This window comes from Nicotiana tabacum, chromosome 12 (assembly GCF_000715075.1).
Source record: "Nicotiana tabacum cultivar K326 chromosome 12, ASM71507v2, whole genome shotgun sequence".
NCBI lineage: Eukaryota > Viridiplantae > Streptophyta > Magnoliopsida > Solanales > Solanaceae > Nicotiana > Nicotiana tabacum.
The window spans coordinates 63,895,358-63,967,446 of NC_134091.1; the positions used below are offsets into that span (position 1 = coordinate 63,895,358).

Genomic DNA, 72,089 nt, shown 5'->3' on the forward strand with positions numbered 1-72,089 from the left:
TACTGAGGATAACCAAGAAATTTAGTCCTTAGTTTTTACGTTGTAATCAACCATGTAGATAATTTTGTATATTGATAATTCTACCGACTTGCTTCTGTTTCGTGAAGATTTTATTCACGCCTTTATGAATGTTTTTACAAGGATCTAAACAACTTAATCGAATTTGGACTTCGTAGTCTCTATGATTGATCGAGTGTTTTTCAAACTTGAAGTGATGTAGCCCTTAGGCTTATTAGTTGAGTCAATGATTCGAACTCGAAGAAATATAGCCCATAGGCGTAATGGTCGAGTGAGTGATTGCTCGAACTTGAAATAAAAGTAGCCCGTAGGCTTATTAGTCGAGTGAACGTTTCGAACTCAAATTAATGTAGCTCGTAAGCGTAATGGTCGAGTGAGTGCTTGCTCGAACTTGAAATAAAAGTAGCCCATAGGCTTAGTCGTCGAGTGAATGATTTGAACTTGAAGTAATGTAGCCCGTAGGCGTAATGGTCGAGTGAATACTTGTTCGAACTCGAAATAAAAGTATCGCGTGGGCGTGATGGTCGAGTGAGTGCTTGCTCGAACTCGAAATGAAAGTAGCCCGTAGGCTTAGTCATCGAGTGAATGATTCGAACTCGAAGTAATGTAACCCGTAGGCATAATGGTCGAGTGAGTGCTTGCTCGAACTCGAAATAAAAGTAGCCCGTAAGCTTAGTCGTCGAGTGAATGATTCGAACTCGAAGTAATGTAGCCCGTAGGCATAATGGTCGAGTGAGTGCTTGTTCGAACTCGAAATAAAAGTAACCCGTAGGCGTAATGGTCGAGTAAGTGCTTTCTCAAACTCGAAATAAAAGTAGCCCGTAGGTGTAATCGTCAAGTGAATGATTCGAACTCGAAGTAATGTAGCCTGTAGGCATAATGGTCGAGTGAGTGCTTGCTCGAACTCGAAATAAAAGTAGCCCATAGGCGTAATCATCAAGTGAATGATTCGAACTCGAAGTAATATAGCCCGTAGGCGTAATGGTCGAGTGAGTGCTTACTCGAACTCGAAATAAAAGTAGCCCGTAGGCGTAATCGTCGAGTGAATGATTCAAACTCGAAGTAATGTAGCCCGTAGGCATAATGGTCGAATTTATCTTAATTCTGTTTGCGTAATAAATCTCCAAATAGAGGAATTTTTCTTGGGTATAAGATGTCAGTAAATAGGAGAACTTTCTTTGCAAGTCACTACACATGTGTTCATATTTCGCGCCTGGGTTCAGGCCAACTACATGAGCATGGTTCATTTTGACCATTTGGCTCTTACAACCTTTCCTAATGGAACCCTGTTGTTGCGAAATAACTTTCTTGCATCTGATCTTGATACATTTGAGGGCTAATGCCCCCCCCCCCCCAGTATTCGAGGTCGATTGTAAAGAGGCCTCGGATACTGTTGTAAGTGCAGCACGATCATTGGTTGCCTCGTTAAAAATTTTGCCAAAAAAACCATTTGGGATAAAACCGGTCTAAGGGAAAAAGAGTGTAAGGCGTGCTTTCAGATCTATGGCTTCGTATAGAAGGATCCACCTTAGCTCCTGATCGGACTTCTGCAGGGGTCAGTTTTGAACTGTAGATGAATATGGAGGGGTCGTACCTTAGTAGTAGTATCGCTTTATATGTGACACATTCCAATTGCTTGATACCGAGCATATATGATCCCTTTCCGACGTTCTCGAGAACCTGATATGGTCCTTCCCAGTTCGGTCCTAGTTTTCCTTTGTTTGGATTTTGGGTATTGAGGGTGACTTTCCTTAGCACTAAGTCCCCGGGCTTGAAATGGCGGAACTTGGTTCTTCGATTATAATATCTTTCGATTCGTTGCCTTTGGGCGGCCAATTGGATGAGAGCAGCTTCTTGTTTTTCGTCCGATAATTCGAGGCTAGTGTTCATAGCCTCGTTATTTGATTCTTCTATTGTGTATCAAAATCTGCTACTGGGTTCGCCGATTTCGACTGGTATCAATGCTTCGGACCCATATACTAAGGAGAACGGGATTGCCCTACACTGGATTTTGACATTGTTCGATATGCCCAAAGGACTTCGGGTAGGATTTCTCTCCACATTCCTTTAGCGTCGTTCAGCCTCTTCTTTAGGTTCTGAATGATGGTTTTGTTCATTGACTCGTCATGTCCGTTCCCACTGGGGTGATACGGTATAGATAATATCCTTCTTATTTTGTGATCCTCGAAGAATTTCGTCACTTTGCTGCCCACAAATTGTTTCCCATTGTCATATACTATTTCGGCGGGTATCCCGAATCGACATACGATATGATCCCAAATGAACTCTATAACTTCTCTCTCTCTTACTTTCTTGAATGCCTGTGCTTCGACCCATTTAGAGAAATAGTTATTCATAAATAAAATGAATTTAGCTTTACCTGGTGTCGATGGCAGAGTGCAGACAATATCCATTCCCTATTTCATGAATGGCCATGGGGATAGGACTGAGTGAAGTTGCTCTCCGGGTTGATGGATCATTAGTGCAAACCTTTGACATTTTTTACATTTCTGAACAAATTCCTTCGCATATTTGCCCATATCGATCCAATAATACCCTACTCTGATTATTTTTTGGACTAATGGATTGGCACCGGACTGATTCCCACAAGTTCCCTCGTGCACCTCACGTAGGAAGTAATCGGTATCTCCTGGACCCAAGCATACTGCTAATGGTCCATCGAATGTCCTTCGGTATAGAATTCCATCTGAAGCCAGCGCGAATCGAGCAGCTTTGGTCCGTAGGGCCCTTGATTCCTTAGGGTCCGATGGGAGCTTTTCGCTTTTTAAGTATTCAATATACTTATTTCTCCAATCCCAGGTTAAGCTCGTAGAATTTATCTCAGCGTGACCTTCTTGGATCACGGATCTTGAGAGTTGAATGACAGTCTCCGAGCTCAAGTCACCTTCCTCGACCGATGATCCCAAATTCGCAAGTGCATTAGCCTCACTGTTTTGCTCTCGTGGAACGTGCTGTAAAGTCCATTATTTGAAATGGTGCAAAGTGACATGTAGTTTGTCCAAATACCTTTGTATTCTATCTTCTCTAACTTCGAAGGTTTTGTTTACTTGACTTACCACCAACATAGAGTCACATTTGGCTTTGATGACTTCTGCTCCCAAGTTTTTGGCTAGCTCGAGACCTGCAATCATGGCCTCATACTTGGCCTCGTTGTTAGTCAACCTGGTAGTTTTAATAGATTGCCTAATAGTGTTACCTGTGGGTGGCTTTAAAACTATGCCCAAACTGGACCCTTTTACATTCGATGCCTCGTCCGTAAAAAGGTTCCATACCCTCGAGGGCATACCCGACTTCAGCAGGAATTCTTTTTCGACTTCGGGTACGAGGGTTAGCGTGAAATCGGCCACAAAGTCTGCTAAATTTTGAGACTTGATGGCCGTACGGGGTTGATATTCCATATCATACCCACTGAGTTCGACGGCCTATTTGGCCAATCGGCCCGATAGTTTGGGCTTGTGCAAAATATTACGAAGTGGATAAGTTGTTAGTACGCATATGGGGTGACAATGAAAGTATGGTCATAACTTTCTAGAGGCGCTTATCAGTGCAAGTGACAATTTTTCTAATTGTGGATATCTAGCTTTTGCTTCTCCTAAGGTTCAACTTATATAATAAATGGGAAATTGTGTACCATGCTCTTCCGGAACTAGGACACTGCTTATTGTGATTTCTGATACTACCAGGTATAAGAAAAGTTTTTCGTCTGCTTTCGGAGTATGAAGTAGTGGTAGGCTCGACAGATATTGTTTTAGTTCCTTCAGTGCATGTTGGCATTCCGGGGTCCAAGCTAAATCGTTCTTCTTTTTGAGTAGGAAGAAAAAATTGTGACTTTGATCTGATGATCTCGAAATGAATCGGCCTAGGGCCGTAATTCGTCATGTTAGCCTTTGTACAGTTTTTACACTGTCCACGATGGTGATATTTATGATAGCCTTGATTTTATCGGGGTTAATCTCGATTCCCCGATTTGACACCATGAAGCCGAGGAACTTGCCCGAACCGATCCCGAAAGCACATTTTTCGGGGTTGAGCTTTATGTTGTATTTTCTCAAAATCTTGAATGTTTCCTGCAAATGGGTCAGATGGTCCTCTGCGTGCAGGGACTTAACTAGCATGTCATCAATATAAACTTCCATTAATTTACCTAATTGTTCTTCGAACATTTTATTTACTAGGCGTTGGTAGGTAGCCCCCACATTTTTTTAGCCCAAAGGGCATCACATTATAACAATATGTTCCATATTTGGTGACAAATGAAGTCTTTTCCTGGTCCTTCGGGTTCATCCGGATTTGATTATACCCGTAATAGGCATCGAAAAAAGTAAGGATCTCGTGACCGGCCCTGGCATCGATCATGCGATCGATGTTGGGTAGTGGAAAAGAATCTTTGAGGGATGTTTTGTTTAAATCCTTATAGTCCACGCACATTCTAAATCTGTTTCCTTTTTTAGGCACTATAACTATATTGGCTAGCCATTCGGGATATTTTACCTCCCGAATGGACCCTATCTTGAGAAGTTTGGTTACCGCGTCTTTTACGAATGCGTGTTTTACCTCGGACTGGGGTCTTCTTTTTGCTTTACCTATCTGAACTTAGGGTCCAATCTTAGCTGATACGTCGTTATGTCCGGTGGAATCCCTGTTATATCTAAATGGGACCAGGCAAAACAATCAATGTTATCGATAAGAAATTGAACAAGTTTCTTCCCAAGTTCGGGGCTCAGCCCCGATCCCAGGTATACTTTTCGTTCGGGCCAGTGCTCGATTAGTGTGACTTGCTCCAATTCCTCAATTGTGGATTTGGTGGCGTCGGAGTCATCGGGAATTATGAAGGATCGAGGGACCCTCTGATCATCATGTTCTTCAATCATCTGGTTATCTGGTTGGGTCGAAGCCGATGTCTGTGATTGCTATTTGGTGTCTCGTTCTCCTTCCGAGGCCGATCATTTTATTGATGAAGGCGAGGATATTGGTTTGGCTCCCTCGATGGCGAATATTTCTTTTGCGGCTGGTTGTTCTCCGTACATTGTTTTGACTCCTCTCGATGTTGGGAATTTGAGGACATTGTGTAGGGTCGAAGGTACAGCTCTCATGTTGTGGATCCATGGCCTTCCGAAAAGGGTGTTGTACCTCATGTCGCCTTTTATCACGTGAAACTTCATTTCCTGGATGGTTCCGGCCACGTTTATTGGTAGAATTACCTTGCCTTTGGTGGTTTCACATGCCATATTGAATCTGTTTAGAACCAGAGTTGCGGGTACGATCTGGTCCCGCAGGCCGAGCTGCTCTACGACCTTCAATCTGATGATGTTGGCCGAGCTACCTGGATCAATCAACATACGTTTAATTTTAGTTTTATTCATGAGTACGGATATTACCAGTGCATCGTTATGAGGTTGTACGACCCCTTCTACATCTTCATCATTGAAGGACAAGGTTCCTATGGGTGTGTAATCCTAAGTTCGAGGTCGCTTTTCTTTCACAATCGATGTTTTGTTGCGTTTAAGAACTGGTCCCTAAGGGGTATCGACACCGTCGATGATCATGTGAATGACGTGATGTGGCTCTTCCTGCTCATTTTGCTTGCCGAAATCCCTATTTTTAAAATGGTTCCTCGCCCTATCGCTCAAAAATTCCCGAAGGTGGCCTTTGTTAAATAACCGGGCTACTTCCTCTCTTAGTTGCCTGCAATCTTCCGTTCTGTGGTCATGGGTGCCATGATATTCGCACATTTGATTGGGATTCCTTTGGGCAGGATCGGTCTGCATGGGTCGAGGCCATCTAGCATCTTTGATGCGTCCGATAGCAGACACAATGGCAGATGTATCAACGCTGAAGTTATATTCTGATAACCGAGGTGCTTCTACAGGATCGGCATATTTATCAAAGTCGCTCTTGCTCATAAGTCCCCGAGAATTTTGCCCTCGATCAATCCTTCGATTGTTCCGAGCGGTGTTGCGTGTTGAACCGTTATTCATCCGATCTGCGACGTACGGTTGATATCGGTCCCTGTTCGACCTTCGTTCACTGTCGATCTCCCTTTGGTTTTTAGTAGTTTTCTTGTTCTGATGCATGGATCCAGACGGAGCTCCCAACTAGTCATCTTCGACCCTAATTTTTGAATGATATTGGTTGTGTATATCTGCCCAAGTTATTGCTGGATACTCGATCAAATTTTTCTTCAGTCGACGCGATGCTATCGAACTTTGCTCGTTCAACCCTTGGGTGAAAGCTTGGACGGCCCAATCGTCTGTGACCGGTGGCAATTCCATGCGTTCCATTTGAAATCGGGATACAAATTCCCTCAGCATTTCATTACCCCTTTGCTTTACTTTGAAGAGGTCTGATTTCCTTGTTGCAACCTTTATGGCACCAGCATGTGCCTTTACAAACGAATCTGCTAACATGGCAAAAGAATCGATGGAATTTGGCGGCAGATTGTGATACCAAATCATCGCTCCCTTCGAGAGGGTCTCCCTGAACTTTTTCCACAATACGGATTCGATCTCATCATCTTCTAAATCGTTAGCCTTGATGGCACATGTTTAAGAGGTGACGTGTTCGTTAGGATCGGTCGTACCGTTATATTTGGGAATTTCGGGCATACGGAATTGTTTGGGGATTGGTTTTGGGGCCGCACTCGAGGGAAAAGGCTTTTGTATGAATTTTTTCGAATCCAGCCCTTTTATCATTGGTGGAGCTCCCGGGATCTGATCGACCCTGGCATTGTATGGTTCCACCCTCTTGTCATTGGCTTCGACTCGTTTTGTGAGTTCCTCGAGCAATATAGTAATTTTGGGAGTGGTCCCAGATTCTTGCTCAATTGATTTCACTATGGCGGGCTCCATTCTGGGGGTGATTTCTCGAAGCGGACCGGGATCTGGTCTGCTGTGTATATGAGTTTGGCTCTGCAACTGAGCTATCACTACTTGTTGGGCTTGTAACATCTCGAAGATCATGTGCAAGCTGACTCTGATTTCTCCCACGTTATGAGTGTCTCGAGCTACCGATCGAGTACCGCCCTGAATGCTTTTTTTCGGTTCGGAACGTTGGTTCGCTTCAAGAGCCACATGCGAATTGACATCTAACGGTACTTCGGCTCGAATTTCAGGTACTTCGATTCGAGCCTCAGTGCCATCGTCAAGTGGCCTTCCGGCCCCGGGTACCAAGTTGTTGGTCTCATCTTGAAGGCCGGCTTCGTGGTCGATAGGTAAAGCCATTGCTGATTCGAAGTTGTAGACTGGTGTGTACTGCAGATTTATATCAAACAATCACTGTTATCCTTAACCCCACGGTGGGTGCCAAACTGTTTACCCGAAAAATCAGATAATATTAAATTTGTGTATGGTTCTAAGGATATGCGATACAATTTGATACAAATCGTATAGAGAAATAGAAATATGAGTGTTCTTGGCTATGAGAATGGGAATAATGAGCAAAAAAAATGAATAAGGTAAAATAAAACAAGCATGAGGAGATATCTTTCAATATGAGAAGTGATCTTTTGTTACAATGTATTCTCTGTGTCCTCTGCTTACAAGGACCCTCCCCCCTTTTATAATAGAGGGATCCTACTTCATTTATAATAAAATAAAGCATATAGTGGAGGACCCGTGATGATTTGTCTCTTCCTCGATTCCCGCCAAGATTCTCTCTTAGTGCGATTGTAACGGCTCTTGTCTTTGATTCCGGCACTGGCTCAGGCTCGTTATCGGGTCGAACCCTCGGTTTTGGCCTGAGTTCGACCTTCGGGATGGGCGTAGCGCATTTCTAAACTCGATAGGACTATGAGTTTCAAATAGTTGGAAGACCTCACCTCAGTCGAATCACTTCCGATTTCCAGCGGGGTCAAGTTTGGTTCCCTGCTAGGCACTTCTCTAATGTTTTGCTCGACTCCGTCACTATACCAAAATATTGTTACTTGAAGAAAATTAATGAGAGCAAAAAAGGAAATGCAAGCGTGGGAGCAGAGTAAAAGTTGGAGGACAAATATCCATACGTGTAAGCCCCATGAATATTTTTGGGGCATACTGACATGGCATAAAGTTAGAGGATAAATATCCATACGTGTAAGCCCCATGGATTCTCACCCTCCATAATACTTATGCCCCGTTAGTATGCCTCGATATCTTTTTGGTATGGCTTGCCCTAGATTCGCGAAGAAAACGCCTTTTTAAAGGCACTACCCCTAACGCTATTCTCTAGGCTTGATTTGCCAATTAACTCATTTGACAGCTCTAATTTTTTCCCTTTTTTTTATTTATTTACTTATTTGAGAAACACCTAATTGGGTTGCGATGTTCTTCAAAACAGTGACAATATGCTTTTCTGGGACTGCTGACTTGAGAATTAAAATTGGAAGAATGGGTTGAACGTTATACATATGGTAATCGAATTAAATTCACGATTCATATAAGGTAGCGTCTTGTTTCCTTGTAGTTTTAAGTCCCAAAAAAAGCTTTTTGCATCTTCTGAAATTACAAACTTTGTAAAACTTTTAAGAACATACTGTTAGATAAAGCAAAATTTTCTTTCTAAATACGAATTTTCATACATATCTTTGAGAAATTTTATTTTTAGCTATTCTAATTTTAACTTGAAATTCACCTAATATAATTGTGTTTCATGCTCAAGTAACTATAACCATGTTTTCGAATAACTAATTATTTTAGTAATTTTATATGAGCAATCAAAATAAAAAGTAAACTTCTCACAGTGATCCCTAAATGGATTCTTCCAACAATAAATCCAAACACTGACAAAATCCAATTCAAACGTAATTGGCTAGCAAAGAGGAGACCAATTTTGTTGTGCGACTCCACTCAATTTTCTCTGTGTTTTTCAATACATAGAAGCCAAGTGCAGTGACGTGTAGACAATGAAACCAATAACATTCATCTGACTTCCGATCTCTCCAACTAAATCATTCATTTGCATTCAAAATTCTTAAGATTTTCTAAGTGGGCCACTAAAGAGTGACATTCTCCAACGTAAAACTATAAATAATTGAAACCAGGCTTTGAGATTTATTAATAATGATAATTATCTTGCCAATGTTACTGTTACTGAATTTGATTATTATGTTTTAATGAGTCTGCATCTCAGTTCTCACCAGGTGAAGATTGATGGTACAAAAATTGAGCCGGACGAGCCGGCAAGGCTAAGTGACATCCACGACATAGTCGCCTCTCATGACTTTTTTTTTTCTTTTTAAAATCTTTTTTATTATTTTATAGAGTGGAAGGAGGAAAGGGAAAAGGAATACTACGTGTTTACCCATAAAACGGTAAAGTTAAATTTATAACATGTTTTATAGACATGTGAATTAACTTGATCAAAAAATATGAAGTAGATAAGAATGGAATCAAGATTATGAAATTAACTTAAAAGAAATACAAGTCTGGTTGTATGATGAGCTTCTCCGGAAGCAATAATATGAATAATATTAAGAACAAAAACAAACGAGAGATTTTATAGTATGAGAGCAAATTATAGCCTTTGAGTATAAATGATTTTTCGTCTCTTACAATGGATACTAATTCTCCTATTTAAAACTCTATTTAGGGAGACAAGATCCCCAAATCAAATTCCTATCGAATGAGAATAAAACTATCATTGATGACTGCATAACGGTTAGGTATTAATACAGAGATTCTTTGTAACAGCTACCCATTGAATGTTATCTTTCTCAACCAGTGGTTCTTTTCAAATCTTTGTTCTCGGTTTTAATGCCTTCGGAACTCATTAAGCACCGGTCACATGCTTGTATCCGGTGCTAACTATTTACTGACTCACATCTTACTTGTCTTTAGTTCCACGTGTCATCTCGTCACTCGTCCAACTGTCGCTAACCAATTTTACCCTATTCAGATAGTCTCTCTACTTTTCGGTGATAATACTTTAGTGTTACTGGGAAGTAGATAAAACTTTTTTCCTTAGCGGGTATATTTCTGAATAGTTTCTGATATTTGAAAGGACGCGCTTCTCTTTGCATTTAATGACCCGAACACGTGTTGCCCCGTAATTTGATAAATATTTTTGCTAGTTTCCAAGGTAATCATGACCATGAATTATGTCACTTATAAACTTTTCCCCTACTCTTCAATTTTACTTTTCACTTTACAAACTCTTCTTCTTCTTCGAATTATTTTAGAACCTACTGCAAAATTCATCTTTCTTAGTGAAATGTCCCTTCTCAAATTTCTTACCATCATGTCTTCTAACCATATTGACTCGGAAACACCTGCCTTCTCTTCGGAGGTGGCCCTAAAAAGAACAAAGCAAAAGAATTTGATGTCGAATCTAAACCTCCTACCGTGAACTCCATCATACCCCTTCAGCTTAACACCAGTCTAACCTTCAAGTCCAAAAAGAACCTGTTAATCCCAAAAATGACAGACATTGGCATGTTCGCAAGTACCCTTCTTCCATTTGTCTTGCTACTTTCCGTCGTGAAAGAAGATTGCGGATGGAATAACATTGAAATCTTCGCCCCCAGTGAGGTGGAAAGGGTCACCTTCTCCAAACCAGGGTTCATGTATGTTTATACATACCCTTTCACTTTGGGATTGGGTCAAGGAATCGACTTAATAATTTTAGAATTCTACCATCGTTACCAAATATGTTTGGCTCAAATAGGCCCATCATTATGGCATACGGTGGCTTGTCTATGAAAATTATGCTCTGAGACCATGGAAACCCTAACTCTCACATACATTATCAACCTCTATTCTCCAAAGATCTTTTGTGGGGGTGTGCTAAAGCTTAGCAAACACGGTCACCACGCCCTCCATACCATTGTTGATGATGTCAACGATCGTGGCTGGATGGAATGGTTCATTGTCATTGCTACCAGGGATATTCTCCTGACAACAACACTTGTTATTCCTGAATCGTGGAATATTTTTTGTAAGTCTTCGGACATTTTTTCATTTTCGTGTTTAAAAAGACTTTCCGCCTTCACTAACTTTGTATTTTCCTTAACTCTCTTTTTGTAACACACAGGACTTCTGAGGGGATCCGTTGTCTGGCTTGCCATTCAGGTTCTCGATGACCCAGAGGAAGCCAAACAGGCATTACAAAATATCCTTAATCGTAGGAGAGCTCGTGAATCCACTCTCGCTTCCGATGAAGGCGCCTCCTCCTGGAGTCCCTAGCCCAAAGACAAGAAACCAAAGAGAAAACATACCTCCTCGGCTAGAACTCGAGAGAAGAATTTGAAAGAAATGCAAATCGGACCAGCCACAGTGGTCCTTGTTGATGAAGGAACTGATGATGAAGCAACTCGCCTTTATAGAAGAAAAAGATCTTCATCGGCTCAATTGGATGCTCAACCGGGTGAGCTTCACACTCCACAACTGAAAGAAGTTAAAGGACTCTTCACGAAAATAGGATTTGCTGAAAATGTTGCATCTCATTTTTGAATCCTTGTTGTTGCTTCCGGTCAAAGGAGTTTTACCCCTGACGTTTCTCCACCATCAACTTCTGAGCCAACTACTACCGCATCTCCTTCTACACCAGCTGCCCCTCTCCACCGGCCCCATCCGAATAGATAAAAGATGTTCCTTCCCCACGGTCACCCGACCATGAAATTTTAAGAAATACTTACCTGGCACCCACTCAAAACCCTAATGGAAAATGGAGTCATTCTCATAGTTTTGAATGAGCGCCACATACTTTTCAAGCTGGTGGAGGTTGCCAACTATCTGAAGTTGTTGGCCATAGAAAAGGACTGGATAAAAATGGACTCTCTATCTACCGAGTGTTTGATAAACAACAGCATGCAATGTTCGACTCAGGTATCGATCCAACCTTCTTTTCTATCCTTCTTGTTTGTTAGACTTTGCCTTAATAACCTTAGATTTGACCTTTTGAGGCTAACCTCCTTGCTTCCGAGGGCCTGCAAAGGTTGATTTTGGATAAATAAGAACTTTCTATGGAAGAAAATCAACGTTTGGCCAAACGGAACCAACTTGTCGAGTACCTCCTTGATTCAGAAACAAAATTTGCCGAAATAGGCGAGCTCGAGGCTCGATTGAAGAAATTCGAGCAAGATAGAATGGCCCACAGCCAATAAGCTGCCCAATTACATGAAGATCTGCATGATTCTATAACTGCGGTGGCCAAGCGTGAGTCTCCTTTTATGGAGCAAATCAACAACTTAAAAGGAAACTTACGCTTGAAAACCGAAGAAGCTAATGTCGTTGAGGAGAAGAGAGCCAAAATGGAAGAAAGACTCAAAAGGGTGATGGAGCATAACCATCTTCGTGCGACAACTAATATTGAGCTTGATTCCAGGATCAATATTGTGAAAGCTGGAAATGATAAGCTCCAATCAAAAATTGAGAAACTCCGAGCTAAACTCGAAGGCCAGGAAGATTCTATCCTTCTCGAGAAAACCTATGCCATTTATCACATGAAAAGGAAGACTTTAGAGGAGGCCAAAGAGGGCATTGCAAACATGGATAATTGTATTGCCAAAACTCGTGAATTGAAGATAACTTCTATCAAGAATCTCCCTGCTCGGCCTGTTGCCTATGAATCTTTGAACACTTTCTCCGAGTATTCAGGAACCGAAGAGGAAGTTGAAGGAGAAAAAGATAAGGATGAAGGCCTCGAACTGGAAGCGTAACAACCTTCTCCTAAAAAGCAAAACAAAGACTCTTCTCGCCCTTCAGGTTCTGGCAGCAAAACAATATATATATATATATATATATATATATATATATATATATATATATATATATATATATATATATATATATATATATATATATATATATATATATATATTTCCTTTTTTTAATTATGCTAAAACTTCTTTATTGAGTTCTACATTTTAATTAATGAAATAAATGTTTTGCTTAAGTATTGTGCAATAAATATTCTCTTTTATTTACTTGACAAAGCTCAGAAATTCTTTTTACATCTGATAACTTTTGATCCCGGGCATTCACACTTCTGGAATCTACGCTTTGACTATGAGGATTACATCCCGTGTTCATTCCGGCACAAGTATTTAAAGTTTAACTAACTTTCAAACGAAAAATAAATTAACTTATCATTTGGACAAGAAATAAGATAAAACCAAAAAGACTTTGATTTATTCCTTCCATCTTTAAAAGTACATTTACATAAACATTCATTTACTTAAGTAAATAAAGCTGCCAATGCATGTGGCTAACTTGTACAACTTATTTCTACGGGGTTGATCATGTAGTCCCCGATCCTGATAAGACATAGGTCCTTGTTCTAATAGTACCCGGTCTTCATAACATTTTTAGTGCCTTAGTATGTAATAGTTCCCCCAGTATTCGGATGCTAAGTATGAGAATTCGAGTACTGGAGATCTTGCTATCTTGATGACCCTTTCTTTGTAGTATGTTTTACATTGATGCCTCATTAAAAACCTTGTCAGAAAAACCCAATTGGGACAAAAACTTGACGAAGGGAAAAAGAGTACAGCACATACTTTCAGAATCAGCAAGGATCTTCAGAAGTATTACCTTTTGAGTCACATTCCAATTGCTTGGCAATTTAACTACATTTTGATTCCCTAATTGATACGAACCTTTTCCGGTTATAGCTGATATCCAATAAGGTCCTTCCCACATTGGTCCCAGCTTCCCGGTGTTAACCTCTCGACTAATTTGAGTTACCTTTCTCAAAACTAAATCTCTGATTTTGAAATATTGAAGATTTTCTCTGCGCTCATAATATCTTTCCATTCTTTGCTTTTGTGCCACCACCCTCATATACGCCAGGTTTTGATGTTCTTCAAGCAAATCCAGTTTAATAAGCAGTGTTTCATTATTTACTTCTTCGTTTGCTTGGGAATACCTTATGGTCAATTCCCTGATATCCATCAGGATCAAAGCTTCCGCACCGTACATAAGTGAAAAGGATGTTTCACCCGTGGCCGATTTCATCATTTTTTCGATATGCCCACAGCATACCCGGTAGCTCATCTGCCAATTGCCTTTAGCATCTTCTAACTTCTTTTTGAGATTTTGAATTATTATCTTATTGGTAGACTCTTCTTTTTCGTTAGCACTTGGATGGTACGGTGAAGATGTAATCTGTTTGATCTTCAAACCCTCCAAAAACTTTGTAACTTTGGAATCTATAAATTGTGGCCCATTGTCACAAGTGATTTCTTTTGGTATTCCAAACTGGCATATGATGTAATCCTATATGAGATCCATCACTTATTATTCTCCGATATTTTTGTAAGAACCTGCTTCAATCCACTTAGTTAAAACCAAAAGAAATCTTACTTGCCCGGGTCCTTGTGGTAAGGGACCAACTATGTCCATTCCCCATTTTATAAATGGCCATGGAAGTATTACCAAATGCAAACGTTCCGCCGGTGGATGTACTAACTGTGCATGACGTTGGCATTTATCACACTTTTGTACAAATGTCTTTGCTTCTTGCTCCATCTGGGGCCAATAGTATCCAGCCCTTATAAATGTGAGAACCCATGAGTCTGCACCGGTGTGGTTCCCGCATACTTCTTCGTGAACTTCCCTCATCACACCGTCAGTCTCTGATGTCCCTAAACACCGAGCCAATGGCCCTTGAAATACTCTCCTGTACAGTTGACCATCAACAAAACAATAACAAGTTGCTTTAGTTCGTAGTGCCCGGGATGCTTTTCGATCTTCAAGCAATTTTCCATGCCTTAAATAGTCTATAAACTCATTTATCCAATCCCAAATTAGGTTGGTTGAGTTAACTTCACAATATCTGTTCACATTCAATAGCGAATGCAGCAATTGAATGACCGTACCGGAATCAGTTCCTTTTATTTTCGTGGACGGCCCTAAATTGACCAATGCATCTGCCTACACGTTTTCTTCTCTCGGAATGTGTATAATTGACCATTCCCTAAACCAGGAAAGTAATACTTGAAACTCATTCAAGTATTGTTGCATGCACCCCTCCTTGGTGTCAAAAATTCCGTACACCAGGTTCACTACCAGTTGGGAGTCGCACTTTATTTTGATTACCTCGGAACCTAGTAGCCGAGCTAATTCAAGTCCTGCAACCAAAGCCCCGTGCTTGACTTCATTGTTAGTTAATGGCATAGTTCTAATGTCCTGTCTTAGGGTTTCTCCCGAATGAATGATTAATAATATCCCTAGACCGGACCCTTTTACGTTGGAATCTCCATCCGTAAACAAGGTCCAAACACCTGATACAGTCCCTGATACCAACACAGCTTCTTTAGCAGCTAAAGGCATTAATCCCGGACTAAAGTCAGCCACGAAGTCGGCCAAAATTTGTGACTTGATCGCAGTCCTGGACTTGTAATTAATGTCAAATTCACTAACTTTGACTGCCCATTTAACCAAACGACCCGATACATCAGGCCTATGAAGGACATTCCTCAAGGAAAAAGTTCTCACAACGGCTATAGGATGACATTGAAAATAAGGCATAAGCTTTCGAGAGGCGACCACGAGAGCTAGGGCTAATTTTTTAAGTTGCGGATAACATGTCTCCGCTCCCGATAAAACTTTACTAACATAATAAATAGAAAATTGCGTACCTTCCTCCTCTCAGAACAGAACAGAACTTACCGTTACTTCCAAAACCACCAGATATATTAACAGTTGCTCCATTTTGCTCGGTTTTGACAACAAAGGTGGGCTAGACAAATACCTTTTTAGGTCTTCTAATTCTTGCTGGCATTCCGGAGCCCACACAAAATCATTCTTCCTTTTCAAAAGTGAAAAGAAATGACGGCATTTCTCCGAAGACCTCGAGATAAACCTACTTAGGGCCGCCAGCCTATCGGTCAACTTCTGTACTTCCTTCACACTTGTCAATTGATTTGTGATATCCTCGATAGCTTTTATTTTATCGGGGTTTACTTTAGTTCCTGTTTGAATGACCAAGAACCGCATGAACTTACCGGAACCAACTCTAAAGACGCATTGAGCTTCATGTTGTATTTTTTCAAAATGTCGAATGTTTCTTGGAGATGATTTAAATGATCCCCTTCATTGGAAGACTTAACCAACATGTCATCAATATAAACCTCCATTGTCTTACTAATATTTTGTTCAAACATCTTATTAGCAAGCCTCTGGTAAGTGGCTTCGGCATTCATAAGCCTGAAAGGCATCACATTATAGCAATATGTGCCAAAATTTAAGATAAATGAGGTCTTTTATTGATCTTCTGGGTGTATCCTAATTTGATTATACTCGGAATATGCATCTAGAAAACGCATTAATTCATGCATGGCCGTAGCATCAATCATTTGATCAATGTTTGGCAACGAGAAAGAGTCCTTAGGATATGCCCTATTTAAATCTTTATAATATACACATATTCTAAATTTATTATTCTTTTAGGTACTACTACTACGTTAGCCAGCCAATCAAGGTAATTTACCTCTCGAATTGAACCTATATTTAGTAACCAGGTTACCTCTTCTTTAACAAACCTGTTTTCGACCTCTGCTATTGATCGTTTCTTCTGCCTTACTGGAGGGAAGTTAGGATCCAAACTCAACTTGTGGATAGCTGCTTCTAATGGAATACCTGTCATATCTGAATGCGACCATGCAAAACAATCGAAGTTAGCTTTTAGAAAATCAATAATTTTTAACCTGAGTTTGGGACTCAACCCTGTTCCTAAGTGAAATTTTCTTTATAAGAACTCCATGAACAAGGCCACTTGATTAAGCTCTTCAGCGGTCGATTTGGTCGCATCTGTTTATTTCGGTACCTGATAAGAATCCGATGACTCCTCTTCTCCATTATCTTCAACTGGGGTGGGAGTGGGAACCGACTCCTGTAGTTGTTATTTGCCTATCTCTTTTCCTTTGCTACTAGACAAGGTAACTACATTCATCTCTCTTGCAGCTGGTTGATCTACTTGACTCCCTACGGTGTGGGAAATTTCAGCAATTGATGATGAGTTGAAGGCACAACCTTCATTTCATGTATCCATGTCCTTCCAAGATCACATTGTATCTTATGTCTCCATCTACAACTTCGAAGCTAGTGGTCTTCCTTATGCCTTCGACATGTGTTGGCAGTAATATCTCTCCCCGAGTCATTACAATCGTTAGGTTGTTGTCACGACCCAAAACAAACCCCTGTCGTAATGGCGCCTATCGTGAAACTAGGCAAGCCAACTCATTTCCAAAACAAACCGATATTTTCATTTTAAAGATAATTTCAAGGTTATTTAACATAAAACCTCCATTTAAAGAAAAACAGAAGTGCGGAAAAGAAAAGCCCGACATCGGGTTGTTACTAGTCATGAGCATATACTACAATCTGTCTAACAATATCAAGACTAACTCAGCCCGGAAAATAGCTAAATACAACTAGAGGAAGATAAGAGGGTGAAGAGCAAGGGTTGCGATCGCCAAACAGCTACCTTGCTATCTCCAAGGAAATTCTGCAACCAGAATACTCAATAACCGCTACCGTGTCCAGCTACACCTGAATCTGCACACAAGGTGCAGGGAGTAACGTGAGTACGCCAACTCAGTAAGTAACAACAATAAATAAAGACTGAGCATTAGTAACAAGCAATAAAACATATAACGTTCATATCAGAAAATCTCAATAAAATACCACATGCTTTTTAAAAATCAAGATTTGAATCAAATTATCTAGTTTAAAACCAGTTCCAGTAAAAATCATTTAAAGACATTTTTCCAACAGTTTTTCAAACAAAGGCTCAATGCAAAAGTGAGCAAAAATGATGAAATCATAAACAGCCCCTCGGGCAAAACATCACTCATAAACAGCCCCTCGGGCAAACCTCACAGTCACTCGTGCCACTCGGGCATACCTCACAATCACTCTTGCCACTCGGGCATACCTCACAATCACTCTTGCCACTCGGGCATACCTCACAATCACTCATGCCTCCCAGTCACTCAGCACTCGGCACTCGACACTCGGCACTCGCACTCAGTAGGTACCTGCGCCCACTGGGGGTGTGTACAGACTCCGGAGGGGCTCCTTCAGCCCAAACACTATAATCTGCACGGACAACTCACGTGCGATAATAATAAAGTATGCAGCAGGCGGACAGCCCCGATCCACACTCATCCTCACAAATCATGCCCTCGGCCTTACTCAGTCATAAATATCTCAAGCCACTCGGGCATTTCAGTAAAACGGGGCATTCGGCCCAAAACATTTATATGCATCAAAATAGAGTCATAAAACTGAGTTATGCGGTAAACAAGTATAAACATAACTGAGTATAGATTTTCAATCGAAAACAATGAGAGGATGGTAAGAAACAGCCCCTAAGGGTCCAAACAGCATTGGCGCAAGGCCCAAACATGGCATTCAGCCCAATTTACATAAATTCTTTCTAAAACATATAAGTATCAAATGGTTTCAACAAAGTATGAAACTTTACAGTTGCTACGGGACGGACCAAGTCACAAATCCCCAACAGTGCATGCTCACACACCCGTCACCTAGCATGTGCGTCACTTCAAAATAGTAGAATGATACGAAATTCGGGGTTTCATACCCTCAGGACCAGATTTACAATCGTCACTTACCTCAAACCGGTCAAATCTCTAAACGGCAATGATCTTGCCTCTGTACTCGGCCTCCAATTGCTCCGAATCTATTCACAATCAGTACAATACCATCAATACGCACTAATGGAATGAATTCCACAAGAAAAACTATAAAATTAGACCAAAACCCGAAATTGGCTCAAACCCGGCCCCCGAGCCCACGTCTCGAAATCTGACCAAATTTATAAAACTAGAAAGCTCATTCACTCACGAGTCTAACCATACCAAATTCATCAAAATCCGACATCGTTTGGTCCTTCAAATCCTTAAATTACTTTCCAAAATTTTCAAGCCCTAACCCCTCATTTTCACTAATTACCATGATTAGAACAACGAGAAACCACAAGTATAAAAGTATAGGGCTCAAGTAACGTACCTCAACGAATTCCCCTTGATCCCCTCTTCAAATCTCTCCCAAAAGCTCCAAAACCCGAGTTGAAATTGTGAAGAATGACCAAAATTCGCGAAGGGTTCTATTTATGGTTTCTGCCCAGGTTTTTCGCACCTGCGGCCATTTTCTCGCACCCGCGCGACCGCACCTGCGGTCCAAGAAGCCAAACCTGCGCAGCTCACTTAATCACCCAGCTTTCGCACCTGCGGACACCTTCCTCGCACCTGCGGACTCGCATCTGCGGTTCCAGGTGTGCATCTGCGAAACCAGCCCAAACTCCTCATCTCCGCATCTGCGCTCAAGGCCTCGCACTTGCGGGCTCGCAAATGCGGCCAATTCTTCGCACCTGCGTTCCCAGCCTTGGCCTAGCGTCTCCCGATCCTGCGCACTCCCCACGCGCACCAGCGGCCTCGCACTTGCGACCCTTTCTTCCGCAGGTGCGGAAATAGCAGAAGCAACAGCTCCAGCTGCAATTTCCAACTTAAACAAATCCGTTAACCACCCGGAATCACCCCGAGGCCCTCGGGACCTCAACCAAAAATACCAACAAGTCATATAACAACATACCAACTTAGTCGAACCTTCGAATCACTCAAAACAACATCCAAATACCAAATTCCCTTCGGATTCAAGCCTAAGAACTTCTAAATGTTCAAATTCGGCAACTGGTGCCGAAACCAACCAAACCATGTCCGAATAACCTTAAATTTTGCACACACGTCACAAATGACACTACGAACCTACTCCAACTTCCGGAATTCCATTCTGACCCCGATATCAAATTTTCCACTGCCGACTGAAATTGTCAAATTTCAATTTCGCCAATTCAAGCCTAATTCTATCACGGACCTCCAAATCACATTGCGGACGCACTCCTAAGTCCAAAATCACCTAACGGAGCTAACGGAACCATCAGAATTCAAATCCGAGATAGTTTACACATAGGTCAACATCCAGTTGACTTTTTCAACTTAAGTTTCTACTTAAGAGACTAAGTGTCTCAATTCACTCTGAAACCACTCCGATCCCGAACCAACTAACCCGATATAACATAATACAGCTGAATAACACAAAAGAAGTATAAATGGGGAAAACGGGGCTATAACTCTCAAAACGACCGGCCGGGTCGTTACATCTTCCCCCTCTTAAACATCCGTTCATCCTCGAATGAGTCTAGAAACATACCTGGAGTCTCGAATAGGCGTGGATATCTGCTCCGCATCTCCTGCTTGGTCTCCCAGGTGGCCTTCTCCACAGGCTAACCTCTCCATTGCACCTTCACTGAAGCTATATCCTTTGACCTCAACCTTCGAACCTGCCGATCTAAAATAGCCATCGGCTCCACATCATAAGTCATATCACCCTCCAACTGAACCGTGCTGAAATCCAAAATATGGGACGGATCTCCAATATACTTCCGGAGCATGGAAACATGAAACACTGGATGCACACTCGACAAGATGGGTGGCAAGGCAAGCTTATAAGCCACCTCTCATATCCGCTGAAGCACCTCAAAAGGCCCAATGAACTAGGGGCTCAACTTGCCCCTCTTCCCAAACCTCATAACACCCTTCATGGGTGATACCTTCAGCAAAACCTTCTCCCCAACCATAAAGGACACATCACGGACCATCCTATCTGTGTTGCTCTTCTTCCTAGACTGCGCTGTGTGAAGCCGCTCCTGAATTAATTTCACCTAATCTAATGCGTCCTGGACCAAGTCTGTACCTAAGAGCCTAGCCTCACCCGGCTCAAACTATCCAAACAGAGATCTATATCTCCTCCCATACAAAGCCTCGTACGGAGCCATCTAAATACTCGACTGATAGCTGTTGTTATATGCAAACTCTGCGAGTGGCAGAAACTGGTCCCATGAACCCCCAAAGTCAATGACATAAGCACACAACATATCCTCCAATATCTGAATAGTGCGCTCGGACTGCCCGTCCGTCTGAGGGTGAAAAGTTGTGCTTAACTTAACCTGAGTACCCAACTCTCGCTGCACGGCCCTCCAAAACTACGATGTGAACTGAGTAGCCCTATCTGAAATGATGGAAACTGGGACACCATGCAGGTGAACGATCTCTCGGATGTAAATTTCAGCCAACCGCTTTGAAGAGTAAGTAGTACCAACTGGAATGAAGTGCGCGGACTTGGTCAGCCGATCCACAATAACCCTAATAGCGTCAAACTTCCTCGAAGTCTGTGGGAGCCCAACTACAAAGTCCATAGTGATCCGCTCCCACTTCCACTCTGAGATCTCTAATCTCTGAAGCAAGCCACCCGGTCTCTGATGCTCATACTTAACCTGCTGACAGTTTAGACATCGAGCCACAAACCCAACTATATCCTTCTTCATCCGCCTCCACCAATAGTGCTGCCTCAAATCCTGGTACATCTTCGCGGCACCCGGATGGATGGATTACCGCGAGCTGTGGGCCTCCTCAAGAATCAACTCTCGAAGCCCATCTACATTAGGCACACATATCCGGCCCTGCATTCTCAGCACGCCGTCATCACCAATGGTCACATCCCTAGCATCACCTCTCCAAACCCTGTCCTAAAGAACGAGCAAGTGGGAATCATCATATTGACGCTCCCTGATACAGTCATAATAAGAAGACTTGGAGACCACACAAGCCAATACCCAACTAGGCTGCGAAATATCCAATCTCACAAGATGGCCTACTAAGGTCTGAACATCTAATGCCAAAGGTCTCTCTACTGCTGGAAGATATGCTAAACTCCCCAAACTCTCTGCCCAGCTACTCAAAGCATCGGCCACCGCATTGGCCTTCCCCGGATGGTACAAAATAGTGATATCATAGTCCTTAAGAAGCTCCAACCATCTTCGCTGATGCAAATTAAGATCCTTCTGCTTTAACAGATACTGCAGACTCTGGTGATCAGTATAGATCTCACAATGAACCCCATACAAATAATGACGCCAAATCTTCAAGGCGTGAACAATGGTTGCTAACTCAAGATCATGGACAGGATAGTTTTTCTCATGGGTCTTCAACTGGCGCGAAGCATAGGCAATCACCCTACCCTGCTGCATCAAAACACAACCAATGCCTATCCTCGAGGCATCACAATACACGGTGTAAGAACCTGAAGCTGATAGAAGAACTAACACTCGAGTTGTGGTCAAAGCGGTCTTGAGCTTCTGAAAGCTCTCCTCACATTCATCTGACCACCTGAATGGAGCCCCCTTTTGGGTCAATTTGGTCAAGGGCAATGCAATAGATGAAAATCCTTCCACAAAGTGACGGTAATAACCCGCCAAACCAAGAAAACTCATAATCTCTGTGGCTAAGGACGGTCTGGGTTAACTCTACACTACCTCTATCTTCTTTGGGTCCACCTGAATACCCTCACTGGACACCACGTGTCCTAAGAATGCTACTGAACTGAGCCAAAACTCACATTTGGAGAACTTTGCATAAAGCTTCTCCTCCCTCAATCTCTGTAATACAATCCTCAGATGCTGAGCGTGCTCCTCTTGGCTATGAGAGTACACCAGGATGTCATCAATAAATACCACAATGAATGAGTCCAAATAGGGCTGAAATACACTGTTCATCAAATGCATGAATGCTGTTGGGGCATTGGTCAGCCCAAAAGACATCACCAAGAACTCATAATGGTCATATCGGGTTTTGAAAGCTGTTTTGAGAATATCTGAATCCCGAATCTTCAGCTGGTGATAACCGGACCTCAAATCAATCTTGGAGAACACCCTCGCTCCCTGAAGCTAGTCGAATAAATCATCAATGCGAGGCAAAGGATACTTATTATTGACTTTGACCTTGTTCAACTATGTTACAACCCAAATTCGCATACCATAGATCACGCCGTAAGTAAGTCGACATAAATCCAAGAAGAGATTATCTTTGAGATGATAAGAAGTTAATCCTATTGGTCTTAAACGATACAAGGGTGTATAAGAGTGGTTAACAAGTATTTGAAGTTAAACGAATCAAGGATGTTGTAAACCGTATTTTCGGGTAACACTAGAGATGATTAATTATCCCAAGAGGTCATGTTTTAATGTATTTGAATCATATAATATCCATATCATAAGTCTAGAATTCAAGCGAGTTATGAAACAAAGTCGATAAAAGTTGTCGCAACTTACATTTATAATTTTACTTAAACTTTAGGTCAAATGTTACTATAATTTCCTCCCAATATACTTGGAATTATAGGGTGATCGACCTATCAAATTGAAGATCTATGAGTCTAGTTTTCAACACATTAAACCGTTCGTCGATACGATCTCGGAATAGAGAGATATTCGTGTTTTCGTGAGAGTGAGCCAAGCAGCTCTCTATGGGGCCCACATAGGCGGTTTAAGACATATGGACATATATAAGATATCTCAACCCCGTTTTAAGTCATTATTTTTCAGTATATTCAGACCTTATAACCCTAAAAACAGTCTCTCAAGGTTCTCTCATGATCCAAGACCCAAACAAAGGGCAAACAACACAAATCAAATGTCGGGAATCCCGTGGCGCTAGTAAGTTTCTTGTTCTTCTTGTTGTTGCTGATTTTTGTGTTATTCCAGCTCGTGTGGGAGGTTGTTTTAAGTGTTTTATGTCCTGTAAATACACCTTCAAGTTTTTAATATCAACCCTAGGTGATTTCAAGTCTTCTAAAGTAATTCTAGTGCCGAAAAACCTGAATTAATTGCTAGTTTTGCTTCTTTGTTCTTGTGGCAGAATTGGAGAGATATTTCGTGGAAAATTAAGGTCAAATTGGAGTTGTTATTTCTGTTTAAAGGTAAGGAACCTCTTACTCTATATATATATATTTAAGATTATCCAAGTTGCGGCTAAGTCGTTGAAGCTAGAACTTGTGAAATATATATCGAAAGGCTTGGTAGTAATGTTGTTGGTTGGTGGACTGTTTTGGGAGGCTCAATATGATTATTAATGATGTTGTTTGGGCTGTTTGGTGATTGTATTGACTTGTGTGAAGTCATATAAATAGGGGAGGTGCTGTCCGTTTCATCGTAAAATAGGTTGCGGTCGATACATAATAGTTACGACGCTTAAACGATAATGATAGTGTCATTTCTCTTATTGTAGACTAAGGAGTCGTGACATTTGCATAGCTTGAGGTTGGGCAGTATATACAAGGTATGTGAGGCTATCCCCTTCATTCTTTTGCACGACTCCGATTGTACATAATATAATGAACGAGCTCCCAAAGATACTCTACTCTTAGAAGCTAGCAGTACTTACATTGCTGCCCTTCTTATGAAACGATTGATATTGATGTTACTTCTCTTATTCTTATATTATCAATGTTGTTGATAGTTCCTGATTCTTATAAGATTCTTGATGAAGAGTAAATCCTAATAACGTGTACGAAGGATACCGACCTTACGTCACTCCGAAAGTTTCAAAATGTGATTCCAATGAGTCCAGCATGCATCATATATATGTATCTATTTTACTCTACCGAGCCGCGCTATAGTTGGCCGGGTACGGCACCTATTGTGCAACCACTGATCAGTTGGGTTTTACCGAGCTCCACGTGGCCGGGTATGATTCTACCGAGCCCTATGATGGCCGGGTACGTTTTACCGTTCCTATTATGGCTGGGTACGATATGATGATGGTGATGCCCACAAAGGTGTATGTTTTAAAAGTTTATGCATATATATATGTATGTATCATGTGTTTCATGTCAGTAGCCCTCAGAGGTACCCAGATGTCACAGGTTGTATATTCCCTATCCCTGTTTACATTACTGTTCTTACTTATGCTTTCCTGCCTTACATACTCAGTACTTTATTCGTACTGACGTCCTTTTTATTTGTGGACGCTGCATGTCGTGCTGCAGGTCCTGATAGACAGGTAGACGTAGCTCCCCCACCACAGTAGGTTGTCCAGTTCAGCGGTTATTGGCGAGATCCCTTCTCCGGACTTGCCGTGGTCTTGGTATGCATTTTTGTTATAGACATTATGGGTATGTCGGGGCCCTGTTCCGGCAATGTTGTAGCACTTATGTTCCTTTAGAGGCTCATAGACAGGTGTCGACTTATGTATGGTTTAGAATGCCTTTTCGGCTGATTTTTGTTGTATAGTCTTTCATGGCATCATGATAGCTCGTACCTTATATATAGTTTCTTGACAGTCTTGTCGTCCCATGTCATGTATGTTCATGACATTATCTTTCATTGTTGGATGTTCATGATCCATGTCTACTATTTATATTGATCTTGTCGGCCCTTAAAGATAATAAGGAAGGTTAGATAAAATGTACGTTGGTGCTCGGCAAGTATGGCCCGGGTGCTAGTCATAACCCTCCAGTTGGGTTCGTGACAAACTTGGTATCAGAGCAAGTCTGTCCTAGGGGATGTCTATGAGCCGTGTCTAGTAGAGTTTTGATTATGGATGTGTAGCACGCCACATTTATAATCAGGAGGCTACGTGACATCTAGGGTTGTTACCTTCTTCCTGAATCTAGATCGTGCGTAGAGTTGAGTCGTAAGTGTTCATATCTAATATTCACCTTGTTTTCTTTTAGCGATACCTTCGACTAGGATGCAAGCGATTAGTAAACGGCTTAATACAGCTGTGGGAGAGGGTAACATTCAGGTGCCTCCAGCCATAGCAGGCCAAAGTGAGCCTTAGAGTGAGATGCCGTCTCATACCTCTCTGTCTCCTCCAGAGGATATTAGGAGGCACCCAGTACATCCAGTTCCTCTGCCTGGCACTACAGACCACGATATGCGCAGTGCGGTGCAGTTGTTGACTAGCTTGGTAGCTGCTCAGGCTCAGAGGCAGAATACCGGTGCTACTGATAAACCGGTTAGTGCAAGAGTTCGTGATTTTATTAATCTAGACCCTCCAGTGTTTACCGGATTAGACCCTAAGGAGGACCCACAAACATTTATTGATCAAGTTCATCGTACATTGCGGGTTATGCATGCTAGTGATACGGAGGCAGTAGAGTTGGCTTCTTATCGGTTACGGGATTTAGCGATTTTATGGTATGATAGTTGAGAGAGATCTAGGGGTCCGAACGATCCTCCAGCCGTGTGGAAGGAATTTTCTGAGGCCTTTCTTCGTCACTACTTGCCAGCTGAGATACGACGATCTAGAGCTGATAAGTTCTTGAACCTTCGACAGGGTAATATGAGTGTACGAGAGTATAGTATACAGTTTGATTCTTTAGCAAGGTATACTCCCCATATGGTGGCCGAGATGAGTGATAGGGTGCACCTGTTCGTGAACGGGTTGGGACCACATCTGATAAATGAGTGAACAACAGCCTCCTTGGTAGAGGGCATGGATATTTCCCGTATTCAGGCTTATGCCCAGACCCTTCAGGATCATAAGTTATATGCTAAGCTCTCTAAATGTGAATTCTTGCTGAACTCAGTAGCATTCCTTGGCCATGTGATATCTGATGAGGGTATTAGTGTCGACACTCAGAAGATCGATGCAGTGAAGAATTGGCCGAGACCTACAACACCGTCAGAAGTCCGCAGCTTCCTGGGGCTAGCAGGATATTATAGGCGGTTTGTAGAAGGGTTTTCCACTATATCAGCACCATTGACTAAGTTAACACAGAAAGCTACCAAGTTCCAGTGGTCTGATGCTTGTGAACATAGTTTTCAGGAGCTAAAGAATCGATTGACATCCGCGCCAGTGCTCACTCTCCCAGAAGGAACAGAAGGTTATGTGGTATATTGTGATGCCTCAGGTATAGGTTTAGGGTGCGTATTGATGCAACGTGGGAAGGTGATTGCTTATGCATCAAGACAATTGAAGAAGCATGAAAAGAATTACCCGACTCATGATTTGGAATTGGCTGCAGTAATATATGCTTTGAAGATATGGCGACACTACTTATACGGCGTCCATGTTGACATCTACACATATCACAAGAGTTTACAATACATCTTCAAGCAGAAGGAGTTGAATTTGAGGCAGCGTAGGTGGCTTGAATTACTGAAAGACTACGATGTCGAGATATTGTACCATCCCGGTAAAGCTAATGTTGTGGCAGACGCTCTCAGCCGTAAGTCAATGGGAAGCTTAATACATATTGAGGCAGGTAGACAAGGGTTGACCAAAGAGCTTCACCAGCTGGCCAATATGAGAATCAAATTGTTGGACTCTGATGACGGAGGTGTTACTGTACAGAATACAGCAGAATCATCTTTGGTAGCCAAGGTAAAAGCACGGCAATATGAAGATCCTACCTTAGTAAGATTGAGAGAGGGAATTCAGCAGTGTAAGATTACAGCTTTCAAGATCGGAGGAGATGGGACACTGAGATACCAGTGCCGATTATGTGTGCCTAGTGTGGCAGGGTTGTGAGAGAAGATTATGATTGAGATTCACCAGTCCCGATATTCTATCCATCCTGGCTCGACAAAGATGTATCATGACGTTAAGGAGCAGTATTTGTGGGATAACATGAAGGAGTCTATTGCAGAATTTGTAGCTCAGTGTCCTAATTGTCAACAAGTAAAGATCGAGCATCAGAAACCCAGTGGATTGATTCAGAATATAGAGATTCCGCCCTGGAAATGGGAGGTGATTAATATGGACTTCATTATTGGATTACCTCGCTCTTATCATAAGTTTGACTCCATCTGGGTGATAGTTCATCGACTTACAAAATCTGCCCATTTTCTGCCAGTTAAGACAACTTACACGGCTGAAGATTATGCGAAGTTGTATATCAAGGAGATTGTTAGGCTTCATGGTGTGCCGGTATCTATTATATCAGACCGAGGAGCTCAATTTACGGCTAACTTTTGGAGGTCTTTTCAGAAGGGTTTAGGCACACAAGTAAATCTCAGCACTGCATTCCATCCGCAGACTGACGGACAGGCTGAACGTACCATCCAGACGCTTGAAGATATGCTACGAGCATGTGTTCTAGATTTCAAGGGGAATTGGGATGACCATCTGGCACTTATAGAATTTGCCTACAATAATAGCTACCATTCCAGTATTAAAATGGCCCCATATGAGGCACTGTACGGGAGGAGATGTAGATCACCAGTTGGATGGTTCGAAGTCGGTGAGACAGAATTATATGGGCAAGATTTGATTCACCAAGCCATTGAGAAGGTGAAAGTGATACAAGAGCGACTGAGGACGGCACAAAGCAGGCAAAAGTCTTATTCCGATGTCCGACGTCGTGATCTGGAATTTGAGGTTGGTGATTCAATTTTCCTGAAGATCTCGCCGATGAAGGGTGTTATGCGTTTTGGGAAGAAGGGTAAGTGGAGTCCGCGGTATATTGGGCCATACAAAATTCTTCGACGAATTGGACAGGTTGCTTACGAGTTAGAATTACCATCTGAATTGGAATTTGTCCACCCGGTATTCCATGTATCTATGTTGAGGAAATGTATTGGAGACCCTTCTCGGGTCGTCCCTATCAAAGATGTACAAGTTACAGAGGATCTATCATATGATGAAGTGCCAGTGGCTATATTAGATCGACAAGTCCGCAAGTTGAGAACAAAGGATGTAGCTTCCGTGAAAGTATTTTGGAGGAACAAGAATATAGAAGAAATGACATGGGAAGCAGAAGAGGAGATGAAGTCTAAATACCCTTACCTATTCCAGAGTGAAGATAACGAGGATGCCGAGGGAAAGAAGGACACATTATAAGGTGGAACGGCTCTATAAGGTAAGCAATAGCTTGTGAATACTTTTTTTTAATACAAAATGGTGATATGCAGATAATGTACATATCCATAATGCTTTGTATAGTCTTGTAAGGCCATAGGTTGGGTTTAACTGCTTGCAAGTTTGGCTAGTGTCCATTTTATAGGGGAAGCTCAGCCGGAAATTTCCGTCGGAATCCACGATGAGTTAGACACCCCATAAACCCTTACATTCGAGGACGAATGTTCCTAAGGGGGAGAGGGTGTTACAACCCAAATTCGCATACCATAGATCACGCCGTAAGTTAGTCGACGTAAATCCAAGAAGAGATTATCTTTGAGATGATAAGAAGTTAATCTTATTGATCTTAAACGATACAAGGGTGTATAAGAGTGGTTAACAAGTATTTGAAGTTAAACGAATCAAGGATGTTGTAACCCGTATTTTCGGGTAACACTAGAGGTGATTAATTATCCCAAGAGGTCATGTTTTAATGTATTTGAATCATATAATATCCGTATCATAAGTCTAGAAATCAAGTGAGTTATGAAACAAAGTCGATAAAAGTTGTCGCAACTTACATTTATAATTTTACTTAAACTTTAGGTCAAATATTACTACAATTTCCTCCCAATATACTTGGAATTATGGGGTGATCAACCTATCAAATTGAAGATCTATGAGTCTAGTTTCCAACGCATTAAACCGTTCGTCGATACAATCTCGGAATAGAGAGATATTCACGATTTCGTGAGAGTGCGCCAAGCAGCTCTCTATGGGGCCCACATAGGCGGTTTAAGACATATGGACATATATAAGATATCTCAATCCCGTTTTAAGTCATTATTTTTCAGTATATTCAGACCTTATAACCCTAAAAACAGTCTCTCAAGGTTCTCTCATGATCCAAGACCCAAACAAAGGGCAAACAACACAAATCAAATGTCGGGAATCCCGTGGCGCTAGTAAGTTTCTTGTTCTTCTTGTTGTTGCTGATTTTTGTGTTGTTCCAGCTCGTGTGGGAGGTTTTTTTAAGTGTTTTATGTCCTGTAAATAAACCTTCAAGTTTTTAATATCAACCCTAGCTGATTTCAAGTCTTCTAAAGTAATTCTAGTGCCGAAAAACCCAAATTAATTGCTAGTTTCGCTTCCTTGTTCTTGTGGCAGAATTGGAGAGATATTTCGTGAAAAATTAAGGTCAAATTGGAGTTGTTATTTCTGTTTAAAGGTAAGGAACCTCTTACTCTATATATATATTTAAGATTATCCAAGTTGCGGCTAAGTCGTTGAAGCTAGAACTTGTGAAATATATATCGAAAGGCTTGGTAGTAATGTTGTTGGTTGGTGGACTGTTTTGGGAGGCTCAATATGATTATTAATGATGTTGTTTGGGCTGTTTGGTGATTGTATTGACTTGTGTGAAGTCATATAAATAGGGGAGGTGCTGTCCGTTTCATCGTAAAATAGGTTGCGGTCGATACATAATAGTTACGACGCTTAAACGATAATGATAGTGTCATTTCTCTTATTGTAGACTAAGGAGTCATGACATTTGTATAGCTTGAGGTTGGGCAGTATATACAAGGTATGTGAGGCTATCCCCTTCATTCTTTTGCACGACTCCGATTGTACATAATGTAATGAACGAGCTCCCAAAGATACTCTACTCTTAGAAGCTAGCACTACTTACATTGCTGCCCTTCTTATGAAACGATTGATATTGATGTTACTTCTCTTATTCTTATATTATCAATGTTGTTGGTAGTTCCTGATTCTTATAAGATTCTTGATGAAGAGTTAATCCTAATAACGTGTACGAAGAATACCGACCTTACGTCACTTCGAAAGGTTCAAAATGTGATTCCAATGAGTCCAGCATGCATCATATATATGTATCTATTTTACTCTACCGAGCCGCGCTATAGTTGGCCGGGTACGGCACCTATTGTGCAACCACTGATCAGTTGGGTTTTACCGAGCTCCACGTGGCCGGGTATGATTCTACCGAGCCCTATGATGGCCGGGTACGTTTTACCGAGCCTATTACGGCCGGGTACGATATGATGATGGTGATGCCCACAAAGGCGTATGTTTTAAAAGTTTATGTATATATATATGTATGTATCATGTGTTTCATGTCAGTAGCCCTCAGAGGTGCCCAGATGTCACAGGTTGTATATTCTCTATCCCTGTTTACATTACTGTTCTTACTTATGCTTTCCTGCCTTACATACTCAGTACTTTATTCGTACTGACGTCCTTTTTATTTGTGGACGCTGCATGTCGTGCTGCAGGTCCTGATAGACAGGTAGACGTAGCTCCCCCACCACAGTAGGTTGTCAAGTTCAGCGGTTATTGGCGAGATCCCTTCTCCGGACTTGCCGTGGTCTTGGTATGCATTTTTGTTATAGACATTATGGGTATGTCGGGGCCCTGTTCCGGCAATGTTGTAGCACTTATGTTCCTTTAGAGGCTCATAGACAGGTGTCGACTTATGTATGGTTTAGAATGCCTTTTCGGCTGATTTTTGTTGTATAGTCTTTCATGGCATCATGATAGCTCGTACCTTATATATAGTTTCTTGACAGTCTTGTCGTCCCATGTCATGTATGTTCATGACATTATCTTTCATTGTTGGATGTTCATGATCCATGTCTACTATTTATATTGATCTTGTCAGCCCTTAAAGATAATAAGGAAGGTTAGATAAAATGTACGTTGGTGCTCGGCAAGTATGGCCCGGGTGCTAGTCATGACCCTCCAGTTGGGTCGTGACAAACTTGGTTTAACCAATACACATTCTCATGGAACCATCCTTCTTCTTCACAAATAGAACCGGTGCACCCCAAGGTGACACACTAGGCCGAATAAACCCCTTATCAAGGAGTTCCTGAAGTTGTTCTTTTAATTCCTTCAACTCCGTCGATGCCGTACGATACAGTGGAATAGAAATGGGCTGAGTGCCCGGCATCAAATCAATACCAAAGTCAATATCCCTGTCAGGCGACATGCCCGGTAGGTCTGCAGGAAACACATCCGAAAAATCACGTACCACCGGAACAGAATCAATGACAGGAGTATATGTACTAACATCCCTCACAAAAGCCAAATAAGATAGGCAACCCTTCTCAACCATGCGCTGAGCCATCAAATATGAAATCACCCTACTTGGTACATAATCTATAGAATCGCTCCACTCAACCCTCGGAATTCCCGGCATAGCCAACATCACCATCTTAGCGTGACAATCTAGAATAGCATGACATGGAGATAACCAATCCATACCCAATATCACATCAAAGTCAACCATACTAAGCAACAATAGATCTACTCGGGTCTCCAGACCCCTAGTAGTTACCACATGACCGATATACGCGGTCCACAATAATAGTATCGCCCATAGGAGTAGATACATGTACAGATGAAACTAAGGACTCACGGGGCATATCCAGAAAATGGGTGAAATATGAGGAAACATATGAATACGTGGAACCAGGGTCAAATAATACTGAGGCACCTCTGTGGCAAACTGAGACAATACCTGTAATCACAGCATCTAAAGCAATAGCATCTGGTCTGGCAGGGAGAGCATAGAAACGGGCCTGACTACCCTCTGATCTGCCTCCTCCTCTAGGGCGACCCCTAGCTGACTGACCTCCACCCCGAGCTGACTGGGCGGATGGTGAGGTAACTGGTGCTATAGTCGGAGGCTGACTCCTCTGCTGAGATAGACCTCCGTGATGACGAGGAAACTGCCTTCACATGTTCCCCAACTCCCCACACTCAAAACAACTCCCTGGTGCTGGCGGCGAAAACTGAAGGGAACCCCTAGCACCGGGATGACTGGTAGAAAAACCTGGCATGAAAGAGCCCTTAATAGGTGGAGCACGGGACGAACTCTGAACTGGAAGGGCACCAAGTGATGAGTGGCCCTGATGAGAACTGTGAGAACCATGGCCAGATGATGCACCCCGATGAAATGGTCGAGCTGACTGAGCCTGTCTGAAATGACGACCTCTACTGTGCTGGAATTGACCCCCAAAAGGAGCACCGCTGAATCCAACCTGACCACGAGGCCTCTTGGCCTCCCTCTCAACCCTCCCCTGACCGCGAACCATCTCAATCTGCCAAGCAATGTCGACAACCTCATCAAAGGTAGCACCTGAAACCCGCTCCCTGGTCATGAGCAACTGTAGCTGATAAGTGAGGCCATCAATAAACCTCATGATCCTCTCTCTGTCCGTGGGAACCAACCAGATAGCATGCCGGCCAACTCGGAGAACTGCATCTCATACTGCATCACAGACATATCACTCTAGCGGAGCCGCTCAAACTGTCTACGCAGCTCCTCTCTGCGGGAACGAGGCACGAACTTCTCCAAAAAGACCACGGAGAACTGCTGCCAAGTAAGGGGTGTTGCGCTAACAGGCCTGCGCTTCTCGTATGTCTCCCACCATCTGAGTGCAGCCCCAGAAAACTAAAAGGTAGTGAATGAGACCCCACAAGTCTCCAAAATACCAGCAGTACGGAGTATCCTCTGACATCTGTCCAAAAAGTCCTGAACATCCTCTCTCTCTGTGCCACTGAAAGGTAGTGGCTGAAGCCTCCCAAACCTTTTCAACCTACGTTGATCATCCTCAGGCATGGCAGGAACCACATAATCATGAGCAACAGCAACCGGCTGGGCAGGTGGTGCCTCCAGTTTCTAAAGTTCCTAAATAACCTGCTCGGGTGTGCGAGCGACGGGAGTCAGAATGCCTCCCCTGGCCTGAGAAATGGTTGCGGCCGTCAAAATACAGACCGCCTGAGCAAGGCCAGTACACGCTATCAGAATCTGAGCTACGGCCTCTTGAAGGCCTGGAATCACAGTAGGCACATGTGGTGCCTGAGCTGGTGTATCAACAATTAGAACGTGATCTTGATCTGGGATAACCAGTGGATCTGTAGGTACTGCCCCAACTGTTGTACGGGCTGCACCTCTGCCCCTACCACGGCCTCTACCGCGACCTCGGCCTCTCGTGGCCCTGGCTGGTGGTACTGGTGGCTAGCCCTCCTGACCGGTAGTACGAGTCCTCACCATCTATGAGAGAATGAAACAACAAATGTTTAGTTACTAGAATCAACAAATTCGCACGACAAGAATTCAAGAATGTGGAGTTTCCTAAAGGTTCTGCAGCCTATCGAAGATAAGTACAGACGTCTCCGTACTGATCTGCAAGACTCTACTAAACCCGCTCATGACTCGTGAGACCTATGTAATCTAGGCTCTAATACTAATCTGTCACGACCCAAAACTAACCCCTGTCGTGATGGCGCCTATCGTGGAACTAGGCAAGCCGACTAATTTCCAAAACAAACTGATATTTTCATTTTAAAGATAATTTCAAGGTTATTTAACATAAAATCTCCATTTAAAGAGTTCAAATCAAAGAAAAAAGAAGTGCGAAAAAGAAAATCCCGACATCGGGGTGTCACTAGTCATGAGCATATACTACAATCTATCTAACGATATCAAGGCTAACTCAGTCCGGAGAATAGCTAAATACAACTAGAGGAAGATAAGAGGGAGAAGGGCAGGGGCTGCCATCGCCAAAGAGCTACCTTACTATCTCCAAGAAAATCTGCAACCAGAATACTCAATAACCGATACCGTGTCCAGCTACACCTGAATCTGCACACAAGGTGCAGGGAGTAACGTGAGTACGCCAACTCAGTAAGTAACAACAATAAATAAAGACTGAGCAGTAGTGACGAGCAATAAAGCATATAACGTTCATATTAGGAAATCTCAGTAAAATACCACATGCTTTTTAAAAATTAGGATTTGAATCAAATTATCTATTTTAAACCCAGTTCCAGTAAAAATCATTTAAAGACATTTTTCCAACAGTTTTTCAAACAAAGGCCCAATGCAAAGGTGAGCAAAAATGATGAAATCATAAACAGCCCCTCGGGCAAAACATCACTCATATACAGCCCCTCGGGCAAACCTCACAGTCACTCGTGCCACTCGGGCATACCTCACAATTACTCTTGCCACTCGGGCATACCTCACAATAATTCTTGCCACTCGGGCATACCTCACAATCACTCATGCCTCCCAGTCTCTCAGCACTCGGCACTCGGCACTCGAAACTCGCACTCAGTAGGTACCTGCGCTCACTAGGGGTGTGTACAGACTCAGGAGGGGCTCCTTCAGCCCAAGCGCTATAATCTGCACGGATACCTCACGTGTGATAATAATAAAGTATGCTGCAAGCGGGCATCCCCGATCAACACTCATCCTCACAAATCAGGCCCTCGACCTCACTCAGTTATAAATATCTCAAGCCACTCGGACATTTCAGTAAAACAGGGCATTCGGCCCAAAACATTTATATGCATCAAAATAAAGTCATAAAACTGAGTTATGCGGTAAACAAGTATAAACATGACTGAGTATAGATTTTAAATCGAAAACAATGAGAGGATGGTGAGAAATAACCCCTAAGGGTCCAAACAGCATTGGCGCAAGGCCCAAACATGGCATTCAGCCCAATTTACATAAATTCTTTCTAAAACATATAAGTATCAAATGGTTTCAACAAAGTATGAAACTTTACAGTTACTGCGGGACAGACCAAGTCACAAATCCCCAACAGTACATGCTCACACGCTTGTCACCTATCATGTGCGTCACTTCAAAATAGTAGAATGATACGAAATCCGGGGTTTCATACCCTTAGGACCAGATTTACAATCGTTACTTACCTTAAACCGATCAAATCTCTAACCCGCAATGATCTTGCCTCTGTACTCGGCCTCCAATTGCTCCGAATCTATTCACAATCAGTACAATACCATCAATATACGCTAATGGAATGAATTCCACAAGAAAAACTATAAAATTAGACCAAAACCCGAAATTGGCTCAAACCCGGCCCCCTAGCCGATATCTCGAAATCCGACCAAATTTACAAAACTAGAAAGCTCATTTACTCACGAGTCTAACCATACCAAATTCATCAAAATCCGACATCGTTTGGTTCTTCAAATCCTTAAATTACTTTCCAATAATTTCAAGCCCTAACCCCTCATTTTCACTAATTACCATGATTAAAACAACGGGAAATCACAAGTGTACAAGTATAGGGCTAAAGTAACTTAACTCAACGAAATCCCCTTGATTCCCTCTTCAAATCTCTCCCAAAAGCTCCAAAAACTGAGTTGAAATTGTGAAGAATGACCATAATTCACGAAGGGTTCTATTTATGGTTTGTGCCCATGTTATTCGCACCTGCGGCCATTTTCTCGCACCCGCGCGACCGCACCTGCGGTCCAAGAAGACGCACCTGCGCAACTCACTTAATCACCCAGCTTCCGAACCTGCGTACACCTTCCTCGCACCTGCGGACTCGCATCTGCGGTTCCAGGTGCGCATCTGCGAAACCAGCCCAAACTAATCATCTCCGCATCTGCGCTCAAGGCCTCGCACCTGCGGGCTCGCATATGCGGCCAATTCTTCGCACCTGCGTTCCCAGCCTTGGACCAGCGTCTCCCGCACCTGCGCACTCCCCATGCGCACCAGCGGCCTCGCACCTGCGACCCTTTCTTCCGCAGGTGCGAAAATAGCAGAAGCAGCAGCTCAAGCTGCAATTTCCAACTTCAACAAATCCGTTAATCACCCGGAATCACCCCGAATACCAACAAGTCATATATTAACATACCAACTTAGTCGAATCTTCGAATCACTCAAAACAACATCCAAATATCAAATTACCCTCGGATTCAAGCCTAAGAACTTCTAAATTTCTAAATTCGGCAACCGATGCCGAAACCAACCAAACCATGTCCGAATAACCTCAAATTTTGAACACACGTCAAAAATGATACTACGAACCTACTCCAACTTCTGAAATTCTATTCCGACCCCGATATCAAATTTTCCACTGCCGACTGAAATCGTCAAATTTCCAATTTTGCCAATTTAAGCCTAATTCTATCACGGACCTCCAAATCACATTTCAGACACACTCCTAAGTCCAAAATCACTTAAAGGAGCTAACGGAGCCATCAGAATTCAAATCCGAGATCGTTTACATATAGGTCAACATCCGGTTGACTTTTCCAACTTAAGTTTCTACTTAAGAGACTAAGTGTCTCAATTCACTCTGAAACCACTTTGGTCCCGAACCAACTAACCCGATATAATATAATACAGCTGAATAACACAAAAAAAGTAGAAATGGGGAAAACAGAGCTATAACTCTCGAAATGACTGGCTGGGTCGCTACAGTTGTACCCGACCAGAAGCTTTGTTCTCTTCTAGTTAATATTGCTTGCTCAAAAACCCTCCGTTGTATGATATTGGTTGAACTTCCTGGATATACCAACACACATTTAATTTTAAAATCTAAAATATTAAGAGATATTACCAAAGCATCATTGTGCGGTAAAAGAAGTTCATCAGCATCATCTTATGTAAAGGTGATGTCATCCTCCGCATCTTCTTACCAAGAGTTACCGATATCTTCGTCTTCTTTGTTGCTGAAAATGTCACCCAATTTACCTCGTCACCACCAAAAATCATATTTATCGTCATACGAGGTGATCCTGCAGCCGGCTCGGATGGCTCCCCTCATCACGATTTTTCCCTTAACTATTCTTGGCCCGATCACTTAGAAATTCTCTGAGGTGACCATTCTTCAATAATGTTGTCACCTCTTTACAAATGTGCCGGCAGTCCCCAATCCTGTGACCATGTTCCATGGAACTCACACTATAAATTAGGATCTCTCTAACTAGGATCTGATCGAATTGGTTTCAGAAACCTAGCCTCCTTAATGTTTCTCATAGATGACACCAACTCCACTAAGCTGATGTTAAAGTTGTAGTTGGATAACCGGGGATACATTGAATCTCGAACCCCGATGCTTCTTTCTCCTATAAAGTTGTGCTACTCTAACCATGATCCATTCTTCTATAGGAAGAAAACCTATCCGATGACTGAAAACCTTTATTTCCTCGCTCATCGTCCCTTTTGTAAGGCTGAAAGAAACCTCTAGAAGATCTCTGATCTGTATCAACATCAGATTTAAACCTTTCCTGATTTCGATCACGATTACGCCCTTTGGACGACACCGAGGAACTTAGTTGATCATCTTCTATTCTAATCATTGACTCATAGCAATAGTGAATATCTACCCAATGGTTGCCTGAAATTCTAACAATCTTTCCTTCAGTTTCCTAGAGGCATCTGAGCTCAATGGGTTAAGACCCTTTGTGAAAGCTTCTACTACCCACTCATCCGGCAGTGCCAGTAACAACATCCTTTCCTTATGAAACCGGATCATGAACTCTCGCAATAGTTCGAATTCTCCTTGGGTTATTCTGAATATATCCACCTTCCTTGCTTGAACCTTTCTTGCTCCAGCATGAGCTTTATTAAAAGAATTTGTAAGCATTTATAAAGAATCAATGGAATGCTTAGGTAAAAGAGAATACCAAGTTAAAGCACCCTTTGTCACACCCCTTTTCTACCCCCAAAATAATGTATGTTATGGATTGTGGGTTAAAGAGTTTTTTCAAATAAAGTGACAAACTTGAATAAGGATTATATTATTTACGGAGTCACCACTTGGAATTAATTTTTGGGAGTTCCAAGTCACCTTGTATTTGAATCCCTAATCAAAGGAAGGTTTGACTCTATTATTATTGATTTGCGAAAACAAAGTCCGGGTAAGGAATTATGTTGACCGGGGAGAAGGTGTAAGGTATTCCCCGAGTCCCGTGGTTCTAGCACGGTCTCTTTTATTGACTAAAATTGGCTTGAATTAATTTTTGGATAATTTGTGCTTTATTTGATTTTTTCATGTTTTACTTATGTCCGCTTTTATTGTTGATGACTTTATTAATCTCATAATAGGACGAGTATCCCGACCCTAGCTTACACTAACCAAGACGTGTATCCCTGACCCTAGTTCGTGTGTCGTACCCAAAATTGGAGCCTACTCGAAGTTAATTAAATAACAAACTTTTATTTATTTGAAAGAATTAAAAACAAGACGTGTCCTCACGACCTTGTCTTTTTATTTATGTCTTTATTCCGAAGCGAGTCTTCCCAACATTGGTTAAGACGAAATTATTTATCTTTATTAAAAAAAAAATGATTTGAGGGTTTAGATTATTGAAAAAAAAAAATTGTTCATCCGTATTGTGAAAAGATAACTTTCTTTATAACCATATACAGATAACTAGTGGATATTAGGCCTACAAGCTGTCCAACGGGACGAGCCGTCCCGTCCCGTCCCATCCCGGCCCCCTTAATTCTAAACGGAATGTGACGGGATGGCCATTTCGTCCCGTTTATCCCGTCACGTTTCGTTCCGTGCCGTCCCGTCCCGCCTGTCCCGTGTCCCTTTTTTTTGAATTATAGCCGTTGGGCAACGGCTTCAATTGTAAAAATAGCCGTTTCCAACGGACAAAAACGGCCATATTTGGCCCCCACCCCAACCAAAACACCCCTATCCCCCAAACTTTTAATATAACTCCTAAGTTTATTAAATTATACTTTGGCCCTATTTTCTACTATAAATACACTCATCCTTCTTCATTTTTTCCCACAAAAATCAATCATTCTCTCTCAAATCTCTTACATTCTATCTATATTATTCTCTCAATTTTCTCACAATCAAGTGATAAGTTTCAAGTATTTGGGCAAATATTTGGAGCAACTTTCAAGCTTCAAATTAATTCGTCAAGTATTTGGAGCAATAGTTTGGGCAATTTCTTCAAGTTTCAATATTTAATCACGGTGCACTCGTTCCATCTCCTAATTTTAATATATAATTTTTGTGCATCATTTTAGTGCTTAATATTTGTGTTTACTTTACGTATTCTATTTTCATATTTCATTTGTGTGTTTAATTTTTGTGTTAACTTTTTAAATTTAATTTCGTATTTAAATTATGGCACCTAAAATGTATTTGGCGTATTTAAAAAAACTAGTAAAAAAGTAGTAAAGGTGAAAGTAGTAGTAAAACTAATCCAACTTATGCACCGGCCATTAATGAAATGATTGCAAAATTTAAAAAGTATTTTTTTCCTATTTCCCATGTTTATTTAATTTCTACTATACTTAATCCGTCTTTAAAATTAAAAAGTGCAAAGGGACTTGCTCGTAAAATTTATGAGAATTTAGCAATTCAAAATAATGAACAACCATCTCTCGAAGATTACCAAGCTAACATATATTCTTATGCTTAGATCAATGTTTGATAAATATAAATCTATGAAAACAACAGGTTTTGATTTTTTCTACTTCTAAGTCTAGAGTAGAAGTTCTATGGGAAGATATGGATGATATAACAGGTTTTGATTTCTCTATTGATGATGAACTTGATTCTTATCTTAATCAAGGATTGGAAAGTATTAAAGACAAAGAGGCAACGAACAACTTTTGGCATGGTGGAGGGAGTGTGGCAAGGCTTTTCCAATACTTTCAATAATGGCCCGAGATATCCTGACTATTCAAGCATCATCGGTAGCATCAGAGAGTGCTTTTAGCATGACAAGATTTTAAATCGGAGATCATAGACATTCATTAGCGGAGGACAGCCTAGAGATTTTCGTATTATTCAGAGATTGGATTAATTCAGAAAGAAGAAATCTTGGTTTTGAAAAATTAACCACTAGGGAAGAAGAAGAGTACAATGAGATACTTAGCACTGAGAGCGATGGCGGCATGAAACTCATGGAACATCAATCAACACTGCTAATTCCATAACAATGTCCGAGAGAAATTACAGATAAGTTACAACGACATTATATAGAAGCTTACAAATATTAGTATGATAATTTGTAATTGGATACTAAGAGGCCTAATTCAAATAGAACCCTTCCTAGAAGGTGGCTGCGTAGAATAGGTGCTCTTCAAAAGAATTATATTTGTATGTGAGATTTGAAAGTTCTATTAAAAAAATAAAAGGCTCTAAGCGTTGAATTTATTTTATGAATTGTCTTACACTCTTACTTAGTTACTTAATGGCTTGAAATTATATTAAATAAATTATAACTCTATTATAAATTTATAATTACTAAAAAAAAATTCATTAAAAGTCTTTTGTTTTATATTTTATAATTCTTTACTTAGTTTTTTAATTTTTGTTTTACTTTTAAGTTTATTAAATAAGTCAAAAAACTAGCCGTTGCAAACTTTAAAAACATAGTCATTGTCAAAAAAATAGTTGTTGCCAAACTTAATGCTTAATATTTTTTTTTAAATGACACTTAAGGCCCGCGAATACGTCCCGTCCCGTCCCGTTTGTTAGCGGGACGGGATGGGCCTACCATTTTGTCCCGTTTGTCCCGTCCCGTTTTGTCCCATTTGTTCCGTCCCGACTAAATGTCGTCCCATCCTGTCCCATTAATTTTGTCTCGTCCCATCCCGTTGGACAGCCACGGGCCTACCTAAAGCTTGATTCTTACCATTGTTAATTTTTTTTAAAAATAAGTTCTAACTAGTATTGACTAAATATTTTAAGAAAATTATTTCTAATATTCACACCTAGAGTTTGCCTAACGATTAATTTATTTGAAAGTCATTAGACTAGATATGTATTAAAAGAATAAAACGATTCTTGAATCTAGTCTTCATGATCCCCCTCACCCCCCACCCCCCACCCCCCACCCCAACTCTATTAATCTATTACGATTCAAAGCTGTTAATTGCATTCAAAAGAAACTGAAACAAATAAAGTAAAAATAGGCAAGTAAAAGACAAAGAAAAATTAAAAAACATGAGATGGAGCAGAAGGAAAAGAGAAAATGATTCTTTGACATATGAATTCCAACAAAGATCACTGTTAAAAATGAAGTCTTTATCGTTTCCTTAAACTAAGTAAACAGAATACAATTTCAATCACATATATAAAGAAGAAATGATAATTTAACTAATTTTTAACAGATTTACATGATGATAACACTGATATAACATTCATCTTGAAATAAAATCAGATCTTAATATGCTTCATCAACCAAATCGGGATCAAATCCTTCTTATTATCATCAAGAATCTGCAATATATGAATTTGACAATTACCTGATTTATAGAATAATAAAATACAGTAGTGTAGCAACAGAAATTCAGCAGCAAATAGTATAAAAACAGCAGCAACTCACGTGTTAAGACAACCCAAAAAACTCAACAAATATGCTTGAAATTGGTAGCTATCGACTTCACAAATTGGCTAAGGGATCTTTCTATTTTTCCCAAAATTTTTGCACTCAACTCCTACTCATAAAGCTATGAAGTTTCAGCTTGCTATATGTATAAAGCTTCTGATTTTTCTCAAAGATATATGCCTTTTGTTTTAGCAACTCTCCAGATCCTTCCTCTCTATTTGCTTTTCTTTCCGATCCCCTCTCTTTCCTCCTCCCCTTTTTGACTTTCCTCCCCCTCTTTTGACTTTTTGTTATATGTATAGTAGAATAAAAATTGGGGGAAGGAGAAATTGAATTCCTACCCCATGTGAGCTTTTTGAAAAGTGGATAGTTAATTGGAAAAAGTGCATGTGCAAGATTTATGCAAATTTTCAAGGACACATCGGTGTGCCACCATTTCGTTCATTTTTCTTTTTACTCTTATTTATTTAGAGATAATAGGTAAATAGTGTAAAATACTACATCTTACTAACCAAAGGATTAAAGTACTAAATATTCAATATTTATTTATAGAAAGTCTTTAGACTAACAAAAAATATACTAATAAAATATATTTTAAAAAATTTCTTTCTTTCCTTTTTAAAAAAAATAAATTTAAACAAGACTAATTATCTAAAGATATAACCTTTTTTATTTTTTATTTTTTTAAAACCATATAAAAAGATAAAACAAAAGCTTTAAAAATATTTACCAACTACAAAGTGGTGAAAACAAATTCAAATATGGTCAAAAATTATGTGATCACAGTATGCCCCTCTTTGCTTGGAAACATGAAGTATTTTCAGGCAAAGAAAGATGAGCGATATGACTAATTTTTGTCCATACCATTATTCAAAAGGGAAGAGAGAAAAGAGTGTAACCGAGTCCTGGTTTTGGACGGCCTACATATCCCGGGTTATAAGAAAATTAGGTCGAGTGTAGTTCAAGGAAAAGGATGGAATGCTGAGTTGGAGAATCGAGTGAGGTTCCGTCGAGGCTTGGGCTTGTAGTCGTGTTATTACATCAAAATTAAAAGAGAATAAACAAGCTTATCAACTATGAGTTACAAAATTCAGATCTATAAGTCTTCTAAAACTTGATCTTGAGTCTTGACTGGTTATTCACGTAGACTCTAATCTGAACCTTGATGCTTGCTCGCTGCAGGTGCCAATTCATTCTTCTACGGACTCTTCTGATGAAAACAAAAAATGCAATGCTCGTGACTTTAGTCATGTCTTAAGTAGTTCACATCTTTTCATCCGCTTCTGCATTCTGGATTCACTTCTTTTTGTTTTCTTTCCTTTATTTTGGATTGAGACTACTTTTATTAGTCATCTCGTACCCGTGCCTCGAGGTAAAACATGCTCAGACACCAAAACAAACAAACGAACGAAATTTTTCTGCCCCAGTTTTCACTAGGAAATTTTCGTGAGTTATTTGTAACGAAACTCTATACTACTTCATTATTGAAAGCAATAAAAGGCCGGGATTGGTGTACCCTGGGAAAATATGATTCTTTGGGAATGGTGTGCCCTGATTGTCTAAATGGTGCCTCAACTAAGGATTGGTGAACCTTATGTTGGGGAAATGCGATGGGGAATAGTGTACCCTGATACTGGTAAGGAGACTAAGGAGTGAAGACCCTATGTCCAAAAAATAAAAATCAACTAAGGAGTGGAGACCCTATGTCAGAAAACACAGTTAAGGATTAGTGTATCCTGATACTGGTGAGGAAATATAACCAGGGGTTGGTACCCTGTATTATGAAAAAAGAATGTAATCAGGGATTGGTACCTTGTATTACTGAAGAGGAAATGTAACCAGGGGTTGGTACCCTATATTACTAAAAGTAAAAATGTAACGAAGGGTTGGTACCCTGTATTTGAAAGAAATGTAACCAGGGGTTGATACCCTGTATTACTGAAAGGAGTTTAACCAGCGGTTGGTACCCTGTATTACTGAATAGAAGAATATAACCAGGGGTTAGTACCCTGTATTACTGAAAGGAATGTAACTAGGGGTTGGTACCCTATATGTAACTAGGGGTTAGTAATACAGGGTTGATACCCTGTATTACTGAAAGGAGTTTAACCAGGGGTTAGTACCCTGTATTACCGAAAGGAGTGAAACCAGGGGTTGGCACCCTGTATTACCGAAAGGAGTGTAACCAAGGGTTGGCACCCTGTATTACCGAAAGGAGTGTAACCATGGGTTGGTACCCTGTATTATTGAAAAGAGTGTAACCAGGGGTTGGCACCCTGTATTACTGAAAGGAGTGTAAACAGGGGTTGGCATCCTGTATTAATGAAATGAGTATAACTAAGGGTTGGCACCCTGTATTACTGAAAAGGAATGTAACTAGGGGTTGGCACCCTGCATTACTGAAAGGAATGTAACCTGGGGTTGGTACCCTGTATTACCGAAAGAAATGTAACCAGAGGTTGGCACCCTGTATTACTGAGAAGGAATATAACCAGGGGTTGGTACCCTGTATTACTAAAAGGAATGTAAACAGGGGTTGGTACCCTGTGTTACTGAAATGAGTATAACCAGGGGTTGGCACCTTGTATTACTGAAAGGAAATGTAACCAGGGGTTGGTACCCTGTATTACTAAAGAGAAATTTAACTAGGGGTTGGTATCCTGTATTACCAGAAGGAATGTAACTAGGGGTTGGTACCCTGTATTACTAAGAAGGAATGTAACCAGGGATTAGTACCCTGTATTACTGAAAGGAGGCGTAACCAGGGGTTGGTACCATATGTTACTGGAAGGAAATATAACCAGAGGTACCCTGTATTACCAGAAGGAATGTAACAAGGGGTTGGTACCGTGTATTATTGAGAAGAGTGTAACCAGGGGTTGGCACCCTGTATCACTGATAAAATATTAAATCCCGTGGGCGAAAAGGTTCTACATGGGTTAAACTACGAAAAGAAAGCATGGACGAAGAGTACTTCTACCTGGAAGTATGAGATGAATCCCCCTAGATGAAAAGGTTCTACCTGGGTTAAGCTACAAAAAGCAAGCATGTGCGAAGAGTACTTCAACCCGAAAATATGAGCTGGATCCCCTAGGCGAAATGGTTTTACCTGAGTTAAGCTACGTAAAATAACCTGAGCGAAGAGAACTTCTACTCAGAACTATGAGCTGGATCCCCCTAGGCGAAAATGTTCTACCTGGGTTAAGCTACGTAAAACATCCTGAACGAAGTGTACTTCTACCCAGAACTATGAGCTAGATCCCCCTAGGCGAAAAGGTTCTACTTGGGTTAAGCTACATAAAATATCCTTAGCAAATAGTACTTCTACCCAGAACTATGAGATGGATCTCCCTAGGAGAAAAAGATCTACCTGGGTTAAGCTACGTAAAACATCCTGAGCGAAGAGTACTTCTACCTGGAACTATGAGCTGGATCCCCCTAGGAAAAAATGATCTACCTGGGTTAAGCTATGTAAAATATCCTTAGCAAATAGTACTTCTACCCGGAACTATGAGATGGATCTCCCTAGGAGAAAAAGATCTACCTGGGTTAAGCTACGTAAAACATCCTGAGCGAAGAGTACTTCTACCCGGAACTATGAGCAGGATCCCCCTAGGAAAAAATGTTCTACCTGGGTTAAGCTACGTAAAACATCCCGAGCGAAGAGTACTTCTACCCGAAACTATGAGCTGGATCCCCTAGGCGAAAATGTTCTACATGGGTTAAGCTACATAAAACATCCTAGGCGAAGAGTACTTCTACCCGGAACTATGAGCTGGATCCCCCTAGGCAAAAAGGTTCTACCTGGGTTAAGCTACGAAACCATCCTGAGCGAATAGTACTTCTACCCGGAACTATGAGCTGGATCCCCCTAGGCGAAAAGGTTCTACCTGGGTCAAACTAAGTAAAACATCCTGAGCGAATAGTACTTCTACCCGGAACTATGAGCTGGATCTCCCTAGGCAAAAAGGTTCTACCTGAGTTAAGCTACGAAAATGGGAGGTATGAATAGTAGTGACTCATGCTGAAAATAAAAGAAAATGGAGAGTTTGAGGAACTTACCATTTGTGACGTTCGTCCTTTGAGAATCGCCATTATGCACTGCTTTGTTCCTGCTTCAAATAAAGAAAAATTGTGAGTTTTCAAAGTGGTGGTCAGTTTGTGGCCTTGATGTCTTTGGCAGCTTAACTTTGTGGGCATTCGCTTCATGAAGACCGAAGGTATTGGTAGTTGGCTACACTGCTGGTAGACTCTGTTGTTTCTTTCAAGAGACTTTTGCTCTCGGTACCAACCCTGATTATGTTTGTGGATCAATCAGCCTTATCCCAATTGGAGATATTTGCTTAGGTGACCTATTTTGATATCTTGAATGGCTTCTTGCTTTTCGAGCAATTTGTTTGTTAGAGAGAATCGCAACTAGGTGTGCGCCTTTTGCGTGATGTGCACACTTCATAGTCTCTGTTCATTATTACAAGGAACCCGTAATCAATCTTGCGGTCTTTTCTTTGCTTGTTTTTGACAAGTAGCCAGACAAAAATATCTTTCGGGGAACCTTTGTACTTCACGAATCCTCAAGGCTTGTTGACTGTAATAACTGTGTGCATGTTACTTCTCCGATAATGTTATCTTGAATGTTCTTTCCAAAATTTTCTTTGTGAAACTGAAAAGCTGGTAGCAGATTTTGAAATCCTTTCTTACTTGTTTTGACAAGGACTGACTCAAAGTAAAGGATATAATATATATATATATATATATATATATATATATATATATATATATATATATATATATATATATATATATATATATATATATATATATATATATATATATATATATATATATATATATATATATATATATATATATATATATATATATATATATACTGATCTATCAAACTGTTCTAATCATTCATTTTGTTATTCCTTCGGGCCTTGAAGTCGGGCTTGTTTGTGTTAATTTTATACATCAGTTTCACGGCTTACTTTCGACTAGTGGTTCCCCGAGAGATTTTTACCAACAAGTCTCTCTTATTTATTTATCTCTATTATCCGTCGTCTTACAGTACCTGTGAGGGTTTTCACTAGTAAGACTCTCTCATTTTTTTTCTCTTTTTTTTTTCTTTTCTTTTCTTGATTCCTTGAGTGAGAATCATGAATATGTCCTCCATATGACAACCATTGCTCATTGAGGATTTCCCTTGGCATTCTCAAAACTGATCAGGAGGTCTTGTTTGGAAGGCTTTTGAATATGGTTAGAAATAAATGACGGCATGAAGGCTCAAAGTACACTCAATATGATGGGTTTTACACTTTCAACTCTTGGAATCGACTTTTTCAAAAAACAAAAACAAACTCATGCCTCAGTTTTAGATACTGGAGTTTTTTTCTTTTTTAGAATTCTTATTTGGTTGGACCGAACCGTGTAAGGCTGCCTATGTATTCCTTTTTTAAGGAATCATGTCAAACGTAGTTCAAACATCTAGCCTAACTATATTTTTTTTTTCTTTCTTTCTTTTTTCTCTTTTATTTTCAAAACAAGTTGCCCCAACTTTTATTTCCCGGGGACATGGATCTTTGACTGTTCTTTTCTTATTCTTTTTTCAGTTGTACTAGTTTGTACTCTTGTGGCATGGACTTTTCTTTTCATTTTTTTTTATTTTATTTTTTTTTTAGACTTTTAACTCGAAACTTGATTCCAAAATAGGGTGGTCAAAGAAAATAACACAAGCTCAAAAAGGGTAACGAAGGGTATAAAATGTTTGGATAGCAGAAAAAAGGCTTCCCAGCCTCGAGAACGCCAAACATAGTATCCTTTTGGGATCACAACATTGATAAACATGTCTGTCTTCATGGTATGTCGTGGTCGAAAGACACTTTCCATCCATTGATATCAAACTTTACACCAATCTTCAATTGATTCTCCCTCAAACCCGATCTTTACAATGATTTGAAGGAAAAGATCGTTAACTTCCACAGGTATGACTATTCTAGTTCCACGTGAATTTTGCTTGAGCTTAATTCCAAAGTATTTCGATTGTGTATTCATCCTCAAAAGTGTCTTGTTCTCAGTTAACCAATTCAAGACTAAATCAGTTTTCTAGGATTTGGCCAAAATTCTGCATGCATGCCATGTCACTAGAACTAGCGTGAAACGAACTATGCACAAAATGGACATAAAATGACTAACTATTTTTTTTATTGAATAAAGGATAGAAGGGTCCGATAACACAAAAAGAAGAAAAAAAGAGGATAAAATAAGGTACCATGTCTCCTTAATGGCTAAAAGATGAGTGATTTTCCAGTTACTAAGCGACATCTTAGCCACGGACTTGCACGTCAGCATTACTACGGCATTCAACCATTTTAATTGCTATGGATTTAGCACTCAAATTTTGACTTTTGATCAAACCGCTCCCCATATTGGCTATCGAATTTTAGGACTTACAGCATAGGAACTTTCACATTAACTAATTTGCCAAATGACTTGGACGAATTCCGATGTCTCCCTATCATCACAGATCATCCAAGCAGAGCATGTCTTGTTACTCAAAACTGGTAGAAGTCAGCTAACATTTATCTCTATTTCTATCACCAACTTGTTTACTTGCCTTTTCGTGGCCTTAGTTGGATCAACAATAGTGGTTCTTGTTCCTTTAGTTGAGAAGATGATGATAGAGTGATCCTAAATTGTTTTCGTGAATCACCATTGCAAATCAACAAACCAACCACCTTTAACTAGCTTTTATTTCAAAATAACAAGCACTTTAGAATGAACACACTCTTCCTCTCTTTCTTCTCTTTCTTTTTTCTTCAAAACCATTCGATCGAACCTGATGTGGGTTGCCTACGTATCATGTGGGAACATGAATCAGATCTTGTGTAGTTTAGGGATACCAGAAATAAAGTAAATAAGCTAATTCTTTTTCTAATTTATCTATCATTTATTTTTTGAAAATCATATCACAAAAGCTCCGAACAAAGAAAATATTTTGGATTTTGAATTTTCTCACTTTTTTTTATTCGAAATTTTCGAAAGAAAGACATCTAAACAAGAAAGAAAATATTTTTGGATTTTTATTTTTATTTTTTCATTATTTTCGAAAGAAAGATAAAAAAATATTGAATTTTGATTTTTTTTTTTTTTGGAGAAAGACTTTTTTTTTACAAAAAGGAAGAAAATACTTTTGTATTTTTGGATTTGACGTCTCAAAGAAAGACTTTTAAAGAAGAAATTAAAGAAAATTATTTTTGGATTTTTAAAAATTGGGGGCCGAAACCGATGAGGTTTGCCTACGTATCTCACACCAGATGAGAATCAGACCTGCGTAGTTCGATTAAAACAGACTATGTTCTTTTCTTTTTTTGATTTTTATGAAAATTAATCTTTAAAAACCATATGCACTAGACCACATCATTTTTCTCTATTCGTTCAATTGATTTATGCTAAAGTCGGTAGACATGCAAGCCTCCTAAATAATGCAACAAGTAGCACATAACATGACATAATGGTCTCAACAAGGTACCTGTCCTAAAACAGAAATCGGCCCCTGTGTCGAGCGCTGCTAAGTCAAATGCACATGATGCAAATAAAGCGTAGCCTACTAGGCATATTCATTGCTTGTGGCTTGTTCTTCTAAGTTTTCAAATCCTAAAGGAGATGGTATCTAGACCTGGCTTACCCGGGCGGACAACCCGAACCGAGGAGCGTCAAACGTCACCAGTAGTAGAACAACACTGGCTAGCTAACGGCTCTCCCGCCTAAGCATGTGTGAATAAATCCTTCACCAAAAGCTGGTAGGCTAACTGGCTTTATCTCAAGACAGAAATTTTGTGATGCTGGTAGGCAAACACAACATAACTAACTATAAGAAGATTCAGAGGGGTGTGAGAGATGATACAATTTATATGTACAATTCAATAATATCAAAACGGTAAAAAGTGGACAAGTAACACATTAGGCCCAAATAAATTACAATATATATAAAAATTAATAAAGCCAAATAAAGTCAATGTACAAGCTCGAATTCTTGAGAGTTCCCCAGCAGAGTCGCCAGAGTTGTCACACCCCTTTTCTACCCCCAAAATAATGTATGTTATGGATTGTGGGTTAAAGAGTTTTTCCAATTAAAGAGACAAACTTGAATAGGGATTATTTTATTTATATAGTCGCCACTTGGAATTGATTTTTGGGTGTTCCAAGTGACCTTTTATTTGAATCTCTAGTCAAAGAAAAGTTTGACTCTATTATTATTGGTCTGCAAAAATAAAGTCCGGGTAAGGAATTATGTTGACCGGGGAGAAGGTGTAAGGTATTTTTCGAGTCCCATAGTTCTAGCACGGTCGCTTTTATTGACTAAAATTGGTTTGAATTAATTTTTGGATAATCTATGCTTTATTTGATTTTTTCATGTTTTACTTATGTCCGCTTTTATTGTTGATGATTTTATTAATCTCAAAATAGGACGAGTATTCCGACCCTAGCTTACACTAACCAAGACGTGTATCCCCGACCTTAGTTCGTGCGTCATACCCAAAATTGGAGCCTACTCGAAGTTAATTAAATAACAAACTTTTATTTATTTGAAAGAATTAAAAACAAGACGTGTCCTCACGAACTTGTCTTTTTATTTATGTCTTTATTTCAAAGCGAGTCTTTCCGACATTGGTTAAGACGAAATTATTCATCTTTATTAAAAAAAAAATGCTTTGAGGGTTTAGATTATTGAAAAAACAAAATTGTTCATCCGTATTGTGAAAAGATAAAATTCTTTATAACCATATACAGATAACTAGTGGATATTAGGCCTACCTAAATCTTGATTCTTACTATTGTTATTTTTTTTTTAAGTACTAACTAGCATAGGCTAAACATTTTAAGAAAATTATTTCTAATATTCGCACCTAAAGTTTGCCTAATGATTAATTTATTTGAAAGTGATTAGACTAGATAATTATTAAAAGAATAAAACGATTCTTGAATCTAGTCTTTATGCCCCCCCCCCCAACCCACTCTATTAATCTATTACGATTCAAAGTTGTTAATTACATTCAAAAGAAACTGAAACAAATAAAGTAAAAATAGGCAAGTAAAAGACACAGAAAAATTAAAAAGCATAAGATGGAGCAGAAGGAAAAGAGAAAACAATTCTTTGACATATGAATTCCAACAAAGATCACTTTTAAAAGTGAGGTCTTTATCTTTTCCTTAAACTAAGTAAACAGAATGCAATTTCAATCACATATATAAAGAAGAAACGATAATTTAACTAATTTTTAACAGATTTACATGATGATAACACTGATATATCATTCATCTTGAAACATAATCAGATCTTAACATGTTTCATCAACCAAACCGGGATCAAATCCTTCTAATTATCATTAAGAATCTGCAATATATGAATTTTAAAGTTACCTAGTTTGTAGAATAATAAAATACAGCAGTGTAGCAATAGAAATTCAGCAGCAAATAATATAGAAACAACATCAACTCAGGTGCTAGGACAACCTAGAAAACTCAACAAAGATGCTTGAAACTGGTAGCTATCGACTTCACAAATTGGCTAAGGGATCTTTCTATTTTTCTCAAAGTTTTTGCACTCAACTCCTACTCACAAAGCTATGAAGTTTCAGCTTGCTATATGTATAAAATTTCTGATTTTTCTCAAAGATATATGTCCTTTTTTTAGCAACTCTCCAGATCCTTCCTCTCCTTTTGCTTCTCTCTCCGATCGCCTCTCTTTCCTCCTCCCCTTTTTGACTTTCCTCCCCCTTTTTTGACTTTTTGTTATATGTATAGTAGAATGAAAATTGGGAAAAGGAGAAATTGCATTCCTACCCTCATGTGAGCTTTTTGAAAAGTGGGTAGCCAATTGAGAAAAGTGCATGTGCAAGATTTGTGCAAGATTTGTAAGGACACATCGTTGTGCCACCATTTCGTTCATTTTTTTTTTACTCTTATTTATTTATTTATTTAGAGATAATATGTAAATAGTGTAAAATACTACATCTTACTAACCAAAGGATTAAAGTACTAAATATTCAATATTTATTTATAGAAAGTCTTTAGACTAACAAAAAATATACTAATAAAATATATTTTAAAAAATTTCTTCTTTCCTTTAAAAAAAAATTTAAAGAAGACTAATTATCTAAAGATATAACTTTTTTTTATTTTTAATTTCCTTTAAAACGTATAAAAGGATAAAACAAAAGCTTTAAAAATATTTACCAACTAAAAAGTGGTGAAAACAAATTCAAATATGGTCAAAAATTAGGTGATCACACCTTTCGTCAGGGTTTATCCAAATTTCTTCAACAAGACAGATTCAATCTCATGTTGGGCTAAGTCATTTCCCTTTACAGTCGTAGTGTAGGTCGTGATAAGCTCATGTGGATCCGAAGTCCCATCATACTTCGAAATATCCGACATCTTAAACCTTTTCAGAATCACCTCTGGGCCACACTTGGTTTGAACGGCAACTGTGTATACTTCTTAGAATCCAGTCCCTTTAGCACCGATGGCACTCCCGATATCTGATCCATCTAAGCATGGAATTCTTTATCATTTTAGTCCATTTGTTCATTCATTTTCCTCATGAATCTCATGAGCTCGGTTTTGAAAGGGCCGTTAGCGTTGCTGTCATTCTCGGATCCACTACCAGTACCATCATCCTCGTTAAACTCTATCTCCTCCCTTGGTGCGTCGTTATCTGTTCTTTGAACTGTTTGATTTGTAGGGATATTGGGAGGAATCTGAACTCCTCCATTAGAATTATTAGAAGCAACCGAAAGAGCCTGCTTTAATTCTGCCATAATTCGGTCATGTCTCGGGAGGTAGTTCATAATTTTCCATTGTTGCTCTCTCAAGATTTTGACCGTTTCAACAACGTATTCGTCATTCGCATCATCAGGAGTTGGACTTCTCATATGACGAGGATTTTGACCTTCATGAACTGGAGTTGTTTCATCTCCTTCATCGCGAGGTTCTCTAGTTGAATCATCATGTTGGAACACATCTTTATGTTCGTTGTGTGCTCCAACATTATAGGAATTGTTCACATCATTAGCTGCCATATTTGATTTTTTTTTTTACTAAGAAAGGAATCAAAATTTATTAGTAACAGATGAATGGATCAAAGCAATTATACAATTGTCTATACTCCACGGTGGGTGCCAAACTATTTATCCGTAAAACGGTACAGTTGAATTTATAACATTATTTATTGACACGCGAATTAACTTGATCCAAAAATATGAAGTAGATAAGAATGGAATCAAGATTATGAAATTAACTTAAAAGAAATAAAAGCCTAGTTGTATGATGAGCTTCTCTGGAAGCAATAATATGAATAATATTAAGAACAAAAGCAAGCGAGAGATTTTATAGTATGAGAGCAAATTATAGCTTTTGAATACAGATGATTTTTCGTCCCTTATAATGGATACTAATTCTCTTATTTATAGTTCTATTTAGGGAGACAAGATCCCCAAATCAAACTCCTATTGAATGAGAATAAAACTGCCATTGATAACTGCATAACTCTTGGCTATTAATACAGAGATTCTTTGTAACAGCTGTCCATTGAATGTTGTCTTTCTCAACCGGTGTTTTCCTTTCAAATTTTTGTTCTCGATTGCTATCGGAACTCACTCAGCACCGCTCATATTCTTGTATTTGGTGCCAACTATTTGCTGACTCACAGTTTACCTGTTTTCAGTGCCACGTGTCATCTTGTTATTCGTCCAACTGTCGTTAACCAATTTTACCCTAAACACTACGCTACCGATAGGGTTTAAACCTTTCACCTCAATTGTGAAATGTAGGGCGCTTGCTGGATGAGCTAACCCAATACTTTTAATTTAATTAAAAATTGTAAAAATCTTTAGGAAATGATATTGAAGTCGCTTGAAATAATTCATTATGCGTTATGTCAAACTGAGTTCTATATCGGCTCTGTGTACTTTCGTTACTTGTTTTCTTATTTCTCTTTAGCTATTACATCATTTTCAATTGATGTGGTGGTATTTGATTGGACATGACGTTAACAAAGAAAGAAAAAAGGAAAACCTTTTGAACTTATGGTGTTAAATATGCCATGAGATTTTTGTAACTATAAAAATATAACATTAAAGATAAAATGATAAGCTTGAAGTTAATTTATTTTTGCATGTAGAAAAATGGTATTCTTTTTGAAATAGATAAGCAAATTGTGGAAGAGAGATTTTTCTATTGACACTTAAAACACTCGTGTTGGTCAATTTACAAAATTTAAGAATGTGGGTGAAATTGTGTACGAAATAAACTTCGTAACCGGAAAGTTTTGCTACCTATATTTTAGACTCAAATCTGATTTCATATATTTGAAATTTGATCTTCTGTACAAAGTGCATTCATAGTTACCAAAGACTTCAGTACATGACTATTACACTATAGTCTACAAGGTGCAAAAAATATGCAATTGTGGTGGCGTCGTTATACTATATGGTTGTTACCTATTGTATTGTTTTGTATTGTATTGTTACATTAAATATAATATTTATTTTAATTGTTACTTAAAATTTATTGTATCGTATTGCAAAATCTGTTGTTACGTAATGACGAAAAATATCATTTTATGGAACGGCGGATTTGGTGTGGTGACGTCGTTTATACCTTACGTCTTTTTTTCTTTTCTCATCTTGCCCTTCCTTATTATTAAATAATCATATATTATCCTTTGCACTACTCTTTTATATAATAATCTACTCCGTATTCTATTTTGTTTTTAATAATATTGCAAGTTTTTTTTTCGTATTGTTAGTGTGTGGCATCATAAAACGACGGTAAACGATGTACAATCTATCCAAACGCTGTATTTATCAAATAATACAATACGATACATTATGAAACAGACATGTAATAAAAATCCAAACAAGCTACTAGAAACTAGAAAAAAGATTTATTTTTTCTTGTAGTTCGAACCCTACTATAGAAAAAACACTGATATTTGAGTGAAATAATAGAGAGACAACCATTATCCATCAAGTTCCGCACCAAATATTCCTTGGAGATTTCTTGATTATCAATAAAAAAAATTGTAGTTCCCCATTAACACTTTTCTATTTATGGAATTATTTCTAAAGTAACTGAATCATCACAACTGTGAACTGTGATTTGATTCAAATTATTCTAGGGTTCAAAAAATTAATTTTGTATACCATTTATGGTTTTGAAGTAATTCTTGCAACTGAGCTGTCAAGTTGATGATTTCCAAGAAAATTGGATCAAGTCCTTACTCTATTAAATTGTTGTTTTGTGCTTTGTTTTATACCTAAAATTTGTCTTCCTTGCATGTGAATGCATACTGAGCTTAACTTTTGGAAGAAGAATTGAACTCATGTTAATGTACAAATTAGAAAGAGAAAAAATCCAGAGACAAGGGTTTGTAATTCTATAGTTGCTTCTGCAAGCTATGACAAAGCTTGGAACTTGGAAACAATCAAAGTTGTTGGAAATAATAATGCTATAAGAAGAAACCCATGGATTTATATTAAATGACGATTCACATATTATTCTTTTCTTGTCAATTTATATGTCATTATAAAAAAGGACTGTAAGATCATAACTGCATAGTCGGCTGGTTATACTAAGTTCATGATCTAAGTTTGTTTATTTGTTTATTTATTTATTTATTTATTTTTACCAGATCTGAAATTTATTGGCTGATTTACGTCTTGACACCTCAGTTTAATTAAAAAGAATGCATTGAGATCTTGCCACCTGAAATGACTGAATAGAGCGGTAAAAGTAATAAGATTATTCTTGGTACAAATATTTTAGCATAAGGGACAATACTATAAAGAAATGTGGGGTTCGCATTCACACAAGGTCCGGGGAAGGGCCGCCAGAGGCGGATTCACGATTTCAAGAGGATGGGTGCACTATTGTGAAGAATTCATATTTGACTGATTTTATATTTGACTAGTTTAACTTTAGTCTCTTACCATTATACTTTTAAAATTGTAGGTTCAAAATTATATTCTTTTCGAAATTTTAGTAATTTATACACACACACACACACATATATATATATATATAAAAATTCATGCAGAAAATAAGACCGTTCAAAGTGGGATTTGAACTGTCAATTTTACTTGTAGAGATGCACACAATAATAATTGCACCACAATAGACTTTGAGCATGAGTTCACGCACATATACTTAAGTAATTTTAAAGAAATATAACATTGTTATACATAATTTAGGGAGATGAGTATAGGTTCACGTGAACCCATATCCTTCAACTTAGATACGCCTCTGCTTAAACCTGTTTAAAAGGTGGTAACCTATGTATCATTAGACCCAACATTGGAAAATATCGCATCCTTTTGAACAATTAGCATATTTTAACATATGTCTTTTAGGAAGTTTTAAAATTACTTAACTATATGGAATAACCAACCTCCACTTGTTTGAAACATATATGCAGAATTACTATTCTACTTAACTGTGCCCAAAAACCTAATGGCTTACTTAATTAGAGTTTGCAGAATAGGATGAATCTCGGAAAAATCTTACCTACATATGGTGTATAAACCAATAATACTCAATTCAAGATAAAAGGGAGCACTAGTCACAACTCACAAGTGAGTTACCTTTGTTCTTCATTTTCCTTCCTCAATTATTTGAAATTTGTTTTAGTTTTTCATATAATAATCTGTTTTAGTTTTTCATATTATAATCTGCATATTCACATAAAATAAACAGTAGGTGAATAAGGTTTAAAAATCTATTTTCTGATCATTTGTATTTAACATCATTGTGCAAAATACATCTTATTAATTGATAGATGACACAAATTTAAGTTTGAAATCAATAACGAGTAACAAGTATATATTGATTTAGTATGTCCGCCAATATGGATAAAGTTCTCCCTTAAATCTCTATACCATCGTTTAGTGATATAATGATGTTGTTACTCTTGAAGGAGTATAATTAAAGATTGTAGCAGTAGGTTTAAAGTTTAAATTCCGCCAAAATGCTCTCCTATTCTTTCTTCCGGTTCATCAAAAAATATTATGGTACTAATAAAATCGTCACCAAGATACTATTAGTTGATTTTGTCAGAACTAAATGCATAATTCACATTTAACAAATCATGTTATGCGATTTCATCTTACTGTATATCTAAAATTTAATGGGTGAAACTATTTCGCGATGATGAAAAATAATAAATACTCGTAAAATAATTGAGTTGCACCTGATCCGGACCTCCCTTATAAATAAAATACATAGCCACAGTCGGACCACATAACAATTTCAAAATGATTTCTATCTTTGTAGATAGTGGTCCAATGTAGAAATATTTATAACACATCTTTTTCTGAGCATACAACATGACGTGGATGGCACACACTTCTTGAATAAACTAAAGCACAAAATTATGCCCTACGTTTGTCGGAAACCTCATCTATCAAATAGGAGTAATAAAAATATTTCCCCCTTGCTTTAGGTTATTGCAATCCAAAAGAGTGTGTGATGGACCTCAAAACTTCCGACCATCTAGTTGGTAGAGGACCACATTGATTAATGATAAACAAATACCATTGGGGCTAAATCTCAAACTAGTAAGTAAAATATTCTATGGTGCAAAAGAGTAAACTAATCCAATACATGATTAATCAGCTTTGATTGACACCCTTTAATTTAATTTAGGGCTCATTTGGTAGGAGGTATTAGAAAAAACAATACGAGGTATTAGAAAAACAATGCATAACTTTTTGCATTACTAATTCCTTGTTTGATACTACTATTAGTTATACATCCTATTTGGGATAGCAAACCATGGTATTAGCAATGTAAGGGTTTTTAATACTTGCATAAACATGGTTAAAGACATAATTATCTCTCAAATCACTCAAAACCTAATTCCAAATACTTTTCACCATATTTTGTATATTTTCTATTGTGATATTTTAGTTAGTTTTTCCCCTTAGCATTCTCCTTATAATTAAAATAATATCATATTTAATATTAAATTTGATTTTTAATTCGTTCAAAGTATAAATTGATTTTCTCTTTATCAGTTAAAAATCTATTCATTTTTTAATAATTTCTATTTTGTATTATATGTCATAGCAATTAAATTTTTCTTCTCTTTTAACTTTAATATTTCAATTAGTTTTTTCTTTTAATTTTGCTCCTATGTAAAAAAAAGTTGGCTCTAGAGAGAGTAAAGAATGTGGAGGGTAATAAAACTGTTGCAATAAAAATAGTGTATAAAGTTAAGGAAATGTGGAGAATATTTTTGTAAACAACTAATTTTTTTTAGAAATTATACAATGCTTTAATACACCAAACCAAACAGTAAATAACAAATAATCTTACTATAATTAATGTAAACATTACTAATACCAACATTACTAGCACACCTTATTCTAACACTATTCTTGTTATCTCTTACCAAATGACCACTTAATGTGATATATAAAATCAGATCAAACTCCCCATCATTACCACTCTATTCATTAGAGTACTAATCCCTGTTTTATTAATGCATTAATCTCAATCAGCTTCCTACCTACATTGTCTCTTGTTTCAGCTCCTTTCTCTCTTTCTTTCTTTCTTCGTTTATAAATCACACACTTCTCTTTGAGAAGGCATAATAACAAACACTTGAAGCACAAGGCCTTTGCTACTGTTGTTAGGTATGGCGACGATGATGGTTGATGGCACCGTCCCAGATTTTGATTATTACAGTGGTTTAAGCACCACCACCACCACTACCACTACCACTACCACTACCACTACCACCACGTCCTCTTCTGATGATGACCATGATCATGGTTGTACATGGAATGACTGGTCCCCGGTTGTTGATTGGGAAGCTTTTTCTGGCGGCGATAATTTTCAAGATCTAATTGAATCCATGATCGAAGGGAACAATTCTTCAGGAGGGTTGAATATCAGTATCCCAAAATCGAGTACTTTTTACAACTCAGAGGATTCTGTGTTGATGGAGGAACCAGAAGAATCGAATAACAATCAATCGGAAGATGTCAACGGGCTGAAGCTTGTTCACTTGCTGATGGCGGCAGCGGAGGCGCTAACCGGCGTGAACAAAAGCCGTGAGTTAGCTCGAGTGATATTGGTTCGGCTCAAGGAATTGGCTTCCCCTAACGGCTCTACCAACATGGAGAGGTTAGCCGCGCACTTCACCGACGCCTTGCAGGCGTTGCTCGACGGTGCAGCCTCAGGATCTTTACACGCTAAGAGCATGTTTTCTCCTAATTATAAGGACGAGCAGCAACAGGGAGATGTGTTGGCTGCTTTTCAGTTATTACAGGACATGTCCCCTTTTGTCAAATTTGGGCACTTCACAGCAAATCAAGCCATTTTAGAAGCCGTGGCTCATGATAGAAGAGTCCATATCGTGGACTACGATATAATGGAAGGAATCCAATGGGCTTCCTTAATGCAAGCCTTGTTGTCCAGAAAAGATGGGCCCCCAACTCCACACCTTAGGATCACAGCATTGTCGAGGAGTGGCAGTGGTCGTCGGTCGTTTGGGACGGTCCAAGAGACCGGCCGTCGGCTAACAGCTTTTGCTGCGTCCATCGGCCAGCCATTTTCGTTTCACCACTGCAGGTTAGACTCGGACGAGACGTTTAAGCCACCCGCTCTGAAGTTGGTCCGAGGAGAAGCTATAATTATAAATTGCATGTTACACTTGCCTCATTTTACTTATCGAGCCTCGGATTCCGTTGCTTCGTTCCTATCCGGATCCAAGACCCTGAACCCGAGGCTCGTGACCTTAGTTGAAGAGGAGGTAAGGCCCATTGAGGAGGAGGAAGGGTTCGTGGGCCGGTTCATGGACACATTGCACCACTACTCAGCCCTTTATGATTCACTCGAGGCAGGGTTCCCGCTCCAAAGCCGGGCTCGAGCTTTGGTGGAGCGGGTGTTCCTTGGGCCTCGGATAATCGGGTCATTGGCCCGGACATACCGAACCCGGGGAGAGGATGAGAGGAGCTCGTGGGGGGAGTGGTTGAGTGTGGTGGGGTATCACGAGAGTAATATAAGCTTTGCAAATCATTGTCAAGCAAAATTGCTGTTGGGGCTATTCAATGATGGGTATAGGGTGGAGGAGATTGGCACCAATAAACTCGTTTTGGGGTGGAAGTCCCGGCGCCTACTTTCTGCTTCTATTTGGACCTCTCCGGATAGTGACTTGTAATAAATAAATTATATATAATTCATGCAAGTGTGCAACCCCACCCCAAGTTACTATCTGCTGTGTGTGTTGTTATAGTCCTTTGTGTTATTTCATATCGAAACTAGTTTTTCGTGAGGCTTTTCATCGATTCCTATGCGTGTGTTTTTGTCCTTTTCCTGTGATATTTGGATTGAAACTAGTTGTTTGTGAGGCCTTTCTTCTATCCCTGTGATAAGTAGTTTCCAATGGAGTGGCTGAGTGACGAAGGAAGCAAAGTTTTGGCTCCATAAAACATTACGTCATGTACAATTTATCTTCCAAGCTTAGATTGACCAATTTGCGAAATTGTTCAGTTTTCTTGAAAGTAAAGATTCCGACTGATGATGATTATTCTGCAAAACTAAAAACCTTTTTGAAAATTAATGAACAAAGCTATAAATCTTGCAGGGATGAATATGAGGATTATAGCCTTACAAAATAATTTACAAGAAAACGAGAAATGTTAAGTCCTACTAGTTTGGAAAAATCTAAATGCTGAAATGCGCGATCAAGGTATCTAAAAGTAGTAACATCCGTAAAAATCTTTTGTGCGATTATTTTATAAAAATATGAAAATTTTATTTAATTAAGGTTGACATTTCAATGTTTGAAGATTCCGCCTTCGAGATCTATCTTCATGTAAGTGCACGAGTGTTTTGACATTGTATTAGTGTTTACCCTAAAAATTGAGTAACAATTAAACTTATATTGTGGTTTTAAGGATATGTGATTTAAACTGACACCAATTGAAAAACAACGAATTAAATAGATAACTTGGACAATAAAATAAATCAAACCGGTCTGCAAACGATGCCTCGACCTCGATTTGAGATAGTCTCGAGGTTAGTTAATAAGAACAATAAAGGATAGAACAAACCGTGATGAACATTGATGATAGAAATAAGCGTATATGTCTCTTCTTATCAGTGAATAATGATCATCTACAAATGATTGGAACTCCTCTTTATATAGTAGAGGAAACCTAATTATGGTATAACTCTAATAACGAAAATAGACCCCATGATTGACACTAAGAACCGTTTTGATTTGATCTGTTTCGGGATTTCCGCCGTGATCTTCGACCGATTGCTGACAACTCGCCATTCTGTTATTACGCCTTACTCGAAGTCAGTCATGCTTGATCTCGATTGTTGCTAGCCTCGATCTTAATGAATACTTCGATCTCCAGGCTTGACATTCTATCTTCGAGCTCAAGCCTGATCTATTATGAGGTTACCCTCGAGGCAACTCCCCTGCCGCCGAAATTGGGTATGCCCAATTTCGATCGTATACAGATAGTCCCCTCGTGTTTTGGAGTGTAACGAGAAGAAACGAATTCGAGACTTCGATTTAATACCTCAATCAATTATGACGTCAACATCGTGCCGTAAGAGACAGAAGCGACTGAAGCGTCGCATCTGCACACAGTTCCCAAGGTCATTAATTAACGCCAGTTGATGGTCGGCTACCAGTGCTTTCAAACCGTCAAAGTGGCTATTATAAATAGACCGTCTTCATAATGTTCTCAAACTTTACTTTCAAACTTTTTCTAATCTTCAAAAGCTCTTCTATCTTCTTTAAGTTCATCAATTTTGCCGGTTTTCGTTTGCCAATCTCTTATTAAAACACAAATTCCGCCTTCTTCTTCTTTAAACCTTATATAGCAATGGCAAAAACATCAAAGACCGTTCCTCAAGAAGAAAAAGCTTCCTCATCGCGGCCGGCCAGTGAAAAAACACTGGTGGAGCCACGTATCGAAGAGTGCATCCCCGGGCCATGTGAACTTACTTCCGACGTTAAAGTCGAAAAACTCTCTTCGGTTCCCGGCCGATGCGAGCCCATGTCTAGATACATCTGTTCGATATCTGAAGGAGATCTCGAGCAGGTGAAAAAGGACTGCCACTGGGAGAATAAAGAGGTGGTGATTCCTACCCCCGAAGAGGACATCACCACTCATGTGAAAGGGTTCTTAAGTTTGTATACTTACCCTTTCACACTGGGCTCCGTCGATCCTATCATAATCGACTTTTGCCGCCAATACCGGGTAAACCTAGGCCACATCTACCCCTCTTTTTGGAGCATTGTCATTTTGCTCAGATTCTTCTAGAGCAAGATCGAGGGGATGTCTTTCACCCTCGATCATCTCATTAGGCTATACAGCCCTCGTCTTTATCGGAGTGGACTGATAAGGCTTCAACGCTGGGCCACAAAGGTGCTATTCTCAAGCATAGACAAGGACAAGGACCGAAGATGGATGTGCCGGTTTGTCCGAGTCAGGACCTCCGATTTAATTCCTGCCGAGAAGATGTCATTCCTCGAAGAATGGAACATGAAGCATAAGTAGAACTTCACCGATAACGTTTGATTACTTGTTATGTTTCCTTTACATCTTCTCATCTATACTCTTCTTTATGGTGCAGCTCCCCCTGGTTTCCTGGTGCAGTCCCGAACCTTGCAAGTTGGGTTCGACAACTGGTTTCAACTTCTTCGTATGCTGAGCGTTCGTGGCGTGATTTGGCCAAGGGTTGATGGGAGGCCAAAAATCATGGTAAGTTCCCCCGTCCGTGTTTGATGCTTTCTTGTGAAATACTTCCTTTTAACTTGATTTCTTCTCATACAGGTCTTAGAGATAGTGTCGTTATGAGGCCGCCTCCCCTCGGGGAAGAGTAGGTCCCGAAGCCGACCAAAGATAAGAAAAGGAGAAGGGCCTCGCCACCAGATACCTCAAATCCCAAGAAAAGTAGGGCTCGAAAGTCGAAGACTGATCTCGTCATTCTGCCTGCCGATGTAGTCCAAACGCTACGAGAAAAAGACGAGGAGGGAGAAGATTTTGACTGCCTACTGGTGGCTTAGAAGAGGGAGGGCATCGAAGTTTCGAGAACTGCTAAGCCGGTGACGGTCGAGGAGGTTCAGCCGCAGACCGAGATGATCTCGAAGGAAGGTCCGAGCAAAGTCCCCGAGTCATCGGGTGTTGAGGATGCCTCCTGCCGTGATGAGCAACCGGTGGGCGTGCTCGAAGGGTCTAGTTCTGTGGCCCTTCAAAGAGAAGAGAATGCACCAAGTGACTCGCTTGGGGCAATTAACATTGATGATTCGCTGCCCGGCCCCACGTTCTCCGAGGGGCAATTTCGGGATGCCCGGTCCATGGGGACACCCGATGTGGGGACGGCCCCCAAAGGGGATGATATATTTCGCGGCTGCTTCGCGGGGGTCGATGATGTTTCCGACCTGGACGCATCACTCATTTTTGATAAGGCTCAGCGGCTTCTGATCCAAGTGAGTTTTACTTGTGGTCGATGATGTTACCATGCTTGCGTTTGTTCGTATTTCTCTAAGTCTTATTTTCTTTCTTTCTTCACAGGCTACGACGCTTCATCGAGAAACGTCCTCCAAATACCGGGCTGAGCTGGCCCGATATGAGGCTGATCTCAAAAAGCTTATGGAGGAAAGAGACACCCTCAAACTACTCTATGTGCAAAAAAAAGTGGAGATCATGAGTAGTCGAGCCGAGCTGATAAGAGCTCATCAAGATCAGACCGAGCTCATTGAGCAGGTAATATAAATTTTTGGGAGCTTGTTATGTATTAACTTGATATTGGCGACTAACACTTTGATTCTGCAGGTTCAGCAGAAGGCCGAATTGGTTGAGCAGCTTCGTAAGGAGGCCAAGATGAAAGAGGCAGAGACTTTGGGGTGGAAGTCGAGCATGGACCGTCTTGCCTCGGAGAAAGATGCGGTTCGGGCCCAACTATCTACGGTTGAGCTTCAACTCCAAAGTGTGAAGGTGGAGAACTTGGCCCGAGCCCAGAAGGTTGAAGAGCTCGAGACTCGGTTGGCCGCTAAATTTGCAAGGGCCACATCTGAGGCATAGGTGCTCGTTGCCTCCTACCGAGCCGACGCTGAAGCTGCTAACACTCGGGCAAAGGAAATTTCTGATGCTGCTGAGGTTAGATTGTCCCGTGTTGCCGATCTTGCTAGGTGCCAGTCTCGAAGAGAGACTCTTGAGGAGGTACATGCTCGTGGCTTTGACCTAACGACTGATATCAAGAGTGCGAAAGTTTTGGAGGACGAGGCCGGAGCTTTGCTTTCCGATGATGAAGACTCTGCGAGTGGATCCGAGAGCGGAGGAGATGAAGATGAAGCTCCCGAAGATGCAACTCCCGAGGCGGACTAGGCACTTAGGATTTTTTCTCCTTTTGTTTTTTGTGTAAGACCCTGAGTGGTCTTTATAAATACTTTGCATATATGAAATATTCCTTTTCTTTCCGTTTCGTCTCCGATTTTTGATTTATGATAAATTCTGTTTTGCCTCTGTCTAGTGAAAACTTTGTTGTAATCGGGTAGTTGTAGCCTCTATAATTGAGTGAGCAACAGCTCGAACTCAGAGTAGAACAAACCCTTAGGTTTTTTAGTTAAGCGAAGGCGAGTCCCCGAGCTCAACAATATGTTCGGGATTTTGATTTCGGGTGGCTTGATTGAAGCCGTAATTGTACTGTGTTTGTAGCCGAATTCGAGTAAGTTTCGAACTCACAGTAATAGACCCCTTAAGGTTTTATGTCAAATAACGATGAATATTCAAGCTATATTCAAGTCAGTTTTATTTGAGCTCGGAATAGTGTAACCCTTAGGTCCGAATTGAGTGAGAACAAAATCTCGAACTCTAAGTGTATTGGCCCTTAGGATCTTTAGATTGGGTCGGTATGGCCTCTAAAAGATGGCTACTTTTTTCCTTTGACTTAGTAACAATTTCTTTATGCCTTAACACGTATTCTTTACCCATTGGATTTTTTGAGGGTTCGGTGTCGATTAAAACCCCTTTGCTTTTTTTGCCTTAGCACGTTTGTGTTAAGATAATTTGATACCTCTTAAGGTTTTTTTAGGGCTGATTTTATCAAAGCCCTTTTGCCGAGGGTAGCCTTTTTTAACCGGTTTTTCCAAGAATTCGAAGGCCTATTTTTATTGTGGGATTCGAACGTCTTCGAGCCGCCTTAGTTTAGTTGTAGCCTTTGAGTATGCCACTTGGGATTATTTCCCAATAGCACTTCGAGCTTGTTCGAAGCGTTAGTCCCCGAGAGCGATGCTCTCGGCCTATAGATCGAGGGGTGCCTATTTGAGGTCTAGTTTAAATTACTCAAATATGTCAATCCTCGATGGCAGTCCCCGAGTATACGAGGTATATTTGCACTTGGCCTTTGAGCTATTTCTCACAAAATCATAAGTATGGAGCTTGTATAGTAGAAAATTTTCTTTGAGACACAAGATGTTTGATATAGAAAGAATGCTTCTTTGTATAATTTATACATGCGTACATGTTTTGTCATCGGGGCTCGACTAATCTATACGAACACAGTTCAGTCGACCGTTTGGCCCATTACAAAGTTTCTCTATCGAGATCCTTTGACACGAAGTAATTTCCTCGACAGTGTAACATCTGAGGGTGATGCCCCCCAGTATTCGAGGTTGATTGTAAAGAAGCCTTGGATACTGTTGAATTGTCCCCAGGTAGCATATAATTGTTGCTTCGTTGAAAACCTCGCCGGGAAAACTCACTTAGGACAAAAACCGATCTAAGGGAAAAAGAGTGCAACGTGTGCTTGAAAACCTGAGGTCTCGATGTCTTCGATCGAACACCTGCAATGAGATAGTGTCGAATATATAAATTAAAAAAAAAAGTAAATAAATTCATACCTTTAGCAATAATACCGTTTGAGAAGCGATATGTTCCAATTATTTGATAGTTGTTCGCCGTCCATCGTGCCGAGCTTATAAGATCCCTTTCCGACGATGTCGAGGACTTGGTAGGGTCCCTCCCAATTTGGGCCGAGCTTCCCTTCATTAGGATCTTGGGTGTTGATGGTGACTTTCCTCATGACTAAGTCCCCGACTCTAAAGTGGCGAAGGTTGGTTCTCCTATTGTAGTATCTTTCGATTCGTTGCTTTTGTACCGCCATTCGAACAAGTGTGGCTTCTTATTTTTCATCCAATAATTCGAGGCTAGTATTCATAGCTTCGTAATTTGACTCTTCTGTTGTATGTCGAAACCTGGCACTGCGTTCCCCGACTTCGACTGGAATCAAGACTTCAGAGCCATATACTAAGCAAAATGGGGTTGTCCCTGTACTGGATTTTGATGTTGTTCGATATGCCCAAAGAACTTCGGGTAGAATTTCTCTCCATTTCCCCTTAGCGTCATTCAACCTTTTCTTTAGGTTTTGAATGATAGTCTTGTTCGTTGATTCAGCCTGTCCGTTCCCTCTAGGGTGATATGGTGTTGATAACATCCTTTTTATTTTGTGGTCTTCGAGGAATTTCGTCACTTTGCTGCCGATAAATTATTTTTCATTGTCACACACGATTTCTGCGGGTATCCCAAATCGACATATGATATGATCCCAGATGAAGTATATAACCTCTTTCTCTCTCACTTTCTCGAACGCCTGTGCTTTAACCCATTTAGAGAAATAGTTAATCATAAATAAAATGAACTTAGCTTTACCTGGGGCCGATGACAGAGGACCGACGACATCCATTCCCCATTTCATGAACAATCATGGGGATAAGACTGAATGAAGTTGTTCTATGGGCTGATGGATCATCGGTGCAAACCTTTGACATTTATCACATTTTCGAGCAAACTCCTTAGTGTCTTTTTCCATGCTATCCCAGTAGTATCCTGCTCTAACGATTTTGTGAATCAGTGATTCGGCACCGGAGTGGTTCCCACAAGTGCCTTCATGGACTTCTCGTAGAATATAATCGGTGTCTCCTGGTCCTACGTATACTGCCAATGGTCCATGGAATGTCCTTCTGTATAATGTTCCATCTTCAGCCAATATGAATCGAGCAGCTTTGGTTCGTAGGGCCCTCAACTCTTTAGGGTCCTATGGGAGCTTTCTGTTCTTCAAATATTCAATATATTTATTCCTCCAATCCCAGATCAAGCTTGTAGAGTTTATCTCGGCATGACCTTCCTTGATCACAGATCTTGAGAGTTGAAGACAGTCCCCGAGCTGATCTCATCTTTCTCGACCTATGACCCTAAACTTGCAAGTGTATCGGCTTCACTGTTTTGTTCTCGAGGTACATGCTGTAAAGTCCATTCCTTGAAACGGTGCAAGGTTACCTGCAGCTTGTCCAAATACCTTTGCATTCTATCCTCTCGAACTTCGAAGGTTTTGTTTACTTGGTTCACCACCAGTAAAGAGTCACACTTGGCTTCAATAACTTTTGCTCCCAAGCTTTTAGTTAGCTCGAGACCTGCAATCATGGCCTCGTACTCGGCCTTATTGTTAGTCAATCTAGAAGTTTTGATAGATTGCCTAATAGTTCTACCCGTGGGCGGCTTCAAAACGATGCCTAGCCCGGACCCCTTCACATTCGAAGCACCGTCTGTGAAAAGGGTCCATTCCCCCGATGATGTACCCGATTTTAACAAGAGTTCCTTTTCGACTTCGGGTATGAGGGTTGGCGTGAAGTCGGCCATGAAGTCCGTTAAAATTTGAGATTTGATGGCCGCCCGGGGTTGATATTCGATGTCGTACCCATTGAGTTCGACGGACCATTTGGAAAATCGGCCTGATAGTTTGGGCTTGTGCAAAATATTACGAAGTGGGTAAGTGGTTAATACGCATATGGGGTGATATTGAAATTATGGCCTTAACTTTCTAGAGGCGCTTATCAGTGCAAGTGCCAATTTTTCCAAATGTGGATATCTAGTTTTTGCTTCTCCTAAGGTTCAACTTATATAATAAACGGGAAATTGCGTACCTTGCTCTTCTCGAACTAGGACATCACTTACCGCGATTTTCGATACTACCAAGTACAAGTAAAGTTTCTCATCTGCCTTTGGAGTGTGTAGCAGTAGTGAGCTCGATAGGTATCGCTTAAATTCCTATAATGCCTGTTGGCATTCCGGGCTCTAGGAAAAATCGTTCTTCTTTTTTAGGAGAGAGAAAAATCTGTGGCTTCGATCCGACAACCTCGAAATGAATCAGCCTAAGGCAGTTATCCGTCCAGTTAGCTTCTGCATGAGTTTTACACTGTCCACAATGGTGATGTCTTCGATGGCCTTGATTTTATCGGGGTTGATCTCGATCCCTCGATTTTACACCATGAAGCCAAGGAACTTGCCCGAACCGACCCCGAAAGCACATTTATCGGGGTTGAGCTTCATGTTGTATTTCCTTAAAATATCGAACGTTTCCTGCAAATGAGCCAAATGGTCCTCTGCATGCAGGGACTTAACTAGCATGTCATCAATATAAACTTTCATTGATTTACCTATTTGTTCTTCGAATATTTTATTTACTAGATGTTGGTAAGTAGCTCCTGTATTTTTTAGCCGAAGGGCATTACATTATAACAGTATGTTCTGTACTTGGTGATAAATGAAGTCTTTTCTCGGTCTTCCTGGTTCATTTGGATTTGATTGTACCCGGAATAGGTATCGAGAAAAGCAAGGATCTCGTGTCCAGTCGTGGCATCGATCATGCGATCGATGTTAGGCAGCGGAAAATAATCTTTGGGGCACGCCTTGTTTAAATCCTTATAATCTACAAACATTCTATGCTTGTTCCCTTTTTAGGGACTATAACTACATTGGCTAACCATTCGGGATATTACACCTCCTGAATGGACCCTATTCTGAGAAGTTTAGTTACCTCGTCCTTTATGAATGTGTGTTTTACCTCGGACCGGGGTCTTCTCTTTTGCTTCACCAGTTTGAACCTAGGGTCCAGGCTTAGCTGATGCGTCATTATTTCCGGTGGGATCCCTGTCATGTCTAAATGGGACCAAGAAAAACAATCTATGTTATCAATAAGAAATTGAATAAGCTTTTTCCTGAGTTCGGGAGTTAATCCCATTCCCAGGTATACCTTTTGCTCGGGTAGGTACTCGATCAATATAACCTGTTCCAGCTCTTCGATCATTGATTTGGTGGCGTCAGAATCTTCGGGAACAATAAAAGTCCGAGGGGTCAAAAAATCCTCCTCTTCTTCTTCTATCTCCTGCTTCCCCGATTCGGTCGAGGCTGGTGGTTGTGATTATTATTTGACTTCCTGTTTACCTTTGATGCTCGACCTTTCCGAGGTTGATAGTGTCGATATCGACGCTATCTCATAGACCGCAAACATTTCCTTTGCGGCATGATGCTCCCGGTACACTATTTTTACACCGGCCAACATCGGGAATTTCATCATTTGGTGGAGAGTCTAAGGGATTGCCCTCATATTGTGGATCCAAGGCCTTTCGAGTAGGGCATTGTACCTCATGTCGCCCTCGATCACGTGGAACTTGGTATCTTGAATGGTTCCAGCCACGTTCACCGGTAGAATAATCTCCCCTCTAGTTGTTTCATTGGCCATATTGAAGCCGTTTAAGACTCGAGATGTGGGCACGATTTGATTTTCACTGGCCATATTGAAGTCGTTTAAGACTCGAGTTGCGGGCACGATTTGATTTTGTAGGCCAAGCTTCTCCACGACCCTCGATCGGATGATATTCGTCGAGCTACCTGGATCCACTAAAATACGCTTAACTTGAACTTTATTTAATAAGATAGAAATTACCAGAGCGTCGTTGTGGGGCTGAGAAATGCCTTCTGCTTCTTCGTCGTTGAATGATAAAGTGCCTTCGGGCACATAATCTCGGGTTCGTTTTTCCCTAGTGATTGATACCTTAGTGCGTTTGAATATGGGTCCTTGTGGAATATCGACCCCACCGACGATCATATGAATGACATATTGGGGTTCCTCCTGTTCATTTTTCCTATTGGCATCCCTTTCTCTGAAATGATTCTTGGCTCGATCGCCGAGGAACTCTCGAAGGTGGCCCTCATTGAATAGACAGGCTACCTCCTCCCTTAATTGCCTGCAATCCTCGGTCTTGTGACCATGCGTGCCATGATACTTGCACATCAAATTTGGATTTCTTTGGGAAGGATCGGTTTGTATGGGTCTGGGCCACCTAGTATCTATGATCCTTCCGATTGCCGATACAATGCGCGATGCATCGATGCTAAAGTTATATTTCGATAACCGAGGTGCCTCTGTGGGATCGGCATACTTGTCAAAACCACTTTTGCTCATAAGTCCCTGAGCATTCTGTCCTCGATCACTTCTTCGATCATTCCGGGTGGAATTGCGTCCTGAACCATTGTTCTTTCGAGCTGCGGTATATGGTTGATATCGGTCTCTGTTCGACCTTGTCTCCCTGTCGACGTCCCTCTGGTTTTTAACTGCCGACCTGTTTGGATGTACTGAACTGGAAGGGGCTCCTAATTGGTCGTCCTCGGCTCTGATCTTTGATTGATATCGATTATGCACATCTGCCCAAGTTACAGCTGGATACTCGATCAAATTTTATTTCAACTGACGTGATGCTATTGAACTCCGCTCGTTCAACCCTTGGGTGAAAGCTTGAACGGCCCAATCATCTATGACCAGTGGCAACTCCATGCGTTCCATTTGAAATCGAGACACGAACTCCCTCAGCATTTCAGCATCCCTTTGTCTTACCTTGAAAAGGTATGATTTCCTTGTCGCGACCTTTATGGCCCTGGCGTGTGCCTTTACGAAAGAATCTGCTAACATGGCAAATGAGTCGATGGAATTTGGTGGCATGTTGTGATACCAAATCATTGCTCTCTTCAAAAGGGTCTCTCCGAATTTTTTCAACAGCACAGATTCGATTTCATCATCTTCTAAATCGTTACCCTTGATGGCGTATGTATATGAAGTAACATGCTCGTTGGGATCGGTTGTCCCATTATATTTGGGTATGTCTGGCATACAAAACTTCTTTGGAATAGGTTTTGGAGCCGCACTTGGAGGAAACGACTTTTGTACAAACTTTTTCGAATCCATCCCTTTAAAGATTGGCGGCGCCCCCAGTATCTAATTAACTCGAGAGTTGTATGTCTCCACTTTGTTATCGTTGGCTTCGATTCTCTTCTCCCCTGATTCAATTCTTTTGGTGAGCTCCTCGAGCATTTTCATTACCGCATGATCAGTCCCCGATTCGTTACCATTCGACCCTTCCAGTACTGGCTCGGTACGGTGGGTAGTTTCCGGATTGACCCTATTCGGAGCTCTATGTTGATTTTGTAACTGAGCAATAGCGGCTTGCTGAGCCTGAAGCATCTCGAATATCACTTGGAGACTGACTCCTTCGTCTCATCTTCCCTGTGTTCCTTGGCCACTAGATCGGCCTTCTCTGCGTACGCTCCCATCGAGATTTGCATCTAGATCCGCGTTTAGAGCAACGTGCGAACTGACATCAACTAGATTGGCAACATGTGCTTCCCCGAGATTAACCTGTGGCACCTCGACTCCTGCAGCAATCACATTTTTGTTTTCCTCGTGGAATCCGAGGCCATTGTCACCGCGTGTGGATGCGTTTTGTGAGTTTGACATGTTTTAACTTGAAAGCAAAGATACTTGACAAGAACAAGCGTAAAATAGTGTGTTTTACCAAAATCAGTACTGAACAATCACTATTATCCTCAGCCCCACTATGGGTGCCAAACTGTTTACCCTAAATATTGAGTAACAATTAAACCTATATTGTGGTTTTAAGGATATGTGATTTAAACTGGCACCAATTGATAAACAACGAATTAAATAGATAACTTGGACAATAAAATAAATCAATCGGTCTGCAAATGATACCTCGACCTCGATTCGAGATAGTCTCGAGGTTAGTTAATAAGAACAATATAGGATAGAACAAACCGTGATGAACAGTGATGAAAGAAATCAGCGTATATGTCTCTTCTTATTAGTGAATAATGATCATCTACAAATTATTGGAACTCATATTTATATAGTAGAGGAAACCTAATTATGGTACAACTCTAATAACAGAAATAGACCCCATGATTGGCACTAATAACCGCTTTGATTGGTCTGTTCTGGGATTTCCGTCGTGATCTTTGACCGATTGCTGACATCTAGCCATTCTGTTATTACGCCTTACTCGAAGTCAGTCATGCTTGATCTGGATTGTTGCTGGCCTCGATCTCAATGAATACTT

At 40.2% G+C, this 72,089-nt stretch overlaps 2 protein-coding genes across 2 annotated transcripts; one reads left to right on the forward strand and one right to left on the reverse strand.

The window, feature by feature from the left end:
* Positions 1-13,424: 13,424 nt before the first annotated feature.
* LOC142167194 (uncharacterized) lies at positions 13,425-37,810 on the reverse strand. Its single transcript, XM_075227355.1, has 7 exons — positions 37,600-37,810; positions 16,496-16,601; positions 15,959-16,160; positions 15,593-15,693; positions 14,316-14,787; positions 13,545-14,210; positions 13,425-13,448 (listed from the first exon to the last, which is right to left on the reverse strand). The coding sequence occupies exons 1-7, from the start codon at positions 37,808-37,810 to the stop codon at positions 13,425-13,427; spliced, it is 1,782 nt and encodes a 593-aa protein (XP_075083456.1).
* Positions 37,811-58,220: 20,410 nt separating this feature from the next.
* LOC107765749 (protein NODULATION SIGNALING PATHWAY 2-like) lies at positions 58,221-60,238 on the forward strand. Its single transcript, XM_016584434.2, has one exon. It carries the CDS (start codon positions 58,512-58,514, stop codon positions 60,036-60,038), a length of 1,527 nt encoding a protein of 508 aa, XP_016439920.1. The 5' UTR covers positions 58,221-58,511; the 3' UTR covers positions 60,039-60,238.
* Positions 60,239-72,089: the final 11,851 nt, after the last annotated feature.

What these genes read in the sequence shown, in the direction of transcription:
- LOC142167194 (XM_075227355.1), bottom strand. Translation starts at nt 37,810, where the DNA reads ATGATTAGAATAGAAGATGATCAACTAAGTTCCTCGGTGTCGTCCAAA. An exon ending in CTATAGAAGAATGGATCATG is followed by an intron (nt 16,602 to 37,599) that starts GTTAGAGTAGCA and finishes GGTCGCATTCAG; the next exon opens with ATATGACAGGTATTCCATTA. An exon ending in ATTGGAATGTGACTCAAAAG is followed by an intron (nt 13,449 to 13,544) that starts GTAATACTTCTG and finishes TTTTCTGACAAG; the next exon opens with GTTTTTAATGAGGCATCAAT.
- LOC107765749 (XM_016584434.2), top strand. Translation starts at nt 58,512, where the DNA reads ATGGCGACGATGATGGTTGATGGCACCGTCCCAGATTTTGATTATTAC.